This window comes from Piliocolobus tephrosceles, chromosome 5, assembly GCF_002776525.5.
Source record: "Piliocolobus tephrosceles isolate RC106 chromosome 5, ASM277652v3, whole genome shotgun sequence".
Taxonomy (NCBI): domain Eukaryota; kingdom Metazoa; phylum Chordata; class Mammalia; order Primates; family Cercopithecidae; genus Piliocolobus; species Piliocolobus tephrosceles.
The window spans coordinates 61,686,856-61,748,609 of NC_045438.1; the positions used below are offsets into that span (position 1 = coordinate 61,686,856).

The window sequence follows — 61,754 nt, forward strand, 5'->3', positions numbered from 1 at the left end:
GAATTTAAGACTTTGATATGGTTTGAATCTGTGTCCTCGCCCAAATCTCATGTCGAATTGTAATCCCCAATGTTGGAGGTGGGAGCTGGTGGAGATGACTGATCATGGAGGGAGATTTCTCATGAACAATTTAGCACCAACCTCTTGCTGCTGTTCTCCATGATAGCGAGTTGTTGTGAGATCTGGGCATGTAAAAGTGTGTAGCACCTCTTTACCTCTCTTGCTTCACTCTGGCCATGTGACATGCCTGCTTCCCCTTTGCCTTCTGCCATGATTATATGTTTCCTGAGGCCTCCCCAGAAGCTGAGCAGATGCCAGCACCATGCTTCCTGTACAACCTACAGAACAGTAAACCAATTAAAATTCTTTTCTTTGTAAATTACCCCATCTCAGGTATTTCTTTATAGCAACATGAAAAGGAACTAATACAGACTTTTAGAAGAAAATAGAAGAGAATATTTTTATGTCCTCATGGTAATGAAAAAATGTTAAAATAAGACACAAAATCACAAACTTTGAAGGAAAATATTTATGAATTTGACACCAATAAAATTTTAAAAACACGTTTGGTTGTCAAAAGACACATTAAAGAGATTGAAAATACAATTACTCATTAACACTTAACTGACAAAAGATAAGTATCCAGATTCTGCAAAGAACACTTATAAATCAATATAAATAAAAATAACCTAATAGAAAAATGTTTAAAAAATATGAATAAGCAATTATCAGAAGAGAAAATTCAAATGATCAATTAACATGTGAAAAGATGTAAAACCTCGCTGCTAATTAGGGAAATGCAAATTAAAACTCCAACATAATACTATTTTACATCCCTTAAACAGACTAATCTTTAAGAGTCTGATGATACAAGTATTGGCAAAGATGTGGGAAAATTAGAACTTTCATACTCTCCTGATTGGAAGATAAATTGGTATAATCACTTTAGAGAGCAATTTGGCTTTTAAGTTTTTCTAAGGTCTATCTCCAGGAGTTGTTGTGGTATAGGATATGCATATAACACAGCAACTCCTGGAGATATGCCTTAGAAAAATTCACAAATATGTACAGAGGGACAGTTTATAGCAGTGTTGCTGTAGTAAAATTTTGGCTATAACCTGCCTGTCCATTAATAAGAAAATGGTGAAGTGAATTGTGGTTTACTGGGACAATGGAATATTATGTAGTAATGAAAAACAAAGGATTAGAGCTGCATGTATCAATATGGATGAATTTCACAAACAGATGTTCAAGAGAAAGAGCAAGTTGCACAATACATGTTCATACCTAGTTTTCAGTGTGCAGATCTCGCATATTTTTGTCAGATTTATTCCTAAGTATATTTTTAGTGCTATTGAAAATGGTATTTTAGGCTGGGCCTGGTGGCTCATGCCTGCAATCCCAGCATGGCTGTGGGAGGCTGAGACAGGAAGATTGCTTGAGCCTAGGAGTTCAAGATCTGCCTAGGCAGCATAGCGAGACCTCCTCTCTACAAAAAAAATAAAAATAAAAATAGCCAGGCACAGTGGATCATGTCTATAATCCTATCATTTAGGGAGGCAGAGGTGGGGGTACAGCTTAAGCCCAGGAGTTTGAGACCTGCTTGGGCAATATAGCGAGACCATGTTCTCTACAAAAAGGGGGGAAAAAAGACAAAATACATAAAAATTTACAAAATTAGCTGGGCATGGTGGTGCATGCCTGAAGTCACAGATAATCAGGAGGCTGAGGTGGGAGGATCACTTGAGCCCAGGAAGTTGAGGCTGCAGTAGGCTATGATCATTCCACTGCAGTCCAGACTGGACAACACAGTAAGACCCTATCTCAAAAAAAAAAGAAGAAAACAGTGTTTAAAAAATTCCAATTTCTAATTGTTCCTTAATAGTATATTGAAATACAGCATACTATTGTATATTAATCTTATATCCTGCAACTTTGCTAAAATCACTTATTCTAGTAGCTATTAAAAATAGATTCCATCAGATTTTCTCTATATATGACCATGTCATCTGTGAATAAATACAGTTTTATTTCTTCCTTTTCAATTTGAATGCCTTTTTTTCCCACCTAATGCTCTGGTTAGAACCCCCCATACAAAGCTGAATAGAAGTAGTGAGAACAGATATCCTTGTCTAATTCCCAAACTTAGGGAGAAAACATACAGTCTTTCACATGAAGTATACTGTTAGCTGTGGGTTGTTTTTTGGAGATGCCCCTTATGAGATGGATATAATTCCCTTATATTCTTAGTTTGTTCAGTGTTTTTATTATGAAAAGGTGTTGGCTTCTCTCAAATGTGTTTTTTGCATTGATTGGGATGATCATGTTTTTTCATATGGTCTGTTAGTATGATAAATTATATTGCTTGATTTTTGGATATTAAATCACTCATTCTTGTGATAAATCTCATGTGTTCATGATGTACTGTCCTTTTAAAATACAAAGAGACATCCAATTTGCTAAAATTTCATTAAGAATGATTATGTTCATATAGGTATACTGGTATATAGTTTTCTTGCCTTGTAAGGTCTTTACCTGGTTTTGATATCAGAGTAATGCTGGACCATTCCGTGATTTGAGAGGAATCCCCTCCTCTTCAATTTCCTTGAACAGTTTGTGCAGAATCAATATTATTTCTACCTTAAATGTCTGACTCTGGAGTTTTCTTTCTTTTCTTTTTCTTTTTTCTTTTTTTTGAGGCAGGGTCTCACTCTGTCACCCAGGCTGGAGTGCAGTGGGCCAATCGTGGCTCACTGAAGCCTCAACCTTCCAGGCTCAAGCAATCCTCCCACCTCAGCCTCCCAAGTAGGTAGGATAACAGGCATGCACCACGATGCCTGGCAAAATGTTTTGTATTTTTTATAGAGATGAGGTTTTACCATGTTGCCCAGGCTGGTCTCAAACTCCTTGGCTCAAGCGATCCTCCTGCCTCCGCCTCGTAAAGTGTGAGCCACTGCACGTGGCCAATCCTGGGGTTTTCTTTGTGGAAACATGTGTTAGTTTGTTTGCATTGCTATAAAGGAATACCTGAGACTGGATAATTTATAAAGAAAGGAGATTTATTTGGCTCATGGTTCTGCAGGCTGTACATGAAGCATAGTGCCATCATCTGCTTCTGGTGAGGGCCTCAGGAAGCTTCCAGTCATGGCAGAAGATGAAGCGATGCCTGAGTCACATGGTGAGAGAAGGAAAAAGAGAGAAAGAGGAGGAAGTTCCAGACTCTTTCAAACAACCAGATCTTGTGTGAACTCATAACTGAGAATTCACTCATTACTGGGGAGGATGGCACCAAGACATTCATGAAGGATCCATGATCCAAACACCTCCCACCAGGCCCCACCTCCAACATTGGGGGCTACATTTCAACACGAGATTTGGAAAGGACAAACATCCAAACCATATCATAAAGTTTTTAATTGCATATTCAATTTCTTTAATAGATGTAGGCCTATTCTGGTTATCTATTTCTTCCTGAGTGTTGTTAGATTGTATTTTTCAAGGGATTTGTCCATTTTATCCATATCGTGCCATTTCTATCTGGTGTAATTAGAATAGTGTTCATATCAAAATTCAGTTTCTCCATATCTTTTCCAGGTATCTCTCCCTTTGGTGCTTTGAAGCAATAGGGCATCTTGACTGGCTGCCGTGGCTCCCACCTTTCCTCCTAGGCTCAGCCCTTGACAAAAGTACTCCTCACTACTCTCTCATTTTCCCCCACCTTGTATCCCTCTAGCATTCCTCACCTGAAGAACTTAGGCTTTCTTAAGTCTCTTTAGTTAGCAGGAAACTATCTAATTTAAAAATCTGGTCAGACGCGGTGGCTCACACTTATAATCCCAGCACTTTGGGAGGCCAAGGCGGGCGGATCACCTGAGGTCAGGAGTTTGGGACTAGCCTGACCGACATGGATAATCCCCGTCTCTACTAAAAAAATACAAAATGAGCTGGGAGTTTTGGGGCATGACTGTAATCCCAGCTACTTGGGAGGCTGAGGCAGGAGAATCACTTGAACCCAGGGGGCAGAGGTTGCGGTGAGCCGAGATCGCACCATTGCACACCAGGCTAGGCAACAACAGTGAAACTCCGTCAAACAAACAAACAAACAAACAAACAAAAACACTCTCCAAGCTGTTTATTACTTAAGGGTTTAGTCCTTCCAAGAGTATTTATGTTTCAGAAGAGAATGTCTAGATAGGATTGTGCATAACAAAAGTAAGTCAATTTTTAGTGGTGTTATTGTAGGCTCTGTGACAAGTAGGGGAGGGAAGCACTTTGGGAAATGGACCCTCCTCTTTTTCAAATACTATTCAAGTACAAGTTTGCTGTTATTACTCTTCTGCTTTAAGACTGTCTACAGGGAGTTTCCTTTGTCCTTTGGTCAAAGTAAAATGTTTGACACAGCCTTGCAAGATCCTGCCACTTCTCGAGCCATCAGACCCAGTCTTGCTGCTCTGCTCTGGTGGAGCTCTATCCTGGCCCTCAAACTGTTGGATTTCTCTGAGAAAGCGATAGTGTGCTCAGATTTTAAGATAGTGTGCTCAGATAAGGTGGAGAAGTTCAAAGAGAGGACATTTGCTGTAGAACTGAGGCTACCAAAGTGATGAAGAAAATGCATCCCTGTTCTCTAGGAGCTCAAGGTCTAGTGGCCTTATAGAGTGGAGTAGCACACTGACAGTGCGACCAGTGACTGCCAGGCTGACTAGAGAAGGCAACTCTCGCTGTGGATATAGTTGGAAACTGGCTTTTCTGCTTCAGCGCTGTGGACCAGCCATTGGCCTTTCTTCCCTAAAGTTCATTCACCTGATACCTTCCAGAAGGAAGGCCACCCCCTGCCTGGGTTGGCCATGTGCCAAACCCCTGCCCACTCCAAAGTGTGGCTTGGAATGATGTGGTCTGCTTATTAAAAATCAGATTCCGGGAGGCCAAGGTGGTCGGATCACGAGGTCAGGAGATCGAGACCATCCTGGCTAACATGGTGAAACCCATTTCTACTAAAAATATAAAAAAATTAGCCGGGCATGGTGGCGGGTGCCTGTAGTCCCAGCTACTTGGGAGGCTGAGGCAAGAGAATGGCGTGAACCTGGAAGGTAGAGCTTGCAGTGAACTGAGATCGCACCATTGCACTCCAGCCTGGGAGACAGAGCAAGACTCCGTCTCAAAAAAAAAAAAAGAAAGAAAAATCAGATTCCTGTGCCCCAGGCAGACTGACTCATCAGGGGTGGAGTCTAGAAATAAATTTACATTTATTTATTTTTTATTTTTGCATAGACTAGGTGTCACTATATGATGGTCTCAAACTCCTTGGCTCCAGCAATCCTCCCCCTTTGGCCTCCCAAAGCACTGGGATTACAGGCCTGAGCCACCGCGCCAGCCTAACTGTACTTTTTTTTTTTTTTTTTGAGACAGAGTTTCACTCTTGTTGCCCAGGCTGGAGTGCAATGGCAAGATCCTGGCTTACCGCAACCTCCGCCTCCCGGGTTCAAGCAATTCTCCTGCCTTAGCCTCCCGAGTAGCAGGGATTACAGGCATGCGCCACCATGCCCGGCTGATTTTGTATTTTTAGTAGAGAAGGGCTTTCTCCATGGGGGTCAGGCTGGTCTTGAACTCCCGACCTCAGGTGATCCGCCCGCCTCGGCCTCCCAAAGTGCTGGGATTACAGGTGTGAACCAGTGCGCCAGGCCTTAAATGTACCTTTTAAACCAAGTTCTGCGGTAGATTCTCAGGCATGAAAATCTGAGAACCATGTTTGTGAGGGGCGTCATGCGGAAGGCCATATGTTTTTGCGGCCCCCAGACTGAACCTGGACCTTGCATCCCCACCCTGGGCTGTCTCTCAGTGGCAACTTTTCCCAGGCCTCGGGGATTCCCTCGAGCGTGACGACCCCACGGATACGGTGCCAAGAGCCAGGCTGGCGGCGGGGCGGGGCGGGCGGGAGAGCGGCGGGGCTGGGGGCGCGGGCACCATGCGACCGCGGGCTCCGGGACCACAGCGCGCCGGGGAGGAGGCCGAGGCGGCGGGAAAAAGACGAAGATACTTGAGGGGACGGAGGGGCCGAGCGACGGAGGGAGGAACGGAGTACAGCCTCGCGCTCGTACCGAGCACTGGGACGCGCGGGGAGCGCAGGAGGCCGGGCGGGGAGGTTCGGGGCGGGGCGTGCTACCCGCAGCCCCCGGAGCTCGGCTAACTGTGCGCCCAGTGCACGGCAGCACCATGGGGTCCCGCCACTTCGAGTGGATTTATGACCACGTGGGGCACTTCGGCAGGTAGGGGGCGGGGTGGGGAGGGGGCGCCACGCGGGAGGCGGCGCCAAGGGGTCTGTTTCTTTCGGTTGCGGCAGGGTTCTCGTGCGACGCTCGCGATCCGAAAACATCTCCACTCCCTCCTTTCCCCGAGCAGTCCGGACACAGGCGTCCAGACATCAGTCCCGAGCTGGGCTTGTCCCCTAGGACTCTGGCAGCGGGGCCTGGCATGGTGATCAGAGGCGCCGGGCTCGCCCGGGGTGCGCCTGTTGCCGGGCAGGTGGGACCTGGGTGCTCTCCGCGGCAGCCGATGCTGGAGGGCCCCCAGGGGCCAGATCGCACGCTTAGGGGGTGCCTGTGCCTGGCCGCCCGTTTCTCTAATCCCTCTAATCCCTTTTCTCACTTCCCTGGAAGGCTGCTGCCCCCATTCTGCCCCGCGCCGCCGTAGGGCCTCCCTCTGTGCCTGGCAGGTATTCCCCAGCGACAACCGTTAGTCAGAGTTAGTTGCCGTTTATTAAAACCTAATATGTGCCAGGTACACTGTACCGAGAGCTTACACACAGTTTTTCATTTGATGTTCACCGGGACCCTGCAAAGGAGGTGTTCAAATCCCTATTTTAGTGATTGGTAAACTGAAGCTGGCGGGGTCAAGGACTCATAGCCAACGCATGGTGGAACCACGTTTTACCTCCGTACGCCCTCTTTTCATTTGTCAAATGGATTTAAAATTTTTAAAATTATTCATCCGTTCGTTCATTTATGGGCAGAGCTCCTTTATCTGACTCAAGAGTGCTTTGAGAAGAGAGGTAGCCGGGTGAGGGGCCATGCAGCGTGATGGCCGGAGATTTGGAGCTGCGTCTGAATCCTGGCCTGCTACTTACCTCTGATATGATTCTGGAGATACTTTGTGTCTCAGTTTCCTATCCAGAAAATGGGAATTAGGCTTAGCGAAGAGATGATGTAGTGCTGTACTTCAAGGTGGAAGATTGTATGCGTTTTGGTTTTGATTCCCAGTGTCTGCAAAAAAGAGCTGTTAGGACAGGGGAAAGGGGCAAGAAGCCCCAGCTGCTTCCTTCTGCTTGCATCATTGAACGCTGTCTTGTGCCTGGCTTGGTCATAAGCCGTTGGTACGTGTTACTTCGTTTAATCTTCACTATAGCCTGATAAGGTTGGTAGTATCACCCTCTTTTCACAGATGAGAAAAACAAGGTTTCGGCCTAAGCATAAATCTAATACTAGCAGGGCAGAATTGGATGCCATTGGATGCCCATCACCTCCACAGCCCACACTCTCAACCATGATGCACTCCTGAGCACGGTTAGGTGATGGCCCCTCCGCTGGGCCAAGCTCTTTATGTATGATCTCATTTCATCCTTTTGGAAGCAGAATAGCACAGAGGTTAAAAGATCAGTTTTAAGGCCGGATGTCTGACTTCTGGCACTCCCACACATTAACTATATGGTCTTGAACATATTATTTACCACTTTCTTATCCATAAAATGGGGCTAATAATAGCAGTACAAATGTTTTCAAATAGGAGTAGTGAAAATGTGTATATGAGGACTCCGCATGCAGTTTCTCATCCTCACAGTAACTCAATGAGGTAGGTGGTACTAACACCTTAGGTCCCCTGTGTTTTTTAGGGATTAGCTGAGGTAATTATATTAGCTGGTGTTTGACTAAGGTACCCTATCAAACAGATTCCTCAACTGGAAGTTTATAACTCTCCAGTTGAACTGTCCACAGCAGGATCTGTGCCACAAGGCCATTCAGGGGCCCTGGCAGGTGGGGCAGCTCTGCCATCCATGGCATGGGGCTCCCTGTCTGTGCCTGGAGCAGCTGCTCATCCATGGTGACAGCTCACTATGGTGAAGAGGGGGCAAATGGGTTTGAGGAGACAGCTCTTAGCTGGCCACCATAATGTATGCAAAAGTCTTATTATTCAGTAAGTTCTCAATAAGTCATGGCTATTATTGTTACCTGAGTTCCCATATTGGTGGTCAGGGTTGACTTGTGAAAGCAGATTACAGGAGGGAAACGGGTAACAAACCAATGCTTATACAGTAGAAGGGGAAAACAGTGTGACTGTAACACAGTACCCATTTTTCTCAGATATTTGTTCTAATTGGTCTCTATTCTTTATAAACAGAAAAGAAAGTTACTGTGATGATTATTTAGTCCTCTTTTTAAGGGAACCTAGTGGAAGTGTTAAGTAGAGTAGTAGTCCCCAACCTTTTTAGCACCAGGGACCCGTTTCGTGGAAGACATTTTTTCCATAGACCTGTGGTGGGGTCGGGGGGATGGTTTCAGGATGAAACTGCTTCACCTCAGATCATCAGGCATTAGATTCTCACAAGGAGCTCTCAACCTTGATCCCTTGCATGTGCAGTTCACAATGGGGTTCACACTCCTGTGAGAATCTAATGCCGCGGCTGATCTGGCAGGAGGCGGAACTTAGGAGATAATGCTCCCTGGTCACTGCTCACGTCCTGCTGTGTGGCCCAATTTCTACATGGACCAGTACTGGTCTATGGCCCGGGGCTTGGGGACCCCTAAAGTAGACAACCCTGATTACCTCTCATTTCTCATTTATCATTTCTCGAATAAGGAAGCACTATTCTAGTCACCTTGAAAAGGGGAAAAACAGGCCAGGTGCGGTGGCTCACGACTGTAATCCCAGCACTTTGGGAGGCCAAGGTAGGCAGATTATGAGGTCAGGAGATTGAGACCATCCTGGCTAACACAGTGAAACCCCGTCTCTACTAAAAATACAAAAAATTAGCCGGGCGTGGTGGTGGGCGTCTGTAGTACCAGCTACTTGGGAGGCTGAGGCAGGAGAATGGCATGAATCTGGGAGGCGGAGCTTGCAGTGAGCCAAGATCGTGCCACTGCACTCCAGCCTGGGCAACAGAGCGAGACTCTGTCGCACAAAAAAAAAAAAAAAAAAAAAAAAGGGGGGGGGGGGGAACAGGATACCTGAGAAGAACTAAAATACTATTCCAAGATTTCTCCTGAAACCATATCATAGTTCCATAAACTTCACAGCTGAAGCTCCATATGAAAAGAAATTGAGGAGACTGAGATTTAGGCACCTGTGTTGGGAGGACCTGAACCTGGATCCCTGAGTTAGTTGTCCTGGGATAAGAGGAGAGATGGTTTAAAAGTTTAGAGTTGGAATGTGGAGCCTGTGGCAGACCTTCATGGATGGACAGAGGTAGGGTTTTGTCTTTTTTTTTTTTTTTTCAATATGTAGTTTTTCTGGCTCTTTTTGGACGTCAGCATATGAACATCATAACATCTACCGTTTATATACAGCTATGGTGTGCCATACAGTGCTTTCCAGGTGTTAACTCATTTCATTCCCACAAAGCCCATTGTTCAAATGAAGAAACTGAGGCACAGAAAGGATAAGGATCTTGCTCATGGTCCCTGGTGGTAAGTAACAGGGCCAAGATCAAACCTTGGCAGTCTGGCTCCAGAATCCATGCTCTTAACCACAATGGGCTCCACCAGTTATGCTGTTATGCGGAATGATATAATCTAGAACTGAAAGCAGTTTTCTTCATCTGTCACCCAGATTGCATGGGCCCATTGCCTGGGGCTTCTGGCCGCTCTTGCTTTCCCTCGCCTCTGGGTTTTCTGCCGATTGTGTTTGTGTGATTCTTTTTCCATTCATATGTCATATCTATAAGCCTGTTGTCCTGGTGGACCCCTAGGTTGGGTACATGCATGACACCTCTGAGGACAAAGAACCTTTGTAAAGGAGAGAGTGATGTGTTAGAATGCTAGACACCTAAGGACATGGGGTTTGCTTTTTCAAGAAGTTATTCTTGCAACAGGGAAAGGGAAATTTGAATTGAAGGAGTGCTTAGGACATTTCTAGCACATGGAAAGTGTGTTTATGTGAACTAGCATGGCTTGATTGGGAGCCACTTAGTGGTTAATTATTTTTGGGATATAAAATATGATAGTGAGAGAGGCAGGAGGTAAGCTTACAGTCATCTCCACGAGTGTTTTTGTATGTCATGCTGCAGAGTTTGGGTATCAGAAGATTACTTTGCAGTGCAGAGGGTGGACTGGAGGGGCAGCAAGTGGGGCAAGGGGGCCAGTGAAGACCTAGACAAGAGCCCAGGTGAGAGAGAAAGAGGGTCCGGACAGGGGGAGTGTGGGCAGGGAGAACCAGACAGTTTTAGCAGGTGGAGTTGATGGGACCTCTTGGCCCTAAGGCATGAAGGAGAAGTGAAAGGGACCACATGCCCCTCCTAGCCCACCCCATGTCCTGTGCCCAGGATTTCTAGTTTGTGTGGGTGATGGTACCCTAAACTCAGAAAGTTACCCTCCAGGTGGGGCAGGCCTAGATATCAAGCTCAGTTTGAGATTGGTTTACCTTGAGTTCCTTGTGGGAATTCCAGGCAGAGACATCCAGTGGGAAGTTGGGTAGATAATCTGTTGCTCAGGGAAAATGCCCCCTTGTCAATATGGATCAGGTGGCCATCCAGGGCTGCAGTCCAGCTGGCCAGTGCCTTGTGGACAGATTAGGCATGGCTTTGCACCTGTTCCAGCTGTGCCTCAGCAGGGGCATTGCTGAATACTTTTCCCTCTCCCTGGGCCCTGTAGATAGAAAACTTTTAAATTGATATATAGCATATATTCAGAAAAGTGTGCACCATAATCTACAACCTGATGAGTTGTCATACAGTGAACACGCCCATGTTACCCCCGCCCAAATTATCTCCTCTTATGCCTTCTCCCAAGCTGTACTCCATCCCTGTCCCCCAAGCTCACTACCACTGTCCTTACATCAACCGTACTAAATGTTACATAACTGGGGTAAAAGGCACGTGCCCTTTGGCTTCTTTTGTTCCACACTGTGTTTGTGAGATCCACCCATATTGTGTGTCACAGTAGTTAGTCGATTTTCATAGCTACCTAGTATTTAATGGCACGAATATTTCACGGTTCATTCTGTCAACAGACGTTTAGACTGTCTCCAGGTTGGGCTTATTATGAGTTGCCTTTCTCGCATTTGTCTTTTAGGATATGGTTATGTGTCGCTTAACGACAGAGATACTTCTGAGAAGTTCGTCATGAGGTGATTTTGTTGCTCTGCAAACATCACAGACTATATTTACACAAACCTAGAGGGTACAGCCTGCTACACACTTAGGCTCCATGGTATAGCCCACAGCTCCTAGACTACAAACCTGTACAGCATGTTATTGTACTGAATACTGTAGGCAGTTGTAACATGATGGGAAGTATTTGTGTACCTAAACATGGAAAGGGTATAGTAAAAATACAGTATTAAAATTATAATCTTGTGGGACCACTATTGTATATGTGGTTCATCATTGACTGAAACGTTGTTTTGTGGTGTGGGGGCTCTACTTGTGTGTGCATTTCGCTGAGTATATACCTAGGAGATGATGTCACAGGTGGTGCATGTGGTCAGCTGCCAGATAGTTTTGCAAAGTGGTTATAAGAAATGTCACCCTCATAGGCTATTTATTGGTTTTTCAGTTGCTCCACAACAATTATCCAGTATTTTGAATGTCAAACCTTGTATCACTACATAGTTTAACCAGAAAAGTAGATATCCTGGGGCAATGTTTTCATCTGTATCAGCATCTCCTAGGAAGCTTCTTAAGCTTGTAGAGGCTTTGACCCCACCTTAGACCTCCTGAATCACAATTGCTAAGAGGGGGTCAGAAAAGACAAATCGTAGCTTCAGAGGCCTGCCAGGGTGGGTGATGTGTTGGTGGGGGTGTGGGGGTGTGTGTGTGTGTGCAGAAGAGAAAAAGAGACAAAGAGAGGAGAGGGGAAGAGAGAGAGAATAGTTCTGGTGATGACTGTGGGGGTCAGCTAGCTGAGGAAGAAAAAACTGAGGCCAGAAAGGTAGCAACAAACTGAAGAAGCTGGTAGGATCTGAAGACTGGACGCCTGAATGGTGCTGGAAATGGGGTCAGTGGGAAGGACGGGGGAAGTAAGAGGGTGGGAGGTCATAGCAGAACATGAGCTTTTCAGTGGTGGAGCTGCTCCAGGTAGTGAGACTAGTTAGGGAATAAACCCAAATGCCTCAGGTAAACTTTAGGCAAATTAAACATGCTCTGTTTGCAGGGGCTGTGTTGTCGTTTGCTGAGTTGAAATTTCAGGGATGGGAGTCAAAGAATATAAATATGTGCACCATACATACATGATTTATGTTCTATTTCCAGTCATATTCATATGGGATTGTTATTATAGGATGCTCCTTAGGCCCTCAACAAAATTTAGTTTCAAGAAGACCTGATTTTTCATGCCTCTTATTGCCATGGTGTCTAGTGGGTAGATGGTGGTCCATGACAAGCCACATCGTAATGATCTGGATGGGGGGATTCTCAGACTAGGAATGCTCCTTTAGTTAAAAACTACATGCTACCCTTTCCCTCTGGGATGTCCTAGGAGTATCTATACTTTTATCATACTTTCACCATAATTTCTTTAACCAGTCTCCTGCCAATGGACATTTCAGTTTTCTATGTTTTGCAGTTATAGACAGCGCTGAAAATGAAATTTATAAATTAACTTTGGGATAGTTGATATCTTTGTGATGTTGACTACTGGTTACTTTTAGGGAAGTCAAGTTTTATTATTATCAAAAGCAGACAGTAACACCCACTAGTGTAATGTCTTTTAGCAAAGCAGAGACACCTAGGTGCTTGATTTTACAAAAAATTAGTGCATATGAACTGTTTTCTTAGGCAAGATTAGTTTTCCATTTTATTTACATCAGCGATTCACTAAGCAAAGATTTTTTTTGTCTGTACAGTTCAGCTGGCTCACAAACTCTGATGTATGTTGAGATGATTAAATGAGATAATGAGTGTGAACATAATTTAAAGTATGATCCAATGTAAGACGTTAGTATTTATTTATTTTCGAGACAGGGTCTCTCTCTGTTGCCCAGGCTAGAGTGCAGTGGCGCTATCTTGACTCACTGCAACCTATGCTTCCAGGTTCCAGTGATTCTCCTGCCTCAGCCTCCTGAGTAGCTGGGACTGCAGTCGTCCACCACCATGCCTGGCTAATTTTTGTGTTTATAGTAGAGATGGAGTTTCACCATGTTGGCCAGGCTGGTCTTGAAATCCTGACCTCAAGTGATCCGCCCTCCTCAGCCTCCCAAATGGGATTATAAGCATGAGCCACTGTGCCCAGCCTAAGAGGTTAGTATTATAGAATATGCACAGTGACCAAGACAATGCTGAATAAGCTGCTATGTACAGGAAGGTGTGAACAGAGTAGAGTGGAGAGGGGAGAATTGGCTTCTGCTGTGTAAGATGAAGCCCATCTACAATCTGTGCAATAGAAGCAGACTGGACTGCACTGCAGGGTCAAGGAGTCTCTTAAGAGAGCCATTTTTATTGACTGGAAGATTCTTCCTGAGAAAATGCCAGGGAAGGAAGAAACACCTCCTGAATGGACAAGCCTGCTTCCCAAGGGCAGGTGACCCATCAGCCATGCCAGGTGCTCACCCCCTTGAGGCCACAGGCAATATAACAACCCCAAGTCTCCGTGGTGACATGGCAACCAGTGCAGGGGCTGGGGACGAGGGATTCTGGCCTGGAGGTGTGAGGGTCAGCACCACTCATCTTCAAGCCAAGATGTTAGCCTGTGGGGTCTTTTGAGCAAGAGCAACACAAGCCTGTCTTCTCAGCCTACTCTTCCTGCCCAACCCCTCATTCTAGGATGGACTGAGGCTGATTTCTTTTTAATTTATTTTTTATTTTTATTTTTATTTTTTTGAGACAGATCTTTGCTCGCTCACCCAGGCTGGAGTGCAATGGTGCGATCTTGGCTCACTGAAACCTCTGCCTTCCAGATTCAAGCAATTCTCTTGTCTCAGCCTCCTGAGTAGCTGGGACTACAGACACGTGCCACTATGCCTGGCTAGTTTTTGGTGTTTTTAGTGGAGACAGGGTTTCACCATGTTGGCCAGGCTTGTCTCAAACTCCTGACCTCAGGTGATCCACCTGCCTTGGCCTCCCAAAGTGCTGGGATTACAGGCATGAACCACCATGCCCAGCCTGATTTCTGATCATTTTACTGCTGGCAGGGACATGTTAATATTTCCTGGAAAAAACAGAGCTAGCTCCCATTAGCCCCTCAAGCACTGGGGCTCCAAGCTCTTCTCTTGGCTGCTCATCCCAAAGAGACCCTAAGAATAGGAATTAGTGTGTTCTCTCTCATCCTGGAGCTAGAAGAACACTATTTACTTCCCACCTGCATTTTGCTTTGTATTTTTCTTTTGTGGACTAGCTAGCTACCAGGGCCAGTGCCACAGATAGAGTTCAGTTTTGAAACTGTGGCCAGCATGACCAGCCTGTGGTGTCCTGATAGCCACAAGACTTGAAATTAATTCCATTCAACCTATTATTTATCTACATGAGGTTCTGTGATAAGTGAGGAATGGTGGCTGTTCATGCCAGCCTGGCAGTTATCTATGAGAACTTGGAGAGGTCACTAGGTTGCGATAGTCTCCAAAGTGGGGTGTGTTCACCAGTGGAGGGTAGAGATGATCCCTTGGAGTGCCACCAAAAAAACACCCATTTTATATATGAATGTGTGTATAAAAGTCAATACGTATAAATGGAAGTTTATATTTCCATATACATAATATGTTAATTTAGCATTATATTAATGTGTGTGTGTATATATGTTCACTTTATATGTCAACATGCACATCTGTGCACACACACACTTTTAAAAATTCAACTGATGGGAAACCCGGGCTAAATTTTTGGATACACTGGCCTATTGAACATCTCTCTTTACCAGGGTACTGAGCATGAGTAAATTTCAGCGCCGTTCATTTTCAGCCCAAGGTATTCTCTAACATTCTGTAGCCACTGCACTACACACTGTGCTGGGTGCTACGGGAGATACGAAAGTGGCTGAACCACAGTTTCTGCTCTGATGAGACTTTAACTCAACTTTTTATTAGGACTTCTGTTGTTGGTTTGGTAGAGAAATAGAAAACATTCACCTGGTGTTCTTTAAAAAAATCGACATAAATAACAGAACGGTACTTCAGCTGCATATTGTGTTCATAGAAGAGAAGGAAAAACGGGGACTAGAAAATGCATAAATGAGTGAGCATGGGAAAAGGGGAAGCAAGTAAAAAGACAGGACTGAGAGAAGCTGGCAGTGAAGAATAAAGAGACTGAAAACTGGTATTTAGGTTGGAGGGGAAAAAAAAAACGTGGAGAGAGAGGAGTGTGAGAGGAATAGGCTAGACCAGTAGGTCTCAAAACGTGAGAGTTCTTGTAGGTCTTTGAAGTCTGCAAGGGCAAATCTTTTTCCTAGCAATACTAAGATATTAGCTGTCTTTTAAAAAACTCTCATTCTCTCATGAAAGTACAGCAGAGTTTTCCAGAGACTAGATGATGTGTAATAACACATCAGATTGAATGCAGACACAGACATGAGAAACCAGCTGTCTTCTATTAATGTCTTCTATTAACTGTGGAACAGTGCCACTCTTCTTACTAATTATGTTTCATTTTGTTTGGAACACTATAACTATATGTTATTTAATGTTAATATCTAATGAATTTATTAAATTTAATGGATTACTGAGCATTTAAAAATTTCTTCATTTCCAACCCTTTTTCTTTTGCCTTAGGAATTGCATTTATTTTTATTTTTGTTATTTTATTTCATTTTAGATTCAAGGGTACATGTGTGGGTTTGTTAAATGGGTATATTGTGTAATGGTGTGGTCTGGGCTTCTAGTGAACCCATCATCCAAATAGTGAACATTGTACCCAATAGGTAATTTTTCAACCCTCATCCCTATTCCCTCTCTTTCTCCTTTTGGAGTCCCCAGTATCTATTATTTCCATCTTTATGTCTATGTATACCTATGGTTTAGCTCCCACTTATAAGTGAGAACATGTAGTATTTAGTTTTCTGTTTCTGAGTTATTTCACTTAGGATAGTCGTTTCCAGCTCCATCCATGTTACTGCAAAGGATGTGATTTCATTCTTTTTAATGGCTGCATAGTGTTCCATGGTGTGTATATATGCCACATTTTCTTTATCCAGTTAACCATTGATGCATAGTTAGGTTGATTCTTTGACTTTGCAATTGTGAATAATGCTGTGATAAACAGACAAGGGCAGGGATCTTTTTGATATAATGATTTCTTTTCCTTTGGGTAAATAACCAGTAGTGGGATTGCTGTATCAAATGGTAGTTCTATTTTTAGTTGTTTGAGAAATCTTGATAATGTTTTCCATAGGGGTTGTACTAATTTATATTCCTGCTAAGAGTGTATGTGTTCCCTTTTCTCCACAGCCTCACCAATATCTGTTGTTTTTGACTTTTTAATAATAACTATTCTGAATGGTATGAGATGATATCTCATTGTGGCTTTAATTTTCATTTCTCTCATGATTAGTGATACTGAGCATTTTTTTCCTGTTTGTTGGCTGCTTGTATGTCTTCTTTTGGAAAATGTCTGTTTATGTCCTTTGCCCACTTTTTAATGGCGTTATTATTATTTTTTGTATTAATTTGTTTGAGTTCCTTATGGATTCTGGATATTAGCTCTTTGTTGGATGCATAGTTTGGTTTGCAAATATTTTTCCCATTCTGTAGGTTATGTACCCTATCGATTGTTTCTTTTGCTGTGCAGAAGCTTTTTAGTTGAATTAATTCCCATTTGTCTATTTTTGGTTTTGTTGCATTTGCCTTTGAGGACTTGGTCATAAATTCTTTGCCTAGGCTAATGTCCAGAAGAGTTTTTCCTAGGTTTTCTTCTAGTGCTTTTAGAGTGTCAGGTCTTACATTTAGGCCTTTAATTCAACCTTAGTTAATTTTTGTATATGGTGAGAGATAGGTATCCAGTTTCATTCTTCTGCATGTAGCTAGCCAGTTTTCCCAGCACCATTTATTGAATAGGGAGTCCTTTTCCCATTGCTTATTTTTGTTGATTGTGTTGATGGTCATTTGCTTGTAGGTATGTGGCTCTATTTATGGATTCTCTATTTTGTTCCATCCGCCTGTGCGTCTATTTGTGAACCAGTTCCATGCTGGTTTGGTTACTATAGCCTTGTAGTACAGTTTGAAGTCAGGTAATGTGATGCCTCTGGCCTTGCTCTTTTTGCTTAGGATTGCTTTGGCTATTTGGGCTCTTTTGTGGTTCCATGTGAATTTTAGAATAGTTTTTTCTAATTCTGTTAAAAACAATGCTGATTCTATAGGAATTGCATTGAATTTGTAGATTGCCTTGGGCAGTATGGTCATTTAAATGATATCAATTCTTCTAATCCATGAGCATGGGATGTTTTTCCATTTTTTGTGTCACTTCTGATTTCTTTCATTAGTGTTTTGTAGTTCTCCTTTTAGAGGTCTTTCATCTCTTTGGTTAAGTGTATTCCTAGGTATTTTGTGTTTGTGTGGCTATAATAAATGGGATTGACTTTTTGATTTAGTTTGCAGCTTGAGTGTTGTATAGAAATGCAACTGATTTTTGTACATTAATTTTGTTTGTTGAAACTTTACTGAAGTTGTTTATCAAGTCTAGGAGTCTTTTGGAGGAATCTATAGGATTTTTCTAGGTATAAGATCATGTTATCAGGGAACAGAGATAATTTCACTTTTTTTTTAAATTTAGATACCTTTTGTTTCTTTCTCTTACCTAATTGCTATGTTTAGGATTTCTAGTGCCATGCTATTTAGGAGCTGTGAGAGCGAAATCCTTCTCTTGTTGTAGTTCTTAAGAGGAATGCATTTTACTTTTCCCCATTCAGTATGATGTTGGCTATGGGTTTGTTATATACAGCTGTTATTATTTGGAGGTATGTTCCTTTGATGCCTAGTTTGTTGAGTTTTTTTTTTTTTTTTTTTATCATGAAGTGATGTTGGATTTTATCAAATGCTGTTTCTGCATCTATTGAGATGACCTTATGTCTTTTGTTTTTAATTTTGTTTATGTGGTGAATCACATTTATTGACTTGCATATGTTGAACCATCTTGGCATCCCTAAAATAAAACCCACCTGATTGTGATGGATTATCTTTTTGATGTGCTGTTGGATTCAGTTTGTTAGTATTTTGTTGAGGATTTTTGTATCTATGTTCATCAGAGATATTGGCCTGTAGTTTTCTTCTTTTTATTGTGTTCTTATCAGATTTTGGTATCATTATGATACTGGTTTCATAGAATGATTTATGGAGGAATTCCTCTTCCTTAATTTTCTGGAGTGGTTTCAATAATATTGGTTTCAGCTCTTCTTTGTACATCTGATAAAATTCAGCTGTGAATCCATCTGGTCCTGGGCTCTTTTCTTGTCGTAGTTGTTATATTTTTTTGTTACTGATTCAGTTTCATTACTCGTTATTGGTCTGTTCAGAATTTCTATTTCTCTTGAGGGGTTGTATGCTTCCAGGAATTTATTCATGTACTCTGGGTTTTCTAGTGTGTGCACTTAGAGATGTTCATAGTAGTCTCTGATGATCCTTTGTGTTTCTGTGTTATCAGTTGTAATGTTACTTTTATCATTTCTGATTGTGCTTATCTGAGTCTTCTCTTTTTCTTTGTTAATCTAGCTAGCCATCTAACAGTTTTGTTTATCTTTTCAGAGAACCAACTTTGTGTTTTGCTGATCCTTTGTATGATTTTTTTGGTTTCAATTTAACTGAGATCAAATCTGCTCTGATCTTTGTTATTATTCTTTTCTTCTGCTAGTTTCGTGTTTGGTTTGTTCTTGATTTTCTAGTTCCTTGAGGTGTGGCATTAGGTTGTTAATTTGAGATCTGTCTTTTTGATTTAAGCAATTAATGCTATAAGCTTTCCTCTTAGCACTGCTTTTGCTGTATCCCAGAGGTTTTGGTATGTTGTGTCTGTTTTCATTCATTTCAAAACATTTTTTTAATTTCTGCCTTAATTTTATGGTTAACCCAAAAGTCATTCAGGAGTGAGTTGTTTAATTTCCATGTACTTCTGTGGTTTTGAGAGTTCCTCTTGGTATTGATTTCTAATTTTATTCCACTGTGGTCCAGGAAGATCCTAATATGATTTTGACCTTTTCTTTCTTTTTTTTTTTTTTTTTTTTTTGCATTTATTGAGACTTGCTTTGTGGGCAAGCATATGGTGAAGTTTAGAGAATGTTTTATGCACAGATGAGAAAAATGTATATTCTGTGGTTGTTGGATGGAATGTTCTGTAGTTGTCTCTTAGTTCATTTGGTCAAGTTTGCATAATCAAAGCAACAGATCAAGCTCAATGATCTGTCATCATTGACAGCTTATTCGTGTCAATATGGTATTGAAGTTCCTTTTATATGACTCTTTTATATGACTGTCTCTTTTTGTAAGTCTAGTAGTATTTGTTTTATAAATCTGGGTGCTCTGATACTGGGTGCATATATATTTAGGATAGTTAAATCTTTTTGTTGAATTAGACCCTGTATCATTAGATAATGCTATTCTTTGTCTTTTTAACTGTTGTTACTTTAGAGACTGTTTTATCTCATATAAAAAGAGCAACTCCTGCTCCTTCTTGTTTTCCATTTGCATGACATATCTTTTCACACCCCTTTACTTTAGGCTATGGGTATCTTTACATGTTAGGTTGTCTCTTATAGGTAGCAGATTGTTGGGTCTTTTTTTTTTAAAAAAATCTATTTTGCTAAACTATATCCTCTAAGTGGAACATTGAGGCTGTTTACATTTAAGGTTAATAATAATATGTGAGGTTTTGTTCCCGTCAGAGTTTTGTTAGCTAGTTGCCTTGTAGTCTCAATTGTGTAATTGCTTTATGGGATCTGTGAACTTTGTACTTATATGTGATTTTATGGTGGCAAGTATTGTCCTTTCATTTCCATGGTTATAACTTCTTTAAGCATTTCTTATAGAACTGGTCAAGTGGTGATTAATTCCCTTAGAGTTTGCTTCTCTGGGAAATACTTTATTTCTCCCTCCTTTATGAGGCTTATTTGGCAGGATAAAACATTCTTGGCAGGCTTTTTTTTTTTTTTCTTTAAGAAAACTAAAAATAGGCCCCATAGGTCCCCAATCTGTTCTGGCTTGTAAGATTTCCACTGAGAAGTCTCATTAGTCTGATAGGATTTCTTTTATGGGCAATCTGACACTTCCCTCCAGATGCCTTTGAGATTTTTTTCTTTAGCATTAAACTTGGATAGTATGATGACTATATGCCTTGGTGACATTCATCTTTTATAGCATCTCCCAGATATTCTCTGAATTTCTTGCATCTGAATGTCTACCTCTATAGCAAGATCAGGGAAATTTTCCTGAATTATTCTCTTAAATATAATTGCTTACTTTTTCTTCTTCTCTCTCAGGATTACATATAAGTCATACATTTGGTCCCTTTACATAATTGCATATTTCTCAAAGACTTTGTTCATTAAAATAATTCTTTTTTCTGTATTTTTGTTTTACTTGTTTAAATAGAAAGAGTGGTCTTCAAGCTCTGAAATTCTCTTTTCTGCTTGGTCTAGTCTTTTACTATAGTTAAAGTTTAATATATCTATTTTTATCTTTCATATCCTAAGTTTTTGGGGGTTGATTTTCAACTTTCTTTTGCATCTCAGTGAGTTTTCTTACAATCCATACTTTGAATCCTTTATCTGTCATTTCAGAATTTTCATTTTAGTTGGGATCCATTGCTAGAGAGCTAGTGTGATCCTTTGGAGGTGTCAAAACACTTTGTCTTTTTGGATAGCCAGAGTTTTTATGCTGATTCCTTCTCATCTGAAGGAGCTTGATATAGTTTGGTTCTGTGTCCCACCTAAATCTCATCTTTTAACTCCCATAATTTCCACCTGTTGTGGGAGGCACATGGTGGGAGATGACTGAATCATGGGGGCAGGTATTTCCCATGCTGTTCTCATGATAGTAAATGTGTCTCACAAGATCTGATAGTTTTAAAAATGGGAGTTTCTCTGCACAAACTCTCTCTTTGCCTGCTGTCATCCACATAAGATGTGACTTGCTCCTCCTTGCCTTCTGCCATGATTGTGAGACCTCCCTAGCCTTGTGGAACTGTAAGTCGAATAAACCTCTTTCTTTCGTAAATTGCCCAGTCTTGATATGTCTTTATCAACAGTGTGAAAATGGACAAATACTGAGCTGTTGCTTCCTATTTTTTAATTTGCCAACATTTGAATGAGACTTTTAAAGTCTGTATTCTTTTTTCCCTTGAGGATGTGGCTGTAATATATATTGTGTATGATTGTTTGGCTTTGTTTCTGGGGGCTTTTAGGGGACCAAGGGTCTCTATGGGTTCCTTGGTTATGGATATCATTTGTGTGGTCGCTTTCCCAGATACTGCTTGTTGTAGTGATGTATAGGGTGTATGAGCTGACACAGTATCTTCTGTAGGGCTAAGAGTGTGGAGGTCTCAAGAAGCTTATCTCATATACTAGCACTGCGCTCCTCTGACAGCAGGTTTTTTGTTTGATGATGCAGTTCAGTCTCTAGTCCAGTAAGTGTCGCTTAAGGGTAAGAAGAGCTAGCTCACCCTCAGGTCATCTGATGGTGAGTGGAAACCCCTGCCTTGACAGGTGTGCTGAGGTCTCAGGGGTAGGGGCCAGCAGGGGGCTGCACCAGTTCCTCAGCCTGGGCAGGCAGGAACATGATCCACTACCTATCATGCCCCTTTCGCAGCACTTGTAACCCTCAGTTCATATAAACACTGTCCTTTGGCTCCTGGCCACTCCTGAGGTCTGTGAGAATGTTTCCATTGTGGCTACCACCAAAATGGCCTTGGGTCAGAGCCTCTTTCCCCAGTCCAGAACAGTCAGCTCTGTGACTTGTCTGTCCTCTATTGCAGGGACATTGCTACTTTGTGTAGGGAGCAGGAGATGGGCCCTGCTTTTTCTGAAAGACGAGGCAGTACCACCTTACTTTCAGTGGGGATGCAGCCGCTGTGAAAAGTGCTAGAAAGTCTTTCTTCAATTGCATGAGTGCCAGCGCCCAGCAGGGAAACTTCTGCTGCATCTGCAACAGTGAATGGGTGGAGTAGGAAATAGTCCCCTTTCCATGTCCCTTCCTAGCTACTACTACTGCCCCTTTCAGAAATTGGTGCTGTGCCTGCATTTCCTTTGTCCCAAGGAGCACTTTGGTGGGCTGTGCTCCCTGCTCCCCTACAAGCAACTAGCACTGAGGGCTAGATTTCTGGGGTTCCTGCAGCTCCCCAGGGTCCTGCCAGTCCCCCATGGTTGCCAAAGTCAGAGTGATTGTGGGGTATGTTTCTGGGGTATCTGGTGATACAACATCACAAAGGCTGAGGTTGCTTGGGCAGGGCAGTGGCTCAGAACAGGTGCACAACCAGTATGGTGCCCACCATCTCAGTTCAGGCCTGAGGGGAGTGCCAGCACACCTGCCTGAGTTGGTCACCTGGTATTCTATTCTCAAGAATTTCCCGAATTACCACTGACAGCATTGCCCAGGGTCACGAAGGCAGAGGGGGCTCTCCCACAATTTGGTATTCAGCAGTTTGTTATGGGGTGAGGTGAGAAGGGATGCACACCTATCTACCCTTTCTGTAAGACTCCAGGCTCCTCAGAGGTCAGTCTGTGCCAGATTCTTTCTGTTTTCCTTTTCTCTGCCCCAGCTTCTAACTTTGGGCTCCCTGGAAGACCCTGGCTCTTTTTCCTCCTCTCCTTCTCCATTTTAATTTCTAATACATAAATGGAGATAAATATGATCCACATAAAGAAAGGATTTTGGAATCTTCAAAATTTGTAAAAATATAGAGGCTTCTGAGACCAAAAGTGTGGGAACTGCTGAGCTGAGGGATGGTCAGAAGCATCTTCCAGTGAGAGGGAGCATCAGGATGCAGTGGGGTGGGCAGGTCTGCAAAGGAAGAAGGATGATGGAGATTGCACGTGTCAGTGGTGCAATTTGACCTCAGTTTGATCTGACAGGACCTATCTCTTACCTTCTATTTTAATGGTTTTATAGGAATGTTGGTGATTGCCTGAACTGATTCCGTTTTCTATCTAAATAATTAAGTTACCTGTTCAAAGGTCTGCTATACTTCTTAATTTCAGGGGTTGGAATTTTGTGAGGTAATCCAAATTTTATCTCTTCTATCCTGTTGTCCTGTGGGCATAATTGTCCTTATGAGGCAATTTTTTATTTCAGAAAATATGTCGCTGTAGGTATGAGTCTATAAATTTGGAGACTGTATTTTTAAAAATTTTAAGTAAACTTTTTATTTTTTGATCATTTTAGATTTATGGAAAAGTTACACAGATAGTACAGCATCCCCATATGACCCTCACCCAGTTTCCCCATTGTTAACATCTTACATTACCATAACGTATTTGTCAAAACTAAGAAACTAATATTAATACATGACTATTAACTAACTATATACTTCATTTGAATTTCACCAGTTTTTCCAAGCGTCCTCTTCCTGTTCCAGGATCCAGTCCCAGAGCACCACACTATATTTAATTGTCTATAGCAGTTTCTCAATCTTTCTTTATTTTTTATGATCTTGACAGTCTGTAGGTATATTGGCCAGGTAACCTATAGATGACCCCCAATCTGGGGTCTTTTTTAAATTATTAAACTAGGGTTATGGTTTTTGGAAAGAAAGCAACAGAGATGAAGTGCCCTTCTCATCAGATCATAGGAGGGATACAGCATATCCACATGACGTCACTGGGGATGTTAACCTTCAACACTTGGTGACATTAGTGTTTGCCAAGTTTCTAGGTTTCCCCACTGTAAAGTTACTATTTTTCCTCTTTTCCTGCTTTGTTTTTTAGAAACAAGTCACTAAGCCTAGCCCACGCTCTAGGAGTAAATTGCGGGAATTAAACTCTACTTCCTGGAAAGAAGCAATGTCTATAGATAGTAATTGAATTCTAATGTAAGAAAGATTGGTCTCCTCTCCCCCTTTTATTTTTTCATTCATTTATTTATATGAGTATGGTGTATTGTATTTGTCAGGCTTCTCCAGAGAAAGAGAACCAATAGGATACACACACACACACACACACACACACACAACACACATACGTACATATATATAAGATTTATTACAGGAATTGGCTCACATGGTTATAAAGGCTAAGAAGTCTCATGACCTGCTGTCTGCAAGCTGGAGAACTAGGAAACCTAGTGGTGTAATTCAGTCCCAGACTGAAGGCCTGGCGTAAGCCTTGGTCTAATTCCAAAAGTCCAAGAACCAGGAGCTCTGATGTTTGAGAGCTGGAGAATATGGATGTCCCAGCTCAAGCAGAGAACAAATTTGCTCTTCCTTCACCTTTTTGTTCTATTGAAGCCCTCAAGTGATTGGAGGATGCCCACCTCAATTGGTGAGGGTGATATTCTCTACTCAGTCTACTAGTCTGCTAATCTCTTCCAGAGATACTCTCGCAGACACACCCAGAAATAATGTTTTGCCAGCTATCTGGGCTTCCCTTAACCCAGTCAAGTTAACACATAAAATTAACCACACAGTATGGATTCATGTACATTTATTTCATGCTTTGGGATATACTATGCCATTTATTTTGTTGCTCAAATTGTTTCAGCTTCCAACTGACCATTGGAAACATTTTCAGGTTGCTACCTGGGCCCCTTTCATATGCCCTTATCCTTTTGTTTTTTGAGTATTTCCTTACTTTCTGGTATTATAAGATATTCCAGGCTTATTTTGTATTCTTCTTGTCCTGGCTTTAGAATCAGCCACTTTTTCTGGCTCCTCTTACTGGAGAATGGTATTTAGAAACTAAGATCTGGGCAGTGGGTGTGCTTGTTGCTATTGTGATGTCATTGCTTCTAGGCCTTCTCAGTAGATGGAGCTAGGTAATATATGCATATATACTAACTCATAGATATAAATATATCTATAATTATTTCTGTATTTATCCATTTACATATATGTTAAGATAAACATGGTGGAGACCCTTTGAATTTGCTTATGTTCCTTTTCAGCCTATAGACCAGATATAATAATTAGCTTTTCTTCTCTTGCAGATTCCAGAGAGTCCTCTATTTCATATGTGCCTTCCAGAACATCTCTTGTGGTATTCACTACTTGGCTTCTGTGTTCATGGGAGTCACCCCTCGTCATGTCTGCAGGCCCCCAGGCAATGTGAGTCTGGTTGTTGTCCACAATCACTCTAATTGGAGTTTGGAGGACACCGGGGCCCTGTTGTCTTTAGGCCAGAAAGATTATGTTATGGTGCGGTTGCAGAATGGTGAGATCTGGGAGCTCTCAAGGTGTAGCAGGAACAAGAGGGAGAACACATCAAGTTTGAACTATGAATACACTGGCAGGAAGAAAGAGTTTCCTTGTGTGGATGGCTACATATATGACCAGAACACGTGGAAAAGCACTGCAGTGACCCAGTGGAACCTGGTCTGTGACCGAAAATGGCTCGCAATGCTGATCCAGCCCCTATTTATGTTTGGAGTCCTCCTGGGATCGGTGACTTTTGGCTACTTTTCTGACAGGTAAAATCAAATATTTAGGATTGTTGCATTAGTGTAGGGTTTATTTTCCTATCTGGTTTTCTTGGGAGACAAGGAATTATGTTTAAAACTTGTCATTTTTATACTTCCTGTCTAAATACCTACCTCTATGCTGATCCATTATTTAGGGATGTATAATGATAAGAATAGGCTCTGAAGACAGTATACCTGGATCCAAATCCTGGTTCTACCACTTATTAACTGTGAACCCTAGGCAAATTGCCTAACTTACCTGCATTTCAGAATCTTTGTCTATTAGTTGGTGATAAAAAATAATATCACTTACTTCAAAGGATTATTGCAAAGTTAATACAGAACAAAAGTACCCTGGGCATATAACCACTCAATAGATACTTTGAATATTTTCTTCTCTTTAAATAGACTTGCTTTTTAATAGGAGTAGCCTGATTCTAAGCAGTGTATCTGTAAAATTATGGGCTTGATATAACAGCCTCTTTTAGTCTTTTTGTGCTGCTGTAACAAAATACCACAGACTGGGTAATTTACAAACAATAGAAATTTATTTCTCATAGTTCTGGCAGTTGGGAAGCCCAAGATAAGGTGCCAGCAGTATTGCTGTCTGGGAAGGCTGTTGTTTGCTTTCAAGATGATACCTTATTGTTACATCCTCTGGAGGGGATAAATGCAGTGTCCTCGCATGGAAGAAAGGATGGAAGGGCAAGAGAGTGCTCCCTTCAACCTTGAGCCCTTTAGTAAAGGTGCTAAGGGCTCTGCTGTCGTGACTTTATCACCTCCCAAGGCCACCCCTCTTAATACTGTTGTACTGGAGATTAAGTTTCAACATGAATTTTGGAGGGAATACTATCATTCAAAGCATAACCTGGCCATATATTTTTTTAAATTTACATTAAAATGAATATGTAATTCTTAAAATAAACAAAGTTTTTATCGCTGTATGAACATGGACTACACCAAAGCACAGAGATGAACTTATTGGGTCTCCATAGTTGTGGATTTTACAGGCATGTGGTGGGCATTGAGGACCTAAAGACAACAGCTTAGATCGGAAATCCCTGCCCTTGAGATATACCAGTCTAATGGGGCTGATAAACATGTCAAAAGAAAAATCATAGGGCTTGTCATGGTCAGGGCCAACCTGCTCACAGTATGTTCAAAGGTGCTAGGTATTAGTGTTTTCATTCAGCAAGCTGTTACACAAATTATCACTTGGGCCTTTTCTGTAGAAAAGTGTTCACTGCTTGACTCTTGAAACTCAAAATATTTGCAACTACATGTATGAAATGTACTAAAATACATTTGCTGTATGACAAAAATGGAATATAAATAATGCTTATAACAAGGTCAGAGTACAAAATACCTTAACTGAAAATAAATTTAGTTCCTTTGTCTGAACTTGGTATAGTTATATAGACATATATTGAACACTTACAGTCACTTTGATAGCTGCAGAGATGTATATATGTATAATAATATATAAATAAGTAAAAATAAAGTAAAGGAATAAAGAAGGGCCACTCCATAGGCAGAGCAGCCATGACGTATATTTGTTAAAGTCCTTGAGAATTTGCAAACCGTTAACTGGTATTCATTTGGATGTGTAGCTTGAATTCAAATGCCTTGGGAGCTCCAGAAAAACCGTCAAACCAATCTTTTAGCTTACGGTTTTTCCTTTATACAGACTCCCAGTGTCTGTATTCTCTCAGCGGAACTTGTTGAAAGAGACAGCCTTCTTGCACCTCTTGTAGTCTTCTACACTTCTTGCTGGATGTGCCAAGATGGCAAGTCCCTGACCACTTTTTTCTAGGGGTCATTTCTCAGAGCTGTCTATGCAGCCAGTACCTTAAAAGATGAGTGCTATGGTTTAGATATGATTTGTCTGTTCCCACCAAGGCTCATGTTGAAATTTGATCCCCAGTGTGGCGGTGTTGGGAGGTGAGGCCTAGTGGGAGGTGTTTGGGCTCTGGGGCGAATCCCTCATGAATGAATTGGTGCTGTTCTCATGGCAGTGAGTGAATGAGTTCTGGCTGTCACAAGACTGGATTAATTCTCACAGGAATTGATTAGTTCCTGCAAGAGTGGATTGTTTTAAAGTGAGGACGCCCCTCAGGTTTCTCCCTGTTTACATGTGTCTGCTTTACCTTTGACCTTCTCTGCCATGTTGTGATGTAGCATGAAAGCCCTTGCAGGAAGCCAGTACCCTTGATCTTCCCAGCCTGCAGAACTATGAGCTAAATAAACCTCTTTTCTTTATAAATTATCAAATATCAGCTGTTCTTTTACAGCAACATAAAATTAACTGATATGATGAGATAATGTCCCCTCTCTGCCTCAAAGAGTAGGCTTCCTAACTGCTTGCTACAAACCAGTGAATTCCCCACATGCAATGTTCCCCCTCTCTAATTCAACCCACTATCTGTGAAGTGTCATCTGGGCTTACTGTGGGACTTGGGGATTAGAGGAACTGAGACAAAGATGCTGCTGCCCTGCTGCTTGCTAATGAAGTTCTTTGTTTCTGACCCAACCATCTTGTGTTTTTGCCAGCAGCCCTTAAACAGTACAGCTTAATGTATTAACTCAGAGTAAAATAAAATTTAATACTCTTTGTTTACCCTCATCTTGGGCTTGAGAGGATTCTCATAAATTATTTTTCAAGGTGAATAAGTAGCTCAGTGAAAACCAAAACACATGGTTAAAAGGGACCATGAGTGAGAATCAGCAGAAACAATTGGCAGCAGAAGCAGACTTCTGCACAAAGACTTCAAATACTAGAATTATCAGGCATAAATAATAAAATAACCACACGTACTATTTTTAAAGAAATAGAAGACAAGCTTAAAAATATTGATGAAAACTGGACATTGTATTAAAACTGACATAAAATTGAAGAATACCTAGGACATCTACAAATAAAAAATGAAATAGGTGAATAATAAATCACCTGGATAGTTTTAACAACCTGTCATGCACAGCTACAAAAAAATTCATGAAATGGATGATAACTCAGAAAAAGTTATCAATATTAAAGCTCAGAGAGACAAAGAGGTGGGAAATATGAGAGATTAAAATTCATGGAGGCTGAAAAGGGAAAAGATCTGAAATTTATTTAATATTAGAAACTAATCAATGGTGTTTACCACATTAATATATTAGAGAACAAAATTCATACGATCAACTCAATACTTAAAGGAAAAGCATTTTGATGAATTTCAAAATCCATTCATGAAAAAAACTGAAAGTAGAAGAATGCCTTTAACCTGATAAAAGGTCTCTGCAATAAGGTTTACCATGAATATCCTAATTGTGAAGTGTAAAATATTAATTAATTTCTTCTTTCTTTCTTTCTTTCTTTTTTTTTAGAGACAGGGTTTTGCTATGTTGCCAAGGCTGTTCTTGAACTCCTGGGCTCAAACAATTCTCCTGCCTCAGCCCTCCCAAGTAGATGGGATTACAGGCATGCACCACTGCACCCAGCTCTTAATTCTGAAATGTTAAAAACTTTTCCTTTGAAATTAGGAACAGACAAGGATGTATGAAATACATCTTCTACTTAGCATTGTACTGGATAGTCTAGCCAGTGCTATAAGGAAAAAGAAAGAGAAAGAGGGAGAAGAAAAGGAAGCAAGGAAGGAATAATGATCGGGAAGGAGAAATAAAAAGTCATTATTTGTAGTCATTACAATTTTTTATGAAAAAGTCCTACATATGAGTTGTTAGAATTAATGAGCATTTAAAATTAATTATATTTCTATATACCAGTAACAAATAAAAAAAATTTTAAAGGTCATTGCAGAAGCCTAAAAATATGAAATATAAATGGTTAAATATAATAAAAAGTGAGGAGGGCCCTCTGTGGAGAAAATTATAAACTTTAAGAATCAAATCATTGAAGTAAATAGATATATCACTAGACAAACAGATTGAGGCTCCTTCAGAGGCTCCTGGAATAGACTTGTGCATTCGTAAACCTAAGTATAGACACATAAGGCATGGTATATTAGCAGGAAAAGGATCAATCAGTAAGTGGTGCTGGGACAGATGTCTAGCCATATAGAAGGAAATACAATTGGATTCATTTTCTAACATTTTACAGTACAATAGCAGTTCCAGAAGGACTAAACATGCATATGTGAAAAAGCAAAACTATACAACTTTAGGAAAATAGTTTAGGAGAATATTTTCAGAACGTAATGGAAGGAAGGATGATTTTTTAAAACACAAAAAGCATTGACTATGAAAGAAAAGATGGATAAATTTGACTTCATTACAAGAATTTTTGCCCACCAAAAGACACCATTAAAAGAGAAAAGATATGAATGTGCGCACACAAGAGAGAGAAAATATTTGCTTTACATATAACTAAATTATTTGTGTCCAGAATTGTTGCTTACATCAATGTAAGCAATTGTTGCTTACATCAATGGGAAAAAGACAACCCAATAGAAAAATGGGAAAAAGATTTTAAGTCACTTCATAGAAAAGAAAATCCAAATGGCTAATGAAAAATGAACTCTCAGTGATATATAATCACACCATTTACTTTTGACCAGTTGTCAGAAGTCAAAAGTCTTGTAATGCTAAGTGTTGGCAAGAACATGGAGTAATAGGATCTCTCATCCTGCTGGTGTGAATGCAAATTAAGAATCCAAGTTGGGTTAACCTTGAAGATTGATTTGGTATCATATAGAGTTGGTGATGTGCACAGGCACATGCTCTGGGGCATATACCCTGAGCATGCTCTTCACAGGTCCACAGAGGTACATGCATAAAAGTGCTCCCACAGCACTGTTTCTAACAGCCCTGCACTCTGAACAACCCAGATGTCCTTCAGTCGTCTCATGGACACATGTATTATAATATATTCTTACAGTAGGATATGTAGGCATAAAAATGAATGAGCCACAGCTACATGAAACAACATAGATGAGTCTCCTATATATAATGTTTGGTAAAGGAAGCAAGTCACAAAATAATACATGTGGTATTATACTGTTATAGAAAATTTAAAATCATAATAGCAAAACTAACCTATACTGTTTATAAACAGTAACCTGTATTGTTTAGCATTGCTTATAAAAGTTGTAAAATGAAACAAAAAACAAGAGATTGTCACCAAAATTAGAAAAATGTTTCCTCCTAGAAAGGGGAAGGGGATTTGTAGTCACAAGAGAGTTGCAAGAAGCTATCAGGAGGCTGGCAATCATCTCTTTCTTGCCTTAGGTTGTGATTTCTAGACATTTGACTTTTTATTATTCTTGAAGTTGTATATATTTTATGCCTTGTTATATATGTATAAAATATTATAATAAAAAAGCAAAGAAATAAGGTCTGATCCCATCCTTAAGGCACTAACAGTGGAGAATATAGACTCTTAAACAGATAATTTCAATGAAATGTGGTAAATGCTTTTTCTTTTTCTTTTCTTTTTGAGAAGGAGTCTAGCTCTGTTGCCCAGGCTGGTGTGCAGTGGTGTGATCTTGGATTACTGCAATCTCTGCCTCTCATATTCAAGTGATTCTCCTGCCCCAGCCTCCTGAGTAGCTGGGACCACAGGCATGTGCCACCACACCTGGCTAATTTTTGTAATTATAGTAGAATAGGGGTTTCACCATGTTGGCCAGGCTGGTCTTGAACTCCTGACCTCAAGTGATCTGCCTACCTTGGCCTCCCAAATTGCTGGGATTATAGGCATGAGCCATGGTGCCCAGCCAGTAAATGCTTTTAAAATAATAAAAACTCACATTTATGAACACTTTATTATACACTAGGTACTATTCTAAATGTCTTATATATCATCTCATTTAATTATTTAAAGAAGTCTGAGAGATAGACACTATTGTCCCCCTCCCTTTTTTTAACCAATAAGGAAAAGGAAGCACAGAAAGTTCACATGGAAATTAAGGGATGGAGCTGGGATTTGAGCCCAGGCCAACATCCCCAACTACTGCATCACACTGTTTCTGAATTTCTGCTATGAGACTCCAAGGGATGATCAATGGAAGTTGTCAGATAGAGAAGGCCCCCAAGGGAAAGGAATAGCTTTGTGTCATGAAACAACCTGGCATGTTCAGAGAATTGTGGGAAAGTCAGTGTGGCAGAAGTAGAGAAGGGCAGATTGTTAAAGGAAATGACAAGAGACAAAGCCACAATGGGGATTATTTCATTTCTAGGAAGTGTGGGAGGTGTACTGGTGTGCGGTTAGGAAGACCAGCTGGGAAGCTGTTGGGATGAATTATGTTAGAAATGGTGAAGACTTGAGTGAAAATGGGAAAAACAGGGAGGAAAAGATGAAGACATATTTGGGAGGCATTTCTAAACTGACAAAATTTGATGACCAATATGCAGGAGGGTGCGGAGGAATGTATTAAGGTTTAGAAGCCTGATGGAAGGGGATTTTGCTAACCAGTTCAGGAAATACTAAGGAGAGAGCAGCTTTAGAAGAGAAGGGAACACGTTTGGATATATTCCAATGAGCTTGTCCTATCCTATCCCTATATTAAGAAAAACAAAGTGAAGATGTATTCAAAGTTAATACCAATTACAACAGCAATAAGAGATTGCAGCTCTGCAGGACATTAAAGTGGAGAAGAGCAACTGGGGCCAGATGGTGGGTGGGGAGTTAATAGCCCATACTTAGGAATCCAAACCAGGGAAGTGGATGAAATTGCAAGGGCAGAGTGTGCAGCAGAGGACTTTAGGGAGTGCCAGCATTGAGGTAGGCGGGTCATCAAGGAGGTACAAGCGGGACCAGATGAGCGGGATATTTCGCAAACCAAGGGTAGGCACAGTCAGTGGCACTAGAGAGGACAGCCAGAAAGGACCAGGAGAGGCAATGTGCAGGTCCCTGGTGACTGCAAAGTGAGCTCAGAAAAGCTGGTTGCACCTGGTCATCATTGGCTGAGGAAACAAGTAGGAGTTGAGGAAAGAAATATTCCCTTCCGATAAATCTGTCAAGGGAGGAAATGCAAGGTGGCTAAAGGAGCAATGGGGTCAAGAGAAGATTCTTGTCTTTGGTTGGAGGAGATGAAAACTGAACGGAAGAAGTCAAAGGAGAGGGAAAAACAAAGGAAAAAGAAGTGATGGGTTTCAGAGGAAGTGGGAAGAGGCACAATCCAATACAGAGATTGCAAAATGATATTTGGAGAGAAAGGGGCATGTGTCTTCAGAGAGGCAGGAAGAGAAGGCTGAATGCAAATGCAGGTCGTGTTGGTAAGTGGACAGAGCAGGAAGTTGTGGGGCTTCCTCTCTGATGGTTTCTGTTCTCTGCAGGAGATGGCCATTCATCTTCTGAGAGAGAACACATTGGAGGTGGGAGAGAAGGTCAAGCAGTGATAGGTAAAAATAGTTGTAGGTGGCATTCAGGGCTAAAATTGGATTGGGGAACAGTCATATATAGGGCGAATAATCCCCACTAATGTGCAAAGGAGCAAAGAAGGCTGAAGGGCGAAGAAGATGACGGTTTCTTGTTTATTTGCATATCCTCTGCTGCACCAAGCAAATCTGTTGGTTGTAATCTCCAGACAGTATCCTTTTGCCTTAAACTATTTGTCAGAGACAACCCATAGGTGGAAAATATTCACAAATTATATATCTGATAAGGGCCTAGTATCCAGAATATATAAAGAGCCTTACAATTCAATATTAAAAAAGCAATAGACTAATTCAAAAATGGGCAAAGAATTTGGATAAACATTTCTCTAAAGAATATATGCAAATAGCCAATACGCACTTGAAAAGATGCTCAACATCATTAATCATTAGGGAATTGTAAATAAAAACCACAATCAGATACTACTTCACAGCCACTGGGATGGCTATAATGAAAAAGGCAGACAATAACAAGTAGTGGGGAGAATGCAGAGAGATCGAAACGCTCATACATTGCTGGTGGGAATGGAAAAATGAGGTGACCATCTTGGAAACCAGTTTGGCAGTTCCTCAAAATGTTACATATAGAGTTACCATATGACTACCATATAGAGTAGTAGGAATTTAACTACTGGGTACATACCCAAGAGAATTGAAAACATAAGTTCAAACAAAATCTTGTTCATAGATGTTCAGAGCAGCATTATTCGTAATAGCCAAGAAGAGGAAAATGAGCGATCAACTGATGAATAGATAAATGTGGCATATCCGTAGAATGGTGCTACTCAGAGAGAAAAAAGGAATGAAGTGCTGATGCTACAACGCAGATGAAGCTGGAAAACATAATGCTAGGGAAAAGAAGCCAGACACAAAAGGCCGCATGTTGTTTGACTCCATTTATGGGAAATGTCCAGAACAGACAAATCTATGGAGACAGAAGGTAGATGAGTGGTTGTCAGGGACTGGAGGGAGAAGGGAATAGGGAGTGGCAGCTCCTGGGCACAGAGTTTCTTTTGGGAGTGATGAATATATCCTGGAATTAAAGAGTGATGATGATTGCACAACCTTGCAAATATACTAAAAACCACCAAGTTGTCTACTTTAAAAGGTTGAATTTTAATGGCATTAGAATTGTATCACAATTTTAAAATCTGTCAGAAATAGTATTTGTTTTTTAAACAAAGAGATGCCTCTATCAATTATGAAAAGATAGGGCAAGTAAGCACATTATTCTAGAAGCAGAAGGTAGGAAGGCCTCTGTTTATAGAGGGGCTTGGCAAGAGCTGTTATAGCCTTGGTGGACAGGGCCAGCCTGGCAGGGAAGATGATCCCAGAGACAGCCAAAGTCCTGGAAGGGAGAGGACAAATTCTGCTCTCTCTTCACCCAATCCCAGGTTAAGGGGTTCTCAGAGTCACTCCGGGGATGACTCAGAGTGATCAGGTATGTATATTTGCAACTCAGGTAGAGGTCTCTCCACTGAACAGCTGGTTTTTTAAAGAAGCCATAGAACTTATGTTTTGCTCAAAATAAATAAAAGAAAAACAATCAATACATAAGCTATTCAAGGTATATGGGTAACGCCTATCTTTTATGAATTGGAGTGGATGTTTAAACTGTTACAACTCTACCTTGCCTATTGCACTGTGTGACTCTTATTTTTCAGGCTAGGACGCCGGGTGGTCTTATGGGCTACAAGCAGTGGCATGTTTTTGTTTGGAATAGCAGCGGCGTTTGCAGTTGATTATTACACCTTCATGGCTGCACGCTTTTTTCTTGCCATGGTGAGTTGTGTTTTTTACCTCTTTAATTCCGCTGCAGTATTTTCATAGGAAACCTTAACTCTCTTCATTTTGCTCATTTAAGATCTAGTGAGCGAGCTCAAGGACTAATCTTTGTCCAGTCCACTGCAGAGATCTGTCTACAGTATACCAATGCCTTATGTTTAGAATGGAACTCATTAAAGTGAAAAATTGTTGCTGGCTAGGCGGAAGTGTGTTTGCCTCTGTGTCGGGCATGTGGTCCACATCTCACAATTACTGAGGCATTATTTTATTTCTGAGTAATTATATTGGTCTAGTCAGGGCCTGTTCACTTGAGCAAACAGACACTTAAGGTGTGTAGTTAAAGTCACTTGTATAATGTACAGGAAGAATGAAAATAGGAAGGCATTAGGTCCTTATGTTACCAAGAACAGGAGTTTAGTGGAAAGGGCATGAGATTGAATACCAGCTTTGTCATATATTGGCTTGTTAATTGTATGACTTTGAGCACACTCCTTATCCTCTTTGAACCTTAGGTTGTAGTCTGTAAACTGTCCATGTTATTATTCTTAGGATTCAGAGAGATTAATTATAAACAACCGCAGTACAGCACCTGGTTACAATGGTAACTGTTACTAGAAATGGACTGGCCAGCAAGGAAGCTGTTTCCATGCTCAGTGAGGCTTCCAGATAGATTTCTAATTATCAAACAACAGCAGCAAGATTTTCGGTTGGAAATCACTGATCTAGGATAATAGAGGGAAGTTTCCATCTGGAGGAGGAGCTTGTGATCTTGCTAAACGCAGAGCAGCAGGTTGGATGGTCTGAGGGTCCAGAGAGAAGCAAAGGGCTTCAATCTCTCTGCACCCCCTCAGATAACAAGACGGGGTGTCAGTTTTGGAGTCTTTTTTGATGGATAGAAAGGGTTTCTAGCAAACCGTACAGATGGCCAAGGATAAGGAAAATGCATAAAAATAAATCTAGGAGACTAGAAGGTGTTGTACCTCATCAAAAAATAAATACATATATTTAGGAATGTAAAGAGTTTTAAATACAAGATAGCAACTAGTAGTTCTGTTTCCACAGAGGACATAACTCTGTGACTATACAGTGAGATTTCATGAGAGAAACCTTCTGGTGGGACTGAAGGTTCCACAAATGCACGGGTACTGAGAAAGTATAAAGGTCATCTTTTGGAAGACTTAAGAGGATATTTCTGAAAATATCTGTTTCAGTCTTGCAAAATACCATGTGTTGGTTTCTAGACCCAAGGAAACAAGGCCACACCCACAGAATACATCTGTGAAATGTGGCCTCAATTTTCTGTGACTATTTCCTTTGATGTTCATGGGAAGTGGATTTGTGGTAGAATTCTGAGGATGGGAGATGCAGGCAGATTCAATTACTTAACGCATTTACTGATCTGTTTACGGAGTGTAATGCTAAGTAAACCAGACTCAGCTGTCTCAGTAAGTCTAGTAGGAAAGGCAAGACATTGATCAGCCATCTTCAAAAATAAATAAAATGTTGACAGTGAAGGCATAACAGCAGTGGGTCTGGAGGGTTCACCAGGGTCTGGAGGGTCAAGGGCTTCCTTGTTGTGAGAGATGGGTGAGAGAAGAATATTCCAGCAAAGATAGAAGCAGATGAAAGGGGCCCTGAGATTCGAAAGAAAGGCCAGAATGTCTGGAGAATAGAGAGGAGGAGAGACGCATTGATGAGGCTGAAGGAGTTAAGGCGGTTAGGTGGGGCTTTGTAGGATTGTCAGGATTTTGCTCTATCTCCTAAAGGCAATGGCAATCCACAAAGGGGATTCTGGGAATTCTGGCTGCTATGATGGGGTGGAGTCTGAGAAGATGTGAGGGGTAGAGTATTATCGGTGGAAGGGATGGGTGTGAGTGGATTCACAGTGTTTCAGAGTTAGTTGTATATGGATTTTCTGAATCCGATGACAGAGGAAGTTGTAGCTGACTCATGAGAAAAAGTTAGCATTGAAAAACCTGACAGGGACAAATATTACAGCTTAATTTAACTGGGAAATTTATAGTATTTGAAAGTTATCACAATCTTTGTTTAGTGTAACAGCAGCACTTACCAAAAGCGACTTCTGGATTCTTGGATATAGGGTCCCGATGATCTGAGTCTTGCCATTACAAAGTTGCACAGGGAAATAAAAGCTGTTGTCACAAAAATGTTAAACTGATTATGAATACAGTAGTACTCATCGAGCACCTCCCTGCCTCCTGCTAGTGTCAACCCTTTCTGACAGTAGGAATATTCTTGTAGGCCGCCTTTTTGTGACTGTCTGATGCAAGGCGAAATTGCAATTATTACAAGGGACATGTGTTTACAAAAAGTCTTTAAAAGCAATGAGGGAACATGGGAACACTGCCTGAATCTTGCCCACAAGATTTGGTCAGTTGGGATTTGGCAGAGAGAGATCTGTTAACTTTTGAAGAAATTAACATCTGCAAGGATAATCACACAGTGAGCCTTTGAAAGAGTATGATTCAAATATCTAATGATTAAGAGAGGCCTTTGGGGAAATCAGTGGTGCTCTCGAATAATTTTACAAAAATTAACTTTATGATTTGTGCTGTAGAAGTCAAATATGAAATAATTTTGTAGAAAAAATTCTTAGCCCCCTCCTCCCAAAAAAACCATCATTGGACTCATTCTTTGTTTATTCCAAGAATGGTCACATATTATAATCTAATCACATATTGTAATCTAATTTTTATTAAAGATAGGCATATTTGCAAAATAAAGTTTTTCCCTAGTTTTCCTTCTTGTGGTAAAGTACACATAACACAAAATTTACCATCGTAACCATTTTTAAGTGTACAGTTCAGTGATATTAAGTGCATTCATTCTGTTGTGCAATTATCAGCACCATGCATCTTCAGAACTCTTTTCTTCTTGCAAAACTGAAACTCTGTCCATTAAATAATAACTCTCTGTTCCCTGTCTCCCTAGCCCCTGACAACCACCATTCTACATTCTTTCTCTATGAGTTTGGCCACTCTGGTACCTCACGAAAGTGGACTCATACGATATTTGTCTTTTTGTGACTGGCTTATTTCACTTAGCGTAATATTCATTGTATGCATAGACTACATTTTTCTTATATATTCATCTATGGACAGACACTTGGGGGTGGCTTCCACGCTTTAGCTGTTGTGAATAATGCTATGAGCAGGTGTGTACAAATATCTCTTCCAGACCCCACTTTCAACTCCTTTGGATATATACTCAAAGGTGGAATGCTGAATCATGCTGTAATTGTTTTTTAAGCAATTGTCATATTGTTTTTCCTAGAGGCTGTACCATTATACATTTCTATCACACATTACACATGTGTTCCAGTTTCTCTACATTCCCGCTAAAACATGTTATTTTGGTTGTTGTTGTTTTTTTTAATTAGCCACTCTAATGGGTATGAGGGGGTATCTCTTTGTAGCTTTGATTTGTGTTTCTCAATGATTGGTAAACATTTGTATTTCTTCTATTTGAAATGTCTATTCAAAGCCTTTGCCCATTTTTGAATTGCATTGTTTGTGTTTTTGTTGTTATTATTGGGTTTTAGGAGTTCTCCATGAAATCCCTTATCAGATATTCGATTTGCAAGTATTTTATCCAGTTCTGTAGGTTGCCTTTTCACTCCATTGATAGTGTTCTTTGATGCACAGTTTTAATTTTCATGAAGTCTAATTTGTCTACTTTTCTTTGTCAAAATAAAACTTTGTTAAATCTGTTTTTCTTACCACTAGTTAGCATAAATTTTTTGTCTCCATTTAGCAATTAGGATTTAACAATAAGGACCTCCTGGATACAGATAACTTGCTGTGTGCATTTACAAGGAACTGAGAAATACATCCACATTATAATGGAATATTTTGATGAAACAAAAGGCAATGTCTAACATTTATATCATAAATAATCTCTAAAGTTTTGCCATTTTGGGCAGGTATGATGAGGGAAGATGAAAGGACCTATAAGAAAAAAAAAAGGTAGATAGGATTGAATGTCATTTTATACATCTGATAGGGGTTTCAGAAAGCAAGTCTTTGTCATTTTCCTTTTTGCCTATATGTGATTTGCAATGGGGTCAGACTCCTCAATAGTTATAAATGTGATCTTGAATATAGATCCCTATTATTTGTTTTTCAGGTTGCAAGTGGCTATCTCGTGGTGGGGTTTGTCTATGTGATGGAATTCATTGGCATGAAGTCTCGGACATGGGCGTCTGTCCATTTGCATTCTTTTTTTGCATTTGGAACTCTCCTGGTGGCTTTGACAGGATACTTGGTCAGGACCTGGTGGCTTTACCAGATGATCCTCTCCACAGTGACTGTCCCCTTTATTTTGTGCTGTTGGGTGCTCCCAGAGACACCTTTTTGGCTTCTCTCAGAGGGACGATATGAAGAAGCACAAAAAATAGTTGACATCATGGCCAAGTGGAACAGGACAAGCTCCTGTAAACTGTCGGAACTTTTATCACTGGACCTACAAGGTCCTGTTGGTAATAGCCCCACTGAAGTTCAGAAGCACAGCCTATCACATCTGTTTTATAACTGGAACATTGCAACAAGGACACTTACCGTTTGGCTAATTTGGTTCACGGGAAGTTTGGGATTCTACTCCTTTTCCTTGAATTCTGTTAATTTAGGAGGCAATGAATACTTAAACCTCTTCCTCCTGGGTAAGTAGTTAAAGTATATTTAAATTTGGCAGTGAAGTGAGATTTCTACCATTTGTGTGTGTGTGTGTGTGTTTCTGTGTGAATTTGAGAAAAAGAGTGTGTTTTTAATTGGCCTTTTAAAACCAGGAACAGTACTGCCAACCATATTATTATGATATCTCTTAGCGTTATGTTGTAACACATGTACATATGAGGGGACTTCAACCAGTTCATGGAAAAATGGAATTAAAAGATAAAAATTTAAAACATAAACTTTCTCAACATGATTGCCATCAAGGTCAAGACATTTTTGTAAGACATCAGCTATTTAGTCCATCCCTGAAGAACTGAGGGTCCTGAGAATGTACCCATGTCAATGCGATCTTATTTACACTATTAACTGAAGAAAAATGGGTACCGCGTACAGATTTTTTAAGATTAGGAAACAGAAAGAAGTCAGAAGGAGCCACCATGAGAACTGTAAGGTGGCTGCCTAGTGATTTCTCATCAAAATTCTTGCAAAATTGCCCTTGTTTGATGAGAGGAATGAGCGGGCACGTTGTCATGGAGGAGAAGGACTCTCTGGTGATGTTTCCCAGACATTTTTCTACAAAAGCTTTGGCTAACTCTCTCAAAACACTCTCATCATAAGCAGATATTTTCATTCTTTGGCTCTCTAGAAAGTTAACAAGCAAAATGCCTTGAGCATCCCCAACAAACGTTGCCATGACCTTTGCTCTCAACTGGTCCACTTTTGCTCTGACTGGACCACAGCCCTTCTTTGGTTGGGCTTTGTCTTCAGGATCACAGTGGTAAAACCGTGTTTCATCTCGTGTTAAAATTCTCCAAAGAAATCCTTCAGGATATTGATCCCACTAGTTTAAAATTTCCATGGGCAGTTCTACCCTTCTCTGCAGCTGATCTGGGCACAACTGTTTTGGCACCCATTGAGTGGACAGTTTGCTAAACTTTAATTTTTCAGTCAGAATTCTGTAAGCCAGACTAATTGAGATATCTATGATATTGGCTATTGCTTCTGCTGTTAATCTTAGTCCTTGTCAATTAGGGCTTAAACAAGATGTATTTTTTTCCTCAGTGTGGATGCTCTGTCCCCGTGGTCTTCATCTTCAATATTGTCTTGTCCTTTTCATAAGGCATCAGTGATTTCACCATTCTTCCACTCAAGCTTCACCTTAAATTTGATGTTTGTTCTTGCTTCAATTTCAGCAGAATTCATGTTGCTCTAGTGAGAGCTCTTTTCAAACTGTTATCTTATTCTTCTTAGTGCCTCAAACTAGCTCCTCTTCAGACATGTTCTAAGAAGTTAGTACAAATTTCTTTTAGTGCAGAAAAAAATCTGAAGACACATGCATAGTTTTTTCATAATATGCACTTTCCATTAACTTTCTTTTTGAAACGGAGTCTTGCTCTGTCGCCCAGGCTGGAGTGCAGTGGTGTGATCTCAGCTCACTGCAATATCCGCCTCCTGGGTTCAAGCGATTCTCCTGTTTCAGCATCCTGAATAGCTAGGATCATAGGCACGTGCCACCATGCCCAGCTAACTTTTGTATTTTAGTAGAGACAGGGTTTCACCATGTTGACCCAGCTGGTCTCGAACTCCTGACCTCAGGTGATCCGCCCGCCTTGGCCTCCCAAAGTGCTGGGATTACAGGCATGAGCCACAGCACCCTGCCATCTTACCTTTTTGAAAACTCCTTGTATTTTCCATTTGAAAAAAATGCATCAGAAGAATTTAGTTCCTCCCTTTCTGCCTTCTCTCCTTGCTCACCTTTTTCACACCAGTCCTTAGCCCAGAGCTCTTCCCAGGGGTAACTTCTATAATGTTTGGGTTGTACCCTTTCAGATCTATTTCTATGCATTTTGTACATGAAGCATGTGCCTGTAGTTCCAGCTACTTGGGAGGCTGAGGTGGGAGGATTGCTTGAGCCCGGGAGTTCTGGGCTGCAATACGCTATGCTAATCAGGTGTCCACACTAAGTTCAGCATCAGTATGGTGACCTCCTGGGAGCAGGGAACCACCAGGTTGCCTAAGGAGGGGTGAACTGGCCCAGGTCGAAAATGGAGCAGGTCAAAAGTCCTGTGCTGATCAGATCTGTTTCTACGCATTTCCGTACATTTGTGCATATAAATGTTTTATATTTTAACATAAATGAGATCACTCACTATATATTGTTCTTTGTAAGTTGCTTCCCTTTTAAAATTTAATATGCCTTGGCTATCTGGCATCTCTCAACCTTCAGGTGTCCTTAATTTATAAATTTTAGTTGGTAAAATAACTTTTAAATACATGCAACTATAATTTATGTTGTCATACTTGTTTCATTTTAATGGCAGGTTAAATCACTTTATATAGCTTGAGATGTGACTCCTAGCATAAACCAAATTTGAACTAAAACGTGAGAGAAATATTAGAAACCTCTTTTTATCCATCTAGTCTTAACTCCTGGTTATTTCTATGTAGGCTGCCTGTATTTTATATTATACTCAAAAGATCTTACTTCTAAATTTTTATGCGTAAACATCGTGCCATCTCATTAAAGTGCTCTGATGACACATCTGGTTTTTTTTTTTCTGATTTCCTCAGCAGACACATCTGTTTTTGTTTATTATAGCTCAGCAGGAATTATGAAAGAAGTCGTTTTTTAAAAAAAAAAAGATTTACTCTTTTTTTTTTTTGAAGCAAACTAACAAGTTTATAGAAAGCTTGTCTTGACTTCAAACTCATTCTCTATGACAGTTTGAGATGGTGCAGTATCCCTAGAACAGAGTGGCCAATGGTAGGTGTGTGGAGTGTGGATGCGGAAGCTTAGGAAGGCTAGAAGTTTAGATCTTCGTAACATAGTTTTTTACTTTTGCCAAAGACATAAATTCTCAAAAAACTGGGCAATCTCATAAATACAAAAGTGTTCCCAAAGACAAACACACATGGTTTTATATTATCTACCATTTTGGAATTTTCACGTCAGTACCCTTCCCACTAGTACTGTTGCAGATGGGTGCTTCTGCTCAATAGTTCTCTGCTGTGAAATTTTTGAACAAGTTTTTATCTCCTGAGATGGTTTGGGGCTGGTGGGAATTTGGGCTCTGGTTTTGTGCCATTTGCAGGTGCCAGAAGGATTATGAACATTAGAGCATTTCACAGGAAATGCTCATCTTCACTGCAGTGAGTTTAAAAGTGGCAGAGCTGACTGCCTCGCAGGAATCCTTACAGAGTTTCTAAAGGCCCTGGAAGTGAGGAGAGGGCTGCTCACGCCTTTTGGGTAGTGGGTTAGAAGGCGGGGTCCCCTCATGCAGTCAGGTGCCTAACCTCATAGAAGGCTGCTTGCTCAATGACAGGTGTAGTGGAAATTCCCGCCTACACCTTCGTGTGCATCGCCATGGACAAGGTCGGGAGGAGAACAGTCCTGGCCTACTCTCTTTTCTGCAGTGCACTGACCTGTGGTGTCGTTATGGTGATCCCCCACGTGAGTTATCTTATGTTTTATTTAGGGAATTGTTAGTTATACCGTGACAGTTTGATGGGAAGAATTTAGCTTGTTACAGTTGAGTATGAAGGTCAATTCAGAGTATGATTTGGACAGAGTATATAATATTTAAAAACATGTTTTCTTTAGAACAGTCTCTTTCTGTTATATAAGTAATATATGTTCATTTTAGAAAATTTAAGGAGAAAAACATGAAAAAAAAAAAAAAGCCTAACCTGGGTGCAATTACTCACACTTATAATCCCAACAACTCAAGAGGTTGAGGGTAGGAGGATGGCTTGAGTTCAGGAATTCAAGGCTGCAGTGAGCTCTGATCATACCACTGTACTCCAGCCTGGATGACAGAGTGAGACCTCATCTCAAAAAATAAAAAATAAAAAGTTCATAATCCAATTCCCAGAGATGTCCAGTGTTGTATTTTGTAAACGCAATAATCTTGTGTGAGGAAAGTCAATCACACTTTCCAGCATCATCATACTGAATATTCACTCGTTTATTCATTCAACAAACATTTATCCACCATCTTTTATGTGCCAGGTGCTGGGAACACACAGTGCATCAAATTTCCATAAGTGTAACAAGAGGGCATATGGCACCCGTGTGTACTCTTTTGTCTAGGGTGGTCGAGGATGGTGTGCCTCTCAGAGGAGGTGACATGTGATCAGAAACCTCAATGAGGGAGGCAGCCGTGGAGACATCTGAAGGATATGAGTCAGATATTCAAGACTGTTGGAGTTTCAATACACTGTTTTTCGTCGCAGGAGATTAGTAGTTTCCCATGTCTGGTATGCATACACACCCCGAGGAGCTTGCTTTTAAAAACAGTTTCTTAGTGAGAAACACTACCAAGAAATTCCTGAAATGACTTTCACATTCCTATATTTTGGCAAACTGCATCCCCGCAAAATACCTCTTGCATCCAGAAGTGCTTCCCCTCTTCCCAAAAAAGATGTTTTCAGACCTGTATTTTAATTCTTGATTTGGAAAATGTCACTGTAACAGTACTTAAAATATTTTATTTAATGTTCTCATGTGATTATATAATCATTAAGCAATAGTATATCAACATTTAGAGCAAAGCATTTTAAGTTTTGCATATCGTTTGAAATTTCATTTAAGCTAACGAGTGACTTCCTTTTATAGTAGCACTTTACTTAATGATTAGGATCGGTGAGCCAAATATTTTATGTAATGAAATTTCCAGGTGATTGAAAGCAACTAACTGAATGCAGTAAAACTACTCAGGACAAGGAGGTCTCTGCTAATTCGAGGGAACTTCATCCACACCTTTAAAAAAGTAGTTTGCAGTTAATGGTAGTTGAGTAGATGACAGCTGCCTTTAAGTTGGTGAAGAGTTGGGGAACACCAGAACCTTTGAGTTCTACAGTAATAGGGAAGATGAGAAAGAGGAGATTTCTAGAAATAGAGCATTAACCCACAACCACAAATATCTCCCCTCCAATAAATTTTTCCCCAAATGATAAGGTCAACACAATACAAATATTAATTTAATTAATAATTGTTAATTAATTTAATTTACAATTGTAATTAAGGTGACATTAGCTCTTTAATAGAGGCATCCCAGAATCTCAGTGACTTAACATAAAGGATGTTTGTTACCTGCTCATAGAAAGTTCCATGTATTTGTACCTAGTTGGCCAAAGCGGGAGTGGTGAGTGGGTGTTTGGGTCCGTGGAGTCATTCAGGGATGCAGACTGACAGAGGCACTGCCGTCCTTAACACATCAGCCCCAAGGCCACCCTGGGTCTCAGCGTCCAGCTGGCAGATGGGGGAGGAGGGAGGTTTCAGAATACAGGGTGTATTTGTTAGTTACCTTTGGAAGTGGAACACATTAGGGAGAATAAAAACCCAGGTGGAGATAAAGGTTTTGCTGTTGAGGAATGTATCAGCCACAAAGAAACAAATGAACAAAAAGTCTGTACTAATCGTTCAGTTACCACTTTCAAATTATTTTCTGAAGATAATTTATAAGCCAGGGATTACTGCCACAAAGGACACAATTTGTTTTGTTTGTTTGTTTTTTCTAAAGTAAATAGATTAAATAGGGACAAGATCTCAGTCTGTTACCCAAGCTGAAGTGCAGTGTTGTGATTATAGCTCTCCGTAATCTCGAACTCCTGGGCTCAAATGACCCTCCTGCCTTAGCTTCTCCAGTAGCTGGGACCATAGGCATGTACCATCACACACAGCTAATTTTTTTGTTTTTCTGTAGAAATGGGGTCTTGCTATGTTGCCCTGGCTGGCCTAAAACTCTTGGCCTCAAGTGATTCTCCTGCCTTAGCCTCCTAGTGCTGGGATTACAGGTGTGAGCCACTGGGCCCGGCCCACAGTTTGTTTGTATGGCTCCTTGATTCATTCTGCTGGATCAGTTCCAGAAGGAGTGGGGAAATTCTTGGTGCCACCAGCACTATCTGGGCGTGTCTCCTTCCAAAACAGTCTTCCCAACTGGCTTTTATCGCAGTTCAAACCCTCCAAAGTGGATGGGGAGGAGAGACACTAAAACTTTCCTCTACATTTCATAAAGATGAAAAGCTTTCTCAGACTGTGAGTAGAGTTTAATATATTCAAACAGAAAAATAAGGCTCTTCATTGTTCTGAAAAAATACTGAAGGAATTAGAATGTTTTAAGTAGTGATTTTAAAGATTTTATATTTTCCTTTAAAAATATTACTTGTGATGATCTATTCTGCTAAATTTTTTCCAGAAACATCATATTTTAGGTGTGGTGGCAGCTATGGTTGGAAAATTTGCCATTGGGGCAGCGTTTGGCCTCATTTATCTTTATACAGCTGAGCTGTATCCAACCATTGTAAGGTAAGGATGAATTATTTTCTGGTTGTTTTCCTGTTGTCTTTCACTTGTGTGTCATTTCATTGTATTTGGCCTTTAAATGTAAATGCTTCTTTTTCATAGACGTTACCTGGATCTCTGAGATGGGAAAATGACATGCTGATACTAATTTTTAGTCTGAGGCTTTGTACCATATTAGCGAGGATATTGAACAAATTATTTTGAAATACCACTCTATTATTCCAAAAACATTTTAAGTTTCAAGTACCATAGACTTCCACTGAGTCTCTGTATTGACCCAAAACTAATTTCTCAGGATGTGTCTCTCCATGTTCTGATGATGCCAATTGTGTTAGTCTGCGTAGGCTGCTGTAACAAAATACCACAGGCTGGGTGGCTTAAACAATAGAAATTTATTTTCTCACAGTACTGGAGGCTGGAAGTCCAAGAACAAGGTGTTGGCAGGTTTGGATTCTCCTGAGGCCTCTCTCCACAGTCTTCAGGTGGCACCCTCTTGCTATGTCCCCAAGGGGTCTTACCTCTCTGTGCACCACTGATGTCCCTCCCTCTTCGTATAAGACACCAGCCATATTGGATTAGGGCCCCACCCTCACAGCCTCATTTTAACTTAATCACCTCTTTAAAGATCTTATCTACAAATGCCATTACATCATAAAGTACAAGGGGTTGAGACTTCAACACTTGAACTTTGGGAGGCACAACTCAGCCCATAACATCAGTAATCATTGGCTCCCTGAGATTACCTCATCTGGAGGTTCTCAAAGCTGGCAGCTCATCAGAGTCATTGAGGCATTTCATAAAAAATACCAGTCTTGGGTCCTTACACCAGACCTGCTGGATCAATCCAAGAATGAGACTCGGGATTTTTTTTTTTTTTTCTTTTTTCGAGACGGAGTCTCCTTCTGTCGCCCAGGCTGGAGTGCAGTGGTGTGATCTCGGCTAACTGCAAGCTCTGCCTTCTGGGTTCAAGCAATTCTCTTGCCTCAGCCACCAGAGTAGCTGGGATTACAGGTGCACGCCACTACACCCGGCTAATTTTTGTATTTTCAGTAGGGACAGGGTTTCACCATGTTGGTCAGGTTGGTCTCGAACTCCTGACCTCGTGATCCACCAGCCTTGACCTCCCAAAGTGTTGGGATTACAGGCGTGAGCCACCGCGCCTGGCCGAGACTCAGGATTTTTAACAAGTCTGCAGGTGACTTAGAGTTGCCACCCCACCTCTTTGGGAATGTCTGATGTGATTCCCACTGATCTGGGAACCTCAGGAACTTTCAGGCTTTTAAAAAGCTTTTCCAAACACATTTTACTTGGAAACTCTTTATGTGGTAAAGAGGACAGAGGTCCTTTATGGAAGCTCTGTTGGGTACCTGGAATCCCCCCAGTGCTCCTGCCTTCCTGCTCCAGGGGGCTGCAGCAGAACTTCCAGGCCTTAACAGTGCATCCTTTGTAAACCACAGTTCTTGTTGCAGCCCTATGTCCAGGTAAGACAGCTGAGACCAGGGAGATGAAGTACCTAGTGCAAGACACACAGCTGGGACCCCAGCTATAAAGGGAAGGGATCCTTTCTCTGATTCTCCATTGGATTTTTTTTTGAGACAGAGTCTCACTCTGTTGCCCAGGCTGGAGTGCAATGGTGTGATCTTGGCTCACTGCAATGTCTACCTCCCAGGTTCAAGCGATTCTCCAGCCTCAGCCTCCTGAATAGCTGGGATTACAGGTGTACACCACCATACCCGGCTAATTTTTGTATTTTTAGTAGAGACCAAGTTTCACCATGTTGGCCAGGCTGGTCTCGAACTCCTGACCTCAAGTGATCCACCCTCCTTGGCCTCCCAAAATGCTAGGATTATAGGTGTGAGCCACTGCGCCCGGCCCATCAGACTTTTTGACTCTTTTTTTCAAAATGATCCTGTATTTTAAAGTGTAAATAGTGATTAGAATCACACTGCTGCCAAGAAATGCTTGTCCCACAGATCTCCCTCTGTGAAATTCCATAATAGTTTCCTATCTGCAGTCCTCCCTTAAATCCTCCAAGTGGCATTTTCCTAACACCTGCTTTATCAATAGAAGTTTTCATTTTCTAAGGGAAAAAATTTGTTAGTGAGCTTGGGTAATTTCTTAGCCTGTTAAAGACCCAATCTTAATGGCAACAAATAAACAAACAAGATATTAAGGTTTTTCACAGGAAACTTTAAAAAAAAAATCTAACTGCTCAGCTGGTGGGTTCATCCCTTTTAGGAGTATATTATTTGTCATGTGTTACAAATGTGAAAGGCAAGTGACTTTCTGTAGAGATAAGTCCATATAACACCAGCCCAGAGATGCCTCCTCCTTATCTCCACAAGCAGGAGGGATGTAGGACCTGGAAAATCCATTAGTCAAGAGATAGCATAAATCCTTCCCTAGGAATTTTCCATGCCCACACACCTGCCTGCTGAAATGCTAGGGCAGGCAGCCCTGTGGACAAGGATGGGTAAGTACATTTGTGTTGGCTGTAGACAGATTAATGGATATCTGGATGGATGGATGGATGGATGGATGGATGGATGGATGGATGGATGGATGATGGATGGATGGAAGGAAGGAAGAATGGATAGATAGAGTAGGTACACACATATATCTAAGAAAAAAGTTTATCAGACTAATATGTGACCAAGGGTATAGAATAGCAGAGGAATAACTCCCTATGTAATTGTCTATTACCCCAGTTGTCTGAGAGTAGAGTTTTTCTTCTTCCTCCCTACTTCACCTCTAGGTCACCCAGAGTGCTTGGGAGAGCAGTCTAATAATAAATACATCTTCTGTCCATTTTACAGGTTGTGGAACTGGAATTCACACAAAGATTAGGGTCGTGGTCAAAGGCACCTGGCTAGTCAGTGACCCATCAGGACTCAGATCCACATCTTTTGGCCCTTTCGGATACCTAGTGAAATACATGAGAATTTTTATGGGAGACAGTGCTTAACATTAGCAAGGGATGAGTTGCTAGCGGTAGAGCTTTAGTAGCAGAGGGGAAGAAGGTATTTTGGGGTAAGGGCTGTGTGGACTCTTCTCAGATCATATTGTGGAAGTGGCAGCCCCGTGCAGATGTACAGTAGCAGACAGGCAGAATGACAGATTACATTCTAGAGCTTACAGGTTGACAGTGGTGGAGACTAGTTGAATGCAATAGAGAGTGAAGTTGCATAATTGCAAACTTACGTTGTGGCTTTGGCTCCCTTGTGGCTGACCCAGGGAAGAAGTCGCTCTAAATCAGGGAGAATATCTTTGGCATGTCCTATGGGACCCTTCTGGCCTCTCAGGTGGATTTCTGCTCAGCCAGGAAAAGCTGCAGATTTTCCCAGTTCAAAATTCAGATTGGACCAGATCCATGCAGTGCCTGGCACATGTTAGACTCTCGACACACATGTGCTGAGTGAATGCATGTCATACGCTAAAACGGTGACAATCCAATCAAATAATGTCAATGTGCATTGCAATTATGAATGTTGTAGTATTTTTTAAGATCTTTTTTTTGTTGGCTTGGTTGTTGGTTTACCACCTCAGGTACATGACCTCAAAAAAATCCTATATGTAAATATTTAATACAGGAAATCTTTAACCAACTCTATGAGCTCCCTAAACACCCTAACACTGCATGCAAAACTTTACTTATGTATGATTTCTTTCTCAGAAGAATGCCATACTTTTTATCAGTTCTTTATAAATATGTGTGACCCAGAAAAGATGAGGCACCATTAATTTGTAGAGGTACTTACTCACATAAAAGGACAGTCTTTCCTTACTAACATTCTATACATTTTCCCTAAGTAACCTTTAAAGAAAAGCACATTAAGATATTCCTTGACTCTAAAAAATTGAAATAGAATAGTCCACAGGTATACAGATACTTTGTTCTCTCAAATTCCCACTCCCTACCTGAAACAAATTCCTGCTGTAGAAGACCTTATTATTCTCATTGTTAGGCTGGATCAATACACATAAGAGCCTCACCTGCACAGCAGATGAAGAATGGCTTACCTCCGCACTCCTACCTTTTTGTCTTGAATTGTCTTGAATTATGCGCCCGCTTGTATACACCACTGTTTCACACAATGTAGGTGTTGTGATTTTTGAAAAATTTAAGTAAAATTATTTTCAAGCTTACATTTGTTTATGGTCATATGTTGCTTAATGATGGGCATACATTCTGAGAAATGCATCCTTTGGTGATTTCGTGGTTGTCAGAACATCAGAGTGAACTTACACAAACCTTGATGGCCCAGCCTGCTACACACCCAGGCTGTGTGGCACAGCTTATTCCTCCTCAGCTGTGACCCTCCACAGCACGTTACTGTACTGAATACTGCAGGCAGTCTAACACAGTGGTAAGTATTTGTGTATCTAAACTTATTGAAAGATAGAAAAAGTCGAGTTAAAATGTGCTATTATAATCTCATGGGGCCGTCGAGGTTGACCAAAACGTTGTAATGCGGTGCCTGACCGCCCTTATCCTCCTTGGGGAGGGTGGGAAAGGAGCTGCAGAAAGCAGGTCCCTCAATCCCGGGTCACTTGCACCTTACTTGTCTCGGCCTCTCTCCTCTGTTTCCAGGTCGCTGGCTGTGGGAAGCGGCAGCATGGTATGTCGCCTGGCCAGCATCCTGGCGCCGTTCTCCGTGGACCTCAGCAGCGTTTGGATCTTCATACCACAGGTGTGCTTCAGTTTGCAGACCTTTTCCGAGGCGGCATGGAGGCAGTTTCTAATTGCCTATTAGCGACTTCTCTGTTGTTATTTATTGCAAGCCAGTACGTCATTTCCTAACGGGGTTTGTAAAAACAACCCCCTTACCAACAGCTCGCCAGTCTGTGGGTAGGGTGGTGGCTGCTTTGCGACTGGCTGTTGGTGGCCTTCCACCACTGCTGAGCTGTTCATTACAACTCTGCCTGCCACAAAAGGGCGTGTCTTCACCCTTCCCTGGAAGCCAGGCCTGTCCCCACCCCCTGGCCTGGCCTTGCCTCTGTGTTTCCACTGAGTTCCTGCTGGGCAAGGCGAATTCTGGGGGCTGCCTGCTCCAAAAAGATTCTGTGGTGCCTAATGGAGAGGGTTAGGAACCCATGGTTTTCAGTTGACCTGAACCTGAGGGGCTCCGTTTCTGGCTCCAGCAGTGTGAGCCATTTGCCTGGCTTCAAAGAGTAAGAGCAGGGACACTTCATTTGCAGATCCTCCGGTAGGGGCACGTGAGCACTGCTGCACCTGGTGGACCCTTCTGCTCAGAAAGAAGATGCGGGATGGGTGGAGGGCAGGCGTTTCTCGCCAGCCCACAGACCCTCCCTCTCCCTCCCCTCCAGTGCCTCCTTTCTCTTTTCTGATTGCCCCTTAGATAGACTCAGGCTGCAGGATTTCCTCCCGGCCTCCTCCCTGCCCCCTCTCCTCCCGGCTGCAGGCACGGGGTTCCTCCAGCCTCATGGACATTCTCCCTGGATGTCTCACCACAAACTCAATGTCTCCCAAGCAGAACTGGCCAGTGACACCTGTCTCCCACTTTTGGTTAAGGATAGGTCAGTGGCTTCAAGCATGACACTGTGGCATCGGCTTCTTATTCATCCTGTTCTTTCATCACCAAATCCTCACATTCTCCTTCAAAACCACCCCTGCATGCCTGGCTCCAGTGCCTCCCAGTCTTCTCCTTGCTCTTCATCCCCTACCCCGTCTGGGTAGCATAGAAGGCACCACGGCCATGACCCAGTGCCCCTGTCAGCGTCAGAATAAAAGTCCAAACTAAGCTGCTCTCCAGGTCCTTTCCTGACTGACCCCCTGCCCAGCTCCCCTATTCTGTTCCTCATGCAGCCTCCCCTCCTCTCCACACTCACCCCCACTGCAAGAGTTTGCCTCTCCTCCCTGTCCCGCCTCCTCCCCTTCCATGCCGCTGCCCAAACGGCCCCTCCAAAGAGAGTGCTTCTCTCTCATATTATCTGTTAAGTAGCCTTCCAGGTATCCTCTTTCCAGGAGGCCACCCAGATCTAGTGGCCCTGCGTCTCCTTTTCTCAAGTGTGTCCGTACAGCATTTAGTGGGTGCCTCTTTCACAGTTGCTGTTGCAGTGTGACTTTGTCATTTGCACGGGTGTCTTCATCGCCCCAGTCAGGCTGTTGCGCTTTGCAGGGCAGGACATTTTGCATCCCCACAGCTGGCCCTAGCCGAGTGTTTCCCTCAGCTTGTGTGCCACCCATGCTGTTACTCACCTACTATTTTAGATCAAATAGATTGACTTTTGGAAATCAGGTTTGTCCTAAACAATAATATCAGTGAGGTCATGGGTGTTATACTAATTATGTGTTCTTCTGAAAGACATCAACATAATCTCACAAGTAATAAAACAGTGCTTGGCATCCCCTGGAGTTGCCTTGTACACACAGCAGGTACACATACTGCTCTTCCGGAATCGCTGACTCGGCATGACTGTCTCCCGCGTCCCTGGAGCTGGCGCTCAGTAAAGCGCTTGGATGTGCCATTGGGGTGTTAGAGCCCAGCCTCTTTCTCGGGCTGACTCTGAGGTTAAGAAACCATATGGGCTGTGTGGGAGGTGTTTTGGGAGAGTCTACTACCCTTTTTAGGTCATGAACTTTTCTAGAAGAATCTCCTTTGTGCTAGCACTTGTTTTCCTTATTTTTTTTAAAGATAAAATGGAAAGGTGTTTATTAAAATAATAAGTTGAAACATGCAAATATAAAATAGATAAATTTATAAAAGCTAATTACCAAAAATAAAACCAAATAAATATTTTTTAATGGATATCTGTAAGGCTCAATTAAGGACTACGGACTTAGAAGGGATCTCTAATTTTATTTAACAGATATTTAAACAAGCTCCTTTTAGTTTTATTATTTTTCTGAGACAGAGTCTTGCTCTGTCAATCAGGCAGGAGTGCAGTGGTCTGATCTTGGCTCACTGCAACCTCTACCTCCTGGGTCAAGGCAATTCTCCTGCCTCAGCCTCCCAAGAAGGTGGGATTACAGGCATGTGCCACCAAGGCTGGCTAATTTTTAAAATATTTTTTAGTAGAGACGGGGTTTCACTATGTTGGCCAAGCTGGTCTCAAACTCCTGACTCAGGTGATCTGCCCATCTCGGCCTCCCAAAGTGCTGGAATTACAGTCATAAACCACCATGCCCTGCCTACACAAGCTCTTTTTTAAAGTGCTTTACAAAAATTAGTCTTCATGTAATGCAGATACTGTCGTTCTCTTCATTTTACAGATGAGGAGACTGATGGACAGAAAGTAATTATTAGCCCAGGGTCACACACCTTAAAGGTGACAGAGCTGGGATTTGAATCCAAATACCATGCTCCCTTGCCTTTTACACAAGGTCCAACAAACAATCTATACAAAAACCAGCACAGAGCAGTCAGCTCCTTGTCCAGCCTGGCCCTTAGTAGCCCGTTCCTCCTCTAAGACGGTCTCTGGCCGCAAGGTGTGGTGTATATTTGTGGGAGTAGTCTGTGAATGTGCTTCCTTTGGATCTAACAAGTATTGCCTATTGTTTGTAATGAGTCAAAAAAAAAAAAAAATCAAATTTCCCATTAAACTTGTTTATGGATGTCAAACTGCCTGGGGAGCCAGTGTTTTCATTTTGAGAAATGAAAACTCTCATCTGGAAGATGTTTATATTTTCTCTTTTGAAAAGAGGCACATGAAAAATCACTCGCTCTGATGCTTTTATTATCAAGCATTATTTTCTAGTAATCTAAAAAAGGTGGACACGTTAATTAGCTTTTTGTGTGTTCATTAACTCATTTGGCAAACGTTGACTGAGTGTTGGTTTTGAACTAGCCACCCTGCTAGGTGCTAAGGAGCAGATGAAAGAAACAGTCTGTCTTGAGGGACATCCAGTCTGGTGGGAAGGGCAGGAGAGCAAACAATCACCAGCCCCGAAGAGAAGGGCTGGAGTGGGGAAATGCCAGGTGTGGTGATTTAAAAGATACAACAGTGGTAATCATGGAACATTAAGAAACATCTTGTTTTTCAATATATAATAGCAGTAAGGCAGGAGCGGTGGCTCACACCTGTAATCCTAGCATTTTGGCAGGCCGAGGCGGGCAGATCACAAGGTCAGGAGTTCGAGACCAGCCTGGCCAATATGGTGACACCCCCATCTCAACTAAAAATACAACAATTAGCCAGGTGTGGTGGTATGTGCCTGTAGTCCCAGCTACTCAGGAGGCTGATGCAGAAGCATCACTTGAACCTGACTGCCTGATTAGTCTTACTACCAAGCTAAGAATATACACACTGCATATATATATATATATACACACACACACACACACACACACTGCATATATATATATACACACACACAGTAATGAGAGCTTACATTTAATTTCATCCTCTCAACAGTCGTTTGCAACAGATACTATCCTTTCATCCATTCTACAGAAAAGGACTCTGAGGAGCAGAGAGGTTAAGTAACTTGTCCAAGGCCACACAGGTAGCAGGTGGCAAGTACCCAGGCAATGTGCATATGGAGATTATAAATGGGTCAAGAACATTTCTTTTTCCTTACTTTTTTATTTTTATTTTTATTTTTTTGAGACCAGGTCTCTGTCACTGAGGTTGGAGTGCAATGGCACAATCTTAGCTCACTGCAACCTCTGCCTCCTGGGCTCAAGCGATTCTCCCACCTCAGCCTCCCAAGTAGCTAGAACCACAGGCACGTGCCACCACACCTGGCTAATTTTTATATTTTTTGTAGAGCGTTTCACCATATTGCCCAGGCTGGTCTCGAACTCCTGACTTCAAGAGATCTGCCAGACTTAGCCTCCCAAAGTGCTGGGATTACAAGTGTAAACCACTGCACCCAGCCTTTGAGAACTGTTTTTTTTTTTGTTTTTGTTTTTTTTGTTTTTTTGAGATGGAGTTTCGCTCTTGTCGCCCAGGCTGGTGTGCAGTGGCAGGATCTTGGCTCACGGCAACCTCCACCTCCTGGGTTCCAGCGATTCTTGTGCCTCAGCCTCCCAAGTAGCTGGGATTACAGGCATGGGCCACCTCACTCAGCTAATTTTGTAATTTTAGTAGAGACGGAGTTTCACCATGTTGGCCAGGCTGGTCTCGAACTCCTGACCTCAGGTGATCCACCACCTCAAGCCTCCCGAAATGCTGGGATTATAGGCATGAGCCACCATGCCTGGCCCTTTGAGAACTTTTTGTTGAGGGAAAATAGCCAGCAGAAAGGAAAAGGTCAAAAATATGTGAGAGGAAGGTTGGACCATGGATGGAGGGAGATCTCTGAGGAGGAGGTGAGAGGCGATAGGGTCTGGAGAGCATGAAAGGATCTGCCTGGCTGGAGGAGGGAGGAGTGGGAAAGGGGGCACTTATTTCGATGTTTGGTTTGGGGTTTGTGGGCTTGTGGGGAGCTGTCAGGGGAGCAGGAGTGAGGAGGAGGTGGAGAGGTATGATATGTTTACTGCCTGACTAGTCTTACTACGAAGCTAAGAAGAAAAATTCCATTCTGTTCTGGATCATCCATTTGATTCTGTTTTGCTTTTAGACTGACTCAGTGTTTTTCAGACCCTGACTTAGGGCTCTTCTGGGGTTTCTAGATCACTGGATATACTTGCCATGTCTTGAGAGACCAGAAAACGTCTTTTAAATTCCTTTGGAATGTCACTTGTAATTCCGCTACTGCTTCTGGGTTAAGCTTACTCATATATTTCTAAGAATTAGGTTATCAGTGCTCTGCAAAACAAAATAAAAAACTGCCTTCCCAAGTCTCGTCTGTTATGGATGTGATCTGGCATCGCTTCACACTTGCTCTATGTATTTTATGATTCTCATTCTCAGATGCTATAAACATACCAAGTGTGTAGATTTATGAGAAAAGCCATACCTTAATTTATTTTTGTAGGGTCTTTCCAGCAAATATATTTTGCTAAGGGAGTTTAAATTAAGTAAGGATGGATTGTGTTTTTTTACAGATTGCATAGAGATTTAGCTCTGTTAATAAAAACCACCCAGCATCTTCATGATGATAAACAGAGAATAGATACGCAGACTTTAATTTTTAATGTGACCTGCATTTTTAAAAGCAAATGCCTTGGCGCTAGTCTAAAAGGCTGCCTTTTATGTGTCAAAATCTGGAAAATAAAGAAATCATACCGAACTGTATAGGAAATTACATGGATCCCTCCCCCATAAAGTGACAATTTGTTTTCACTGCCTTTCGTTAGCTTCCCCCAAATTCCATAGATTCCGGTTGATTGAAACCTGTTTTCATTCATTCATTCCCTATCATTTACTGAACTCTGATAGTGTACTGATTATTGGGGCAGGGACAGGGTTGACTAAGACACGCGTGGCATGTCCTAACCCAGGGCTCAGTTGCTTGTCTCCTCTGCAAGACTCGGGGCTCTGGAAAGATGGGGCAAGGGTCTTTTTTTCGTTGTGACCACAGCTCCTAGGACAGCGCCTTCAGGAGTAATAATGCAGACAGTAGCTGGCAATCGAGTAGGCGCTTTACGGTGGCTCATGAATGAATGAATGAGTGAGTGATGAGATTAAGCCTCATTGGTGAGGAAAAGAACTCAAAGTCCAGCACAAGCAACCAAAGGTCTCACTGAGTAATCACAGTGACAACTGTTATGTCAAATTCAATTGCATTACCCTCTGAAAACAGTTAGGAAATTCTATTCTCCGAAGGGTGCATTCCTTTCTTGATGTGTCACTTATCATTATTTTTAATTCCTTCTAGTTGTTTGTTGGGACTCTGGCCTTCCTGAGTGGAGTGTTAACACTAAAGCTTCCAGAAACCCTTGGGAAACAGCTGGCAACAACTTGGGAGGAGGCTGCAAAACTGGAGTCAGAGAATGAAAGCAATTCAAGCAAATTACTTCCCACAACTAATAATAGTGGGCTGGAAAAAACAGAAGCGATTACCCCCAGGGATTCTGGTCTTGGTGAATAAATGTGCCGTGCGTGCTGTCTAGCACCTGAAATATTATTTACTCTCATGCCTTTGTATTAGAGGAATCTTATTCTCATCTCCCATATGTTGTTTGTATGTCTTTTAAATAAATTTTGCAAGAAAATTTTAAAGCAAATATGTTATAAAAGAAATAAAAACTAAGATGAAAATTCTCATTTTTAAAAACTGCTTTCTTATTGCTGCAAAAATGTTTTTCCGCATTTGCTTTTCTATGTCGTTGATTCTCAACCTTTCTCCACCACCCCCCTACCATGCATGCCGGAGGGAGTTCATCTACTTCTATCCGCGCCAGTGCCACCCCTCCACGGCTTCCCAAAAGAAGGGGGCATGTGAGAATGCTTTTCTTTTGAAAAAACTCCTTGCAGATTCTATTTCTGATATTTTTTCCCCTCTTATGAAAATCATAGCTCTAAAAACAAGTGCAATTCAGAAATGCCCTCTCAAAAAATGCTTGCCTTCACAATTAAACCATAAAAAAATCAGAGCTACAAAAACGATGTCTTGCTTCCCAGAACCTTGAGCCAAGAAGGCTTGAATGTGCAGACAGTCGTGCTTGTGTTTGGTCCAGATAAGGGACACATACCTGCCAGTGTCCAAGAGTGAGCTTTCTAGTCTGGTGTCCTTATGGTCCCAAAGTTACCAAATTCTCCCTATAAGTCTCCTTTACAGCCCAGAGAGGCTGTGACTTTTTAACCCACTGCAACCTTTTTCAGTTGTCAGATCATCCAGGAAACTGACTTTAAGTACCATCTGGATTTGTTGCCAGTGTAAAAATGTTTGTAAGTATTCTCGCCTTTAAAAAAATAATTCACATGAAGACTTTACTCTTTTTTTTTTTTTTTTTTTTACTATACATTTTCTCCCAACTCTACTTTAAACCGTAGTCTTTCAAAAACATTAATATCTTGGACACTTCAACTGCAAATTATGTCATCATCTTATCTGTGGAAGAATGCATTTCAGATTTACAGTCAGTTTCCCGTAGGTTTTGGGTTTTTCCTTACTGTGGTTTCATCATAAGTTCATTATTTTTTTCGTTGCTCTTGAGATTTTGCTATAGGGTGATATGTCTTATATCCTGCATTTGAACTGGTGAAATATTAGCATTACCTGCAGAGGCAAGTAAAAGAAGGCAGTTATATAGATGTTGTGAGTTTAAAAAGCATTGCCAAGGGGAAAAAAAGGAGGGATTTAACCTGAATTATTGACTTTTTATATGAGTTTAGTTCCCTGGGTAATTGCTTAGTTCTTCACTTGGTCTTTCCATTAACAAAGGAAAAATAAAGCCAAAATCTTTTCTCCCTTTATAAAAGAAAATAACATATATAGGAGTTTATGGAGAAAAAGGAGGAAGACATTTCTTGAGCCTTTCTCTCATTATTTTGTCTCTTTTTTCTTTTCCCTCAGCCTATTTTTCTACTGCCATTAAAGTTTTTCCTCTTAGTTAACATTTGATACTTTCTTTCCTTTTTTGAGACAAGGTCTGGCTCTATCCCCAGGCTGTAATGCAGTGGGCTTACTGCAACTTCCGCCTCCTGAACTCAAGCGATCCTCCCACCTCAACCTCCAGAGTAGCTGGGACTGCAGGCACCTGCCATCATGTCCAGCTAATTTTTGTATTTCTTTGTAGGATTTGTATTTTTTGACAGGATTTCACCATGTTGCTCAGGCTAGTCTCAAACTCCTGAGCTCAGGTAATCCACCCGTCTCGGCCTCCCAAAGTGCTGGGATTACACAGGTGTGAGACACCAGGCCTGGCAACACTTTCTTGACTTTACTTTTATATTCTGTTAGTTTGCTGAGGTGATCATAGCAAAATACCACAGACTGAGTGGCTTAAACAAGAGAAATTATTTCTTCATAGTTCTGAAGGCCAGAAGTTCCAGATCCTGGTGCTGGCACGGTTGGTTTCCTCCAACACCTCTCTAGCTAACAGCTGGTTGCCCTCCTGCTGTCTTTTAACATGGTCATCTGTTTGTGTATACACACCCCTGGCTGGTATCTTTCCCTCTTCTTTTAAGACCATCTGTCATATTGGATTAGGGCTCCTCTCTAATGACCTTATTTTAACTTAATCACCATTTGAAGACCTCAACTCCATATATGGTTGCATTCTGAGGGTTGAGATTTCAACATATGAAGGTTGAGGCATTTCTTTACATTTTTATTGCCCACTGCCTTTGTCAGTTTGGGCTGCTATTCAAAAAATACCACAAACCGGTCAGCTTAAACAACAGAAATGTATTTCTTACAGCTCTGGAGGCTGGGAAGTCCAACATTAATGTGGCAGAAAAGTAGGTTTTATTCTAGGGCTTTTTCTCTTGACTTTTAGTTGGCTGCTATCTCACTGTGTGCTCACGGGACCATTTCTTTGTGTGCACAGATGTGGAGAGAGAGCAAGCTCTCTAGTGTGTCTCTTATCATAAGGGCACTAATCCTGTACAAGGGCCCCACCATCAGGACCTCATCTAACTCTAATTACCTCTCCAAAGCCCCATCTTCCAATACCGTCACATTGATGGGGGGTAGGGCTTCAACATATGAATTTTCAGATCATGACATCTACATATGTGTGACTGTATCAGTCAACGTCTAGTCAGGAAAACAGAAACCACTGGAAATAATTCAAACAGAGAGGAATTTAATGCATAGTTAGTTACAAAAGTGTAGGAAAAACTGGTGGAACAAAATGGAGAAGTTACCTAGGGATCAGGAAGCCACTACCACGGCTGGGTTGGGAGCCCACAAGCCTACACTTTCTGCTTTCACTGCTCAGGCTGAAACCACATTTCTGCTGCTGACCAGAAACCTAGGAGCCCACATCCCCCACTGATTCTACTGAAACTGCCTATTATGCTTTCAACTGGAAGGGGTTGAATTTTTAGATTAAGTTGGGGAAAATTCACTCTTTTATCTGGTATTGACTCTTCTATCCGTTATCATGGGTTATCTCTCTCCATGTACTTGGGTCATCATTAACATCTTTTAATGAAGTATAATTTTCTCCATAAAGGTTGTAGATGTTTTTTGTTATATTCTTACATGTAAATTTCCATTATAATTAGAAATGAGAAGTTTCTAATAATTATATTTTCTGACTGTATATTGCTGGATAAAAGAGATTGATTTTATATGTTGATTTTGCATCCATCAACCTTGATTAAAGTATTTTTAATTCAAAAGGAAAAAATTTTCTTTACTGGGGCAGGGTGCAGTGGCTCATGCCTGTAATTCCAGCACTTTGGGAGGCTGAGGCAGGTGGATCACCTGAGGCCAGGAATTTGAGACCAGCCTGGCCAACATGGTGAAACCCCATCTCTACTAAAAATACAAAAAAAATTAGCCAGGCATGGTGGTGTACACTGTAAGCCCAGCTACTCAGGAGGCTGAGGCAAGAGACTTCCTTGAACCTGGGAGGCAGATGTTGTAGTGAGCCGAGATCTCACCATTGCACTCCAGCCTGGGTGACTCTGTCTTAAAAAAAAAAAAAAAGTTTTTTTTTCTTTACTGGAAGAAAAATTAGGCTTTTTGTTGTAAAAGTTCACAAATGTGTATCATGCAGGAAGCCAAACATACTTTGTTCCTTCAGCATTTCTTAATATGTGCAGCCTTCTGGTTTTATACTTGGAAAATAGTGATGATCTATAATAGTTGGAACCTAGCCGTAACACATCCAATCTGTCCCTGATTGCAAATATTTCAAGGAGTACTTCACCATAGCATTGGAATGATCAGAGAACAAACCACATACAAGTAGGTAAACTTCAAATAGGTGACCTTGTTTCTCAGTTCTATGTCGCTGAGGTTCATGCACTAACTTGACTTTGACAGGCCACAAAGTGTGAGAGGCAATGGAAGCCTGGAAATAAAAAAGCCCTGGCTATAAGCTTCCTACTTAAGCAAACCAACCTCTCTTTACCTCAATCTTCTCATTTGGAAATTCAGGATTATCATACAGTGTCCCTCTGGGAATGGGAAGATTAAATGAAATAATATATCAACATCATTTAATGCCCCTCTGCACAGCCCCGATATTTTACAAGGCTATTTCTCCATTCACTGTATGTGATTCCACCCTCATTAGGTGTCCTGTCCAGTCTTGGTCTTGGCCAGTGGGCAAGGGGGCCCCGTCTGTCAGTGCTCCACATGCTGTCGCTGTCCTGACTGTGCCCTACCACACACTGTTATCCTGCCTCATGGACTCTGCAGTTTAGCTACCTGGAGATACCTCTGCAGTTTCCCTTGTGCTCTGGTGGTTAGTTTCCGTCCATGATAGCTGCAGGGAAGACTGTGAAGCTAACGACGCATAAACTTCAGGCCCCTTCAGTTGGACAGGCTCCTGTGATAGAGCTTAGTAATAGGTCCACTTGGACATAAGCTTTCACAGAATTTTGTAAATTTTGCAAAAGTAAGATCTAGTCACTACAGTCATCTGAGATCACTGTCTTTTTCCGCTTGGTTTTCCCTTCTAGCACATTCCTCCTCTTCACATGGCATCAAAGTGGTCACAGGCATTCTTTTCTTTTGTGACTTTGTATTTTTTTTCCTCTAAAGAGGGCTCTTTTAACTGTACAAACTTCAGACCCCATAAAAGCTGAATCCGTCCCCTGAATCACTGTTAAAAGGTGTGTTGTTAGGGAGGTTCACACTCAAAATATGCTCTGAATATACTCAATTAAATGCTCTGTTCTGAGGGGCCCACCGGTGTCCTTTCTCTCACTCCTATCACATATGTAATGAAAACATACTAAATGCAAAACGGTGTAGGCAAGAGGGTACTTAATAAATTCTTGTACATGGTGTAGAGGAACATTTTCTTATTGAAGATGGTAAAGTTGACTATGGCAGCCAACATCTTTGGCATCTTCCCCCAGCAGAATATCTGGAAGTTTGGATGTTTGTTGTTTTACTTGAATTTGCCAGA

General features: G+C 41.4%; 1 protein-coding gene and 1 long non-coding RNA gene across 3 annotated transcripts; one reads left to right on the forward strand and one right to left on the reverse strand.

The window, feature by feature from the left end:
• Positions 1 to 3,038: 3,038 nt before the first annotated feature.
• LOC111538470 lies at positions 3,039 to 4,885 on the reverse strand. The gene is made up of 2 exons (XR_002730365.2): positions 4,119 to 4,885; positions 3,039 to 3,804 (listed from the first exon to the last, which is right to left on the reverse strand). It is a non-coding gene; the product is annotated as an uncharacterized LOC111538470 (long non-coding RNA).
• A 1,264-nt stretch (positions 4,886 to 6,149) lies between these two features.
• Positions 6,150 to 56,979, forward strand: SLC22A16 (solute carrier family 22 member 16). 2 transcript variants are annotated; one of them, XM_026454390.2, is made up of 8 exons: positions 6,150 to 6,263; positions 25,246 to 25,725; positions 34,755 to 34,872; positions 39,022 to 39,553; positions 42,890 to 43,017; positions 45,764 to 45,873; positions 50,462 to 50,561; positions 56,597 to 56,979. In XM_026454390.2, the coding sequence occupies exons 1-8, from the start codon at positions 6,211 to 6,213 to the stop codon at positions 56,807 to 56,809; spliced, it is 1,734 nt and encodes a 577-aa protein (XP_026310175.1). In that variant the 5' UTR covers positions 6,150 to 6,210; the 3' UTR covers positions 56,810 to 56,979. The 2 variants fall into 2 exon arrangements, with proteins under 2 accessions (XP_026310175.1, XP_023061614.1); XM_023205846.2 differs by lacking the exon at positions 6,150 to 6,263 and adding an exon at positions 9,305 to 9,453 and having other exon boundaries at positions 56,597 to 56,967.
• Positions 56,980 to 61,754: the final 4,775 nt, after the last annotated feature.

Coding starts and splice junctions, on each gene's coding strand:
- SLC22A16 (XM_026454390.2), top strand. CDS start 6,211: ATGGGGTCCCGCCACTTCGAGTGGATTTATGACCACGTGGGGCACTTC. Junction 6,264..25,245: donor CACGTGGGGCACTTCGGCAG/GTAGGGGGCGGG, acceptor CTTCTCTTGCAG/ATTCCAGAGAGTCCTCTATT. Junction 25,726..34,754: donor TTTGGCTACTTTTCTGACAG/GTAAAATCAAAT, acceptor CTTATTTTTCAG/GCTAGGACGCCGGGTGGTCT.